This window comes from Chenopodium album, chromosome 4, assembly GCF_948465745.1.
Source record: "Chenopodium album chromosome 4, dcCheAlbu1.1, whole genome shotgun sequence".
Lineage (NCBI taxonomy): Eukaryota > Viridiplantae > Streptophyta > Magnoliopsida > Caryophyllales > Amaranthaceae > Chenopodium > Chenopodium album.
In genome coordinates, this window is record NC_137837.1 from 56,287,256 (window position 1) to 56,359,344 (window position 72,089).

Genomic DNA, 72,089 nt, shown 5'->3' on the forward strand with positions numbered 1-72,089 from the left:
CTAGCCATGAGATCATACCACGAGTCTTAATAAACTCACCTAATCACACATGTTGAGTCATTGCACACACTTTGTCTTCGAGTAATGCACTATATTGTTTATGATCGTATACTAGAACCATGCATGTGTCGATTTCCGTCGTAATAGGAATGGGTGGAGAATTCCCCATTGGTTTTCAAAATTCTTTCATACACTCTTCCTTTCCAATCCGGGTATTGAGTCAATGCATTAAGTGAAATCATCCTTATACAGTACTTGAGTCTAAAATCACTAGGCAATAGTTGGAAGAATAAGGGGAACGTCATTCCTTCCTTCTCTTCTTCTAATCAAAGCATCAACAACAACAAATTTCTTGTCCCCCCTAGCGGTAACATGTAATTCATAAGCAACCATGAAGACGAAGTACAAGACAAGTTTCCATACAAGATTTCATGCTTTTTTTTCTTCTTTTGTTTCAACCTTCTCCCCTAATAATTCTAGCATAGGTTCCCGTTATCCATGTGTACTGTCTATGTGTCATATTTCTTACCTTTTGAATCAATGAGCATTCCTTTCCTTTGCAATCGATCATCGAATTCATTCGCAAAAAAAAAAAAAAAACAGAAAAAAAAAATTACCGAACTAAACACAAGGTACACAAATGACTTGAGGCACCTTTGCAACCCTGTCATTCCCTATTAACAGCTCAATAACATATTCATTTCTTCGTCAACCACTTTGAGCCTCGTCTAACGATTGACTTTATTTATTCAACCCACATTCACTTAACCCTGGGATGGGAAGGTGAGCAATTTGTGTAACAGTCAGAAAGCAAGTTCAAATTAAAAAGGGGAAAAGAATAACTAAATAAATAAAAAAAAAAACAATGTCTAAAGGCAAGTGTTCCAATGTCTTTGATATGAACATGTCTCAAATTGCATCTCTCATCGAGTGCTTGGTACAGTGCCTGAGAAACATGAATGCTAAGTGAGTGATGGACCGCATGATCTGAGATTGCCTACATTGATTCACAAGAATGGAAAAAAGAAAAAAAAAAAAGAAATTCAAAACAAAAAAAAAATATATGAAAAATAAAACTTGCAAAGTCTAATACATAATTGCATATCTTGGGGGCTTCTCTTGGGTCTTGAGCCTTTTACCCCTTTCTTCCTTAAACCTTCAGATTAATAACATTACAAACCTTGAAAGACCTCTTTGAGGTGTGCACACACTTGTGCAAAGTTCGGTTAGAGCTACGTTTGCCTGATTCCTAACGGATACGTAGGCAACCTCACATCGAGGTGCGGTCACATTCAAATTCGTCTCCACGTTCTGCATATTCATATCCATGCATGAACAAGTCAAAGAATATCCAATGCTTACCCCTACCCAATTAGAGCTAGACTTGGGGGCTTGAACCCACATCATTTAGCCTACCCAGCCTAAAGAGTCATCATCTTTGACTCTTCTCACATCTATTTCCATCATCATAACCCTTGCAACCATCCTTAGTATCACATTCACACACTTCACTCACACATACATATCCATATCACCTTTCCTTCTAGGAACCTTCTATCATGAAATCTTACTTCAACGATGCGCATGTTTCGTCATCTTTCAAGACAACATCAAAAGAGACATTGTATACTTGCCTAGCTTCTGGACCTAAGCAATGTTCATTGTTTCATACATCGCATATTGTGCTTAGCTCCTTGACCTATGTGACATTCATTATGCGATACTCATCGATCACTTCATCTATATACGTGCTTAGCTTCCAAACCTATGTAACGTTCAAGATCGTTTCTTTACACCATATGTGATGCTTAGCTCCATGACCTAAGTTCATTCATCTATCGTGTCACATGACGTAATTGTCCTTAGCCTCCTAGCCTAAGAACATACATCATGCATACATTATACTCAAGACAAGCATTTCAATATGACAAGAAGAAAATCCATGCGATTCATTTTGTCTTCCTCAACGAGGAAGTTCAGAACTTCTTTCCTTTTTTCGCGTCTTTTCTTTTGAGGAAGTTTAAAAAAACTTTTTCATAATTTTCTCATCGTGGGAAGTTCAAAAATAAAAGCTCAGTTTTCACATCTTTCTTTTTCAGAGAAAGTCGGTACTCTCCACTCAAGACAAAAATTAACCGAAAATTTTTGCTTTTGCATCTTCGTTTGCTTGTGTCTGCACACACACATATACACACACACACATTCACTCACAAGTCATACACATGTCATGTCACATCAAGTCAAACTTGGTAAAGTCAGTGGTTAAGTCAATCACAATATATACGAGTCCATTGGCAAATTTATTTTTGCAGGTCTCATCTACAGCCCAAGTTCGACGACAAGCAAACCATCTATAGCACACGTTCGGGGACAAGCGAACCATTTACAGCCCACGTTCGGGGACAAGCAAACCATCTATAGCACACGTTCGGGGACAAGCGAACCATTTACAGCCCACGTTCGGGGACAAGCGAACCAACTACAGCCCACGTCTGGGGACAAGCGGACCATCTACAGCCCACGTTCGGGGACAATCGAACCACCATCATTTCATGACGCAAGGTTCTCGATACAAAGAGACTTGCAATCTCATAATCTGTCGACTTTCCTCATGCATGGAAAGTATTATCCGGTAGATTTCTTCAAGCATAGAAAACCGCCAAATTCCTTTGTCAGCTTTACTCAAGCATGGAAAGCATTATCGGTGGATTTCTTCAAGCATAGAAAACAGCCAAATTCCTTTGTCGGTTTTCCTCAAACATGGAAAGCATTATTGGTGGATTTCTTCAAGCATAGAAAAACGCCAAAATCATATGTCGACTTTCCTCAAGCATGGAAAGTGTCATCCGGTAGGTTTCTTGAGGCTTAAAAAGCTACCAAACTCATCTGTCAGCTTTCCTCAAGCATGGAAAGCATTTCAACAAACGTCATCCGGTGGATTCCTTCAAGCATAGGAAAATACCAAACTCATTTGTCACCGATACACTGGTGTCAGATAAGCGTTCTATCCCTTTACTCTTTTATCTATAGAAGTAACATTTTTCTGCAGGTATCGGCGTATACAGAGTGATTTAGGATCGCAGAACGTCTTAAATCATTCTCCGTCCCTATCAACTATTTTGACTATCGTTTTTGAAACTGAGGTTTCTACAAACTCAGTCAAAGTGGGGGCTTTTGTAGACACCTAAAAATGTCTCCCCAAAACCAAACCCGCTGATGAACAACCTCTCACCGCCATTATTGGTCGGGTTGAGTATTTAATTTTTGGAGTGGTTAAATCCATATTTTCATTTGATAAACCAACCCAGTTCCTAGCCCATTTCCCCAAACCATAACTTATTTTCCTCTTTTTGTGCCTTTAAACCCAAAATAATTCATTTCGTGTCCTTTAAAATCATTCAATTCGTGTCCTTTTTATAAAAACGTTTGATACAATTTATTTTGGTCCATAATCTGGGTCCAATGATTGAATAGTTAGATGGAGCTTGAAAATATCTTTTCAACGATATATTATAAGCCCAAATCCGAGTTATAACGAATAAGTTATGGCCAAAATATTAAACCGAGCCCAAACCGAACCTAAGCCCACCTTACCTACGACCCAATGATCATGTGGAGGGTCCAAATTATTTAATCCCATTCCTAAACCAATTGGAAGCTTCTATAAGTTTCTAAAAGATCTTAATTATCCTTTTTCAAAAGATAAGATTAAATAGTTAAAAATTGAATAAAACTCTTTTTTTTAAAAATCCTATTTATATTCGAATTGAAAGACGTTTAAAGATAGACAGATATTATTTTCGTGCTTCATAGTTTTTATCCAAATTTCATATCGATGGATAGCTCTTTCAATTATCTTTCCAATGATATATTATAATATAAATTCTGAGCTTTAACAGAAAAGATATGAATAAAATGTCAAACTCTAACCAAATCTGACACCGTCTCACTATTTCGGCCATATCTTTACTTCTACAAAATATTTTAATCTGATTCTAGTTGGGTTAGAAAATAAACTCCACGATCTTTCCAAAGGTATCTTATTCATCTTATTCCGATTTTTGGATCAAAAGATATGATAAAAACAAAAACCGCAAAAACTGTTGTCTATCGCAAGAGTTTTATCCGATTCGAATTTTTGTCTTTTCTTGATTCTTCGACCTTCTTTTTTCTCTATAAATAGAGGTCATATCTCACCTTTTCCATGAATCATCGACAAGCTTGATCATCAAATCCTTCTCTCTTCCTCTCTTATACACTAAAATTCTTCTCTCTCTCTCTCATATTCTAAGCCTTAAACCTATATTCCTAATTACACCATTATTCCCTTAAGCACTCCAAGGAGTCCGTACAATACCCGAAATTCTATACTTAAACCAAGGCATGAAAGGTATAATTGACTGAGGGTTTGGACTAAATCAACTCTACTTTTTATTTAATTTAATAAATTTAATTTATATTTTTTATTGATGTTACTAACAATTTATTCATGATGTAGCAATTTAAAAGAACGTGCGGAATGTGAGTAATTAGTTAATTTAATTACTCTTATTTTATTTTCTTATTGATAGTATCATGATTAGGTTATTATTATTATTTGATTTGACTAACGCTATTATTGTTAAATTGCTTCCAATATTAATGTTTACTCTATTGTTATTATGATCACTATATTGCTTGTTTAAAGGGAATATGTAATTGAAAATCACGCCTAATAAGATAATTTGGACGACCGGTTTAGGTTCCTTTTTAAAAATAATTCTTAATTCAAGTGATCACAAATATTTTAGAATTATGTGTTGCATTAATATTTTACCAATTTAGCTTAATAATAGTTTGGAGTGAATTGAATCTCTGTTTGTATGCCTTTGAGATTGCAGGAATCATTTTTTCACTATAAGAATCGAGTAGAGGCCAATACGGGCGAATGTGACTCCATGACTCACTTCGTACCATCATCCACAATCCTACTTTTGTGGTTCCGAACCATATGGAGTTAGTAATCTCATGGATTATGAATGGGGTGTAACCTTCACGGGCCAATCGTTGTTGCCTTCGTTGTCCCTTATTGGGGTTGCCTTTTATGATCCGTGAACGATTTACATGTTCCTTAAAAACTTTTTGGCGACTTCCTACTTTCCTTGCCTCTAATCGTATATGTCAATTCCCACTTGCTATGAGTGCCAAGCATATTCACACATGCTTCAACGTAGGCGCACATCGAGCGACGCCTACAATAGTCCATGGATCAGTCTTTATGTTCAGTCAAAGCATAGTTTATTTTTAATTTTTTCCCCAACCTTTTTTATTTTGTTTATTATTTTGGCCCAAACCTTTTTATTTTATTTACTTTATTATTTTGGCCTAATTAATAAATAATAAATCAGAAATGGCCCGAAATTATCAATCGACACTTAAAAAGGCTGAACGAAATTAGGGCAAAAATGTATTTAGACGGAAAAATGGACGCACAGTTTCCCGCGTCACGGCAATAAGCACCGCGTCATGGGGCACAATATCGCGCCACGGTGTGCATTGCCATGATACGGTGCCAGTGCTGTGACATGGGGCAGCTCCCTGTCCTTTCCGCATAAACCTTTTACGCATTTTATCTTCTGTAACCTATTTATTTCCCACGTCACACCATATTCCCCCGTGTCGCGGGAATTTCCCCCGTCTGACGGTAGCTGGCACCGTGTCGCGACGTGCTCTGCCGTGTCGCAGTGTTATTTTTTAGGGTTTTATCTTTTTAGGGTTTCGTGTGTTCCCTCTACTCATTTTCCCTATAAATACCCCTTCATTTCTGATGTACGGGGCATCAATTAACTCTATTTTTCTCTCTTCTATGCTTTAGCCTAAACACTAGCCTACACTTCTTCTTTCAAAATTCCCTCTTCAAGCACTCCAAGGAGTCCCTACTTTACTCGAGGTTCTGTCCTTAAATCAAGGTGTGAAAGGTAGAACTGTTTGAGGGTTTGGCCCCAAATCAACTCTATCTAATTTAATTTAATTTAATTATTGTTTTATTTATTTTCCTTGAAGTTACTAATTCGTTTATTATTTTATAGTTGCAAGCGAACATAATCAAAGGAAGAATTATGTTCCTTTTACTTCTATTATTTTTCTAACGATTTTATGTTGTTGGATTTATTGTTAAATTGCTTCCAATATTAATGCTTATTTTTTTATAATTCTGATCACCATATTGCATGTTAAAGGGAATATGTAATTGAAAATCACGCCTAATAAGATAATTAGGATAACCGGTTTAGGTTCCTTTTTAATCTTGTTGTTTAATCAAGTGATCACAAATTTTGGAATTATGTGTTGCATTAATATTCAACCGATTTAGCTTAATAATATTTTGGAGCGAGTTGAATCTTTGTTTGCATGCCTTTGAGATCGTAGGAATCACTTTTCACAATAAGAATCGAGTAGAAGCAAATGAAGGCGAATGTGACTCCATGACTCACTTTGTACCATCATCCTCGATCCTCCTTTCGTGGTTCCAAACCATATGGAGGTAGTAATCTCATGGATTATGAATGGGGTGTAACCTTTACGGGTCAATCGTTGTTGCCTATCGTTGTCCCTTATCAAGGTTGCCCTTTTATGATCCGTGAACGGTTTACAAGTTCCTTAAAAACTTGTTGGCGGCTCCCTACTTTCCTTGTCCCTAATCGTTGTCCCTAATCGTAAATGTCAATTCCCACTTCCTATGAGTGCTAAGCATATTCACCACATGCTTTACGTAGGCGCACTTTGACCGACGCCTACAATATCGGTATATGATGGAACAGATAAATAATGCATATGCATGATATAATGGACTAGTGAATAAGGGATATGAAATATATGTCTATTTAATGTCAACATAATGATAATAACTAAAGTTTATCATGGACTAGAAGTACAATGGAATATGGATTTTTAAAATCTACACTGTACAGTGTCTTGCATTATTTTGAGTCTTATGTTCATGTGCAACTGTGGGTCATAGGTTAATGGATACTTATGGCACGTGTAGGAAGTTGTTAGATGCATTACTCATTGTATATTTTGTTCAATATCTTATCATGATTTATATATCTCATATTGCATGCACTAATTTCTATATAATTAATGTGGTATGTGTGAATGTTCGTCCAAAATATAGTATGGCGTATTTACAACATTGATGTTTACTTTCAGAGAGATATTTATATTTCAATGGGCTTACAGTTGTGATGAAATTGTTGATGACATAGATTTAATATCATGTAAGAAAAGTTCCCAAAGAACTTATATACAACGTATTTATAGACCTTACAAATTTTATATTCTGAATATTGTACTTATTATTAAACTTTAGTCTCTGTGACTACATCATTGACATCTTAACCTGAAGATTGATTATATAAAAGTTAGTGAGAATTACTATTTGTGTTTGCAAGAGAACTATCATATCAATTATGAAAATTTTAAAGAAAATCAACGAGATAGTTATGCATGAGATTGTTTTTTTATGGTCTAGAAGAACTAGGATCAACGTATATAATTACATGTGTTATATTTTTTAATTCATACAAGATTGAAGAATAGCATTAATAATAGCATGTGTTGCCATATACTTAATAAGAAGTGTTTGATCAAATAATTATTATGATCATCAATATATTTCTATTATTCACTGCCTCAAGAAGAAGGCATAAAGTATAATGATTAAGGAAATTTTAAACAAAGATTTTGAATGAAATGTGCACAAACACATGTATTATCATCATAATTATGGTGATATGAAGACTCACTTGTTCATGTAAAGATGTGAAGATTTAGGAGGATCGAAGATCAAGGAATGATACTATACTTCGCCTTATGAGAAGATACTCAACTAATTTGGGTTCGTTGATGCGGGACTAGAATATCTCAAGTTATGTTTCCTATGTATTAATCAGGGGGAGAAAATACGCGTTGCACTCTTTTTCCCTTGACCAAGGTTTTGTCCCACATTGGGTTTTCCTGGTAAGGTTTTTAATGAGGCAGCATCTTGAGCGTATTACGAAGAATGTTGTACTCTTTTTCCTTAATTATGTTTTTATCCGATAGGGGTTTATTTCTATTAAGGTTTTAACGAGACACGATCTTCAATAATAGACATTCAAAGGGGAGTGTTATGAAATATTTGTGGATATCCATTATCCTCCCTTGTATCATTCCGGAATAATCTAGAACTAGGGATTACATTCTTATCGAACCAAACCCTAAATATATTGTATATATCTTTATATATCTCCTACTCTATGGAATAACAGACTAATTCTCTCTCAATCCCTGATGTTTTCCCTTGTTGTCACAACATTATTAACATTTTATTTTATATGGAAGCAAAAAAAGATGGTCAAAGTTGATAAAAAAAGTCAAATATATCAATTATTTTGAGAAGGATAGAGTATTAATTAGCTAATACGAGTATTTTATTTATTCTTGTAAACTATCAAATATAAGCAAAGGATATAATTATAATATTCCCACTAAATTAACCCCATGCAATGCACGGTTTTAAAATAAAAATTGAATTATAGACTTTTAACACATATTGAAAAAAATAACTTCCTCATTTTTCCTAACTAATTTCTAACTAAATACGAATATACAATTCCCGAGAGTGCATAATATGCATATTTAATTAAGAAATTTCAATAAAATTATATTATTGACAATTGTTAACAACTCGTAAATAACTAAATAGCATAATATGTGTAGAACACCCAATATTTTCAAAGCTATGTTAAATAGACTAGGTTAAAAAGGAAAAACAATATGACATTATTTTTGCATTTTGGAGGGAAAAAATTAAATAAAAAAGTGACAGATAGACAATAATAACATCTGCGGTTGTTATTTTGATATATATATAGATTATAAAGAAAAAAAAAAAAAAACAAAAACAAAAAACTTCGTCAACACACATCAAACGAAAGCAGTGACATCACAAATGAAATTCTTAATTAAGTTATTCATTTATCCATGTCATTAAACATAAATTTAATCTTTGTCTTTTTGACTTAGAAATTAATAGAGCCATCTACAAAATGCAAATCCAACAACAATGCAAAAAGCATTTAATCAGATCGAGACCAACCCTCCAAAATTAAACTTCTGCTTGAAAATTAAGTCGAACTTTTAGTAACAAAGGAAGACAGGACTATATTATATCGTTTCCTTATTACTTTGACCGTCCACAAATACTAATAACCATGCCGGACGAGCTGGTGCTGCTGGATCAGTGGGCTAGTCCATTCGCCTTGAGGGTCAATATTGCACTACAAGAAAAAGGCATAACAAATTATGTATCCCAATATGAAAATTTGCATGCCAAAAGCTCACTTCTTTTAGATATGAACCCGGTTCATAATCAAGTTCCTGTGTTAATACATGATGGAAAACCGGTTTGCGAGTCACTCGTAATCTTGGAGTACATTGATGAAGCTTGGATTGACAAGTCTTGTAACTTGTTGCCTGCTGATCCTTATGAGAGGGCTCGAGCTCGGTTTTTGGCTGATTATTTCGATATTACGGTATTTCTAAACTATCTCTTAATCATGTACTAATCGTTGTGTATATATTGATTGCCACCTTACATATGATTAAATAAGTAGATAATCAATAGTTAAGTATCATTAACATAATAATTCCTTGAAGGTTTCTTAACGTTTTTCTACTTAAATTTAACTAACATTTATTGTTCATTTGGTTTGTTTCATATAATTCCATGAAGATTTCTTAACGTTTTTCTACTTAAATTTAACCAACTTTTATTGTTCATTTGGTTTGTTTCATATTGTCTTAGTACATGAAAAGTCAATGAGGAGTAACATAGAGTACGTATTAGATACAGACTACCACCTTCGTTTACTTTTGTTTAAAGTTTTAAACCAATATAAACTTTAAATAGATTTCTAATAGAAATGAAAACTAATATATTATTCTTAAAAAATAATCGCGTAAGATTTTGTAACATACAAAATAATACCCCATAGTAGTTTTCAATTCTAAACAGAGGCAGTTAATATTTAGCCAAAGTTTTTTATTATAACGAGTAACAAATTAGAGGGAATTTTTCATTTAAAATTTTGTTATATATGTAATACTATTTAAATTTCAAGTAGTTTTGGTAAATAGTTTTGATAAATAGTTTTATAAAAGTAGCCATTTAAATTTCAAGTAGTTTTGTAAATAGTTTTATAAAAGTAGTCATTTAAATATTTTTATAAAAGTAGCTATTTAAATTATTAAATTTCAAATTGGCTAAATTTAAAGGAAAATATGAGTGTAAATTTGTGGTAGTGTTAATAGAACAATACTACTTGAAATTCCAAATTTAAATGATACGATCTAGACGAAAAACTTAGTACTTCCTCTGTTCTTTTTTACTTGAGTTGTTTCTTTTATCACGCTTGCCAATACAAAATTTTAATGATCAATAATTTAAATTCTCCATATGTAAAAATTATAAAAGTTATATATTATTATAGTACTTATTGAGACGAATCCAAAAAGATCATACATGAATATATTTTTCTTACATATTATTCACAAAAGACGGTCAAAGGAGGGGTGGTGAATAGTGTAAAAGTCAAAGCGGGTCAAGTAATAAAGAACGGAGGAAGTATATTTGTACTTGTATATCGTTAAATTTTCCAACTTAAAAAAAATCCAAAAAACAAACTAAAAATAAAACTAAAAAACTAAATTAAAAAAAAAAAAAAAAAAAAAAAAAAACAATAAAGTGAACCCTAAAAAAAACCGATGCAAATTAAGGTAAAAGAAATAGCTAATTTACTTCCAAGTCAATAATTTAGCTAGTTTTGGAATTAAAATTCATAATTAGTCGTTATGGTAAATATTTTTGTCAAATTAGCCGTTTTGGTAAAAGATCCTATAATATTAATTAGAGGGTTGAAAGCAAAAATATAGTTACACATTAACTGATGGATTCTAAATTTATATGATCAAATTTCGTCCAATTCTATGTCTTAGTCAGCTACTTGTTTCATTTATATCTTCAATCATCCTTTTTTTTTTTTTTTTTTTTTTAACAAAGGATAAAACACACTACATATTAATACTAAAGCAAATAAAATGAGCAGCAGCTTCTGCAGCGACTTGATGAGCACGATGAACACGGTGACGCTCTGCCTTATGAACATTGCAATACTGAAAGGATTTTCCAAGTCATTTAATCTTGCGAATGAGCCAAAGATAATCAATGTTTCCGTTCCCATCTCCATGTAGAAGGGTAACAAGATTATAGGAATCCATAAACACTGTGATGGAATGAAAGCCATGATCTCAAGCCCGTTGAAGGCCATACATGCAAGCCATCGACTCTGCATGTAAGGCAGGCGTGCAAACCCTGAAGTTACTACCGCCACTGAATCGATCATCCAACGGATCATCATTATCTAAGACCCAGCCCATCCCCGGCCGAAGAGTATCTGGGAACCAAGAGCTATCTACCTGTAATGACCATAAAGCAAGCCCTTGGCTGATTAAACTAAGATGAGCTATATGAAACCCGGGAGGGTGAAAAGCACCACCAACATCCTCCTTCGTAGAGAAGATACCTCCAGATGCTTCAGGCGTAACATAAAATTTATGAGAATCAATAACCTCCTCAAACTGCGACAAAAAGAGTCGTATTGCAGTGGAATCCCTAAAGATTCTGGAGTTCCGACATAACCAAAGACTCCAAAGGGTACAAACGAAAGTACCAAAGCGAGTACTAGAAGGGCCATCCTGACTAATAAAAAGTCAGATATAATATTGGATCCAATTTGAGAGAGAAAGGTTTACATTAATTTCTGAGCAGATGCCCAAGTATCCACCCATCCAAACTGTTCGTGCGCTAATGCACATTCTAAATAGATGTTGAAAATCCTGGTGCTGAGCTACAAAGATCACAAAACAAACATTGAATGGGCGCACCCCGGTGATGAAGCTCACCCTTAACCGCGAGACCAAAATGTAGCAATTTCCATAAAATAGTTTCCATTAAGGTTATAACTGGAGCGACCATAGCAATTTCCAAAAGTTGCCTGAGCCAGGAAGCACAGAAGTAGAAGGTTGTTGTTGTTGTTGAAGCATAGCATAACTTGTAGTCTTCACCACATATCTTCCCGAAGGGGTGCGCGCCTAGTAGCAGAAGTCTTCATTCATCGTATCCGGAACTTCCATGGCTAAAATTGTATAAGCATCCCCAGGAACAAATAAATCAACAATTTTGTCAGAATCCCATGTATTTGTCTGAGGATGGAGGAAAATTCTAGCAGTACGATTTGTAGTAGACTGACGTGAGTGGCGGGGCTTGAACTCTGGAATGCGATCGTTGACCCACTTTGCCGAGCCTCCTAGAGCACAGCGGCCATTACCAATTTTCCAGTTACATCCCTGTTGTAAATGAGTATTCGCCCTATGTAACCTTCGCAGGTCGTACGAATGTCGACCCGATACCCTAGAGTTGTTGTTAGAATTACCACATAGAAAGGTAGTACACACAGCGAAGACTTTAGACACTAAGAGTTGTGGATTCGTAACAAACCTCCACCCTATTTCATTTGGAATGCCTTATTTAAGGAGGACAAGCAACGAATTCTCAAGCCGCCCATACCACGAGGAGGATGCATGGTATCCTTGTTAACCCAATGCATACCCTTAGCATCAGAATGTGCCTAGAAGAAGCGCATGAGTAAGGAATCAATTTTCCCTGTTACCGAGATGGGAAGCTCATAGCAAGCAAGAACATGTGACACCAAAGAAACAAAGATAGAGTTAATAAAAATTAACTTTTGAGATTGAGAGAGCCATATAGCGTTTAAGAAATTAATTCTTTAGATAATTTTGTCAATAAGAAATTGGAAGTGGTCCCTCTTTTTGCCGATAAAATCAATTGGAGCTCCCAAATGGTGATCGAACATTTGAACTAGCTTCATTTGGAAGGTATAGATTTGAAGCTCTCTTGGATAGGAGGACATACATTTGAGCTAAACTTAATCAAGGACTTTGAAAGGTTAAGTTCCTCCCCTGAAATCCTAGTAAACTGTTGAATGATCTGCATAATATTAGTACACGAAAGAGTAGTTGCCCGAAAAAAGATTAGAGCATCGTTAGTAAAGAATAGATGTGAGATAGACGGACTTGTTCTAGACAACATTATTCCTTGAAACCAATTAAGATGTTGCCCTAGGTGTAGCATACGGGAGAAAATATTCATGCATAAAAGGAAAAGGTACAGAGAGAGAGGATCTCCTTGGCGAAGGCCACATTGTGGTTTAAAGGCAGCCGAGGTAGTACCATTGACAAGGGATTTATAAGAAACTATCGATAGACATTGCTGATTCATCTGTAACCAACTAACCACCGATCCAGAAATCTATAGGCTCTTAAGATTCGCAAAAGAAAGCTCCAGTGAATTCTGTCATAGGCTTTGCTCATATCGATTTTAACCGCAGCAAGCCAATTAGTACTTGAAGTAGAGCAATTTATGTTTTTCCATCAATTCATGGATCAGCAAGATGTTATCAATCATAACACGACCTTGAACAAAGGCATGCTGAGAATCCGAAATAAGAAGAGGAAGATACTGGCGAAGTCTGTCCACAAAGCATTTGGAAGCACACTTGTAAATAGTATTACAAAGGCTAATTGGTCGTAAATGGCCCATCTCTGTTGGAGTACTAATCTTTAGAATCATAACTAAGAGAGATTGGTTCCATTCTTTCAAGAGAAACCATGTCTAAAAGAAACTTTGAACGCCTGAAACAACCGACTCTCCCACGACATCCCTATGAATTTTGAAAAATACAACATTAATTCCATCTGGACCCGGAGATTTATAGTTTCCCAAGGCAAACAGGAATTTTTAATTTCCGAAGCAAAGAAGGGATTATCCAAATTACTGAGCTGAGAGGCTGTAAAACAAGGAATATCAGTTTCCGGGTAATACGGAGGCATTACATCACTCTTAAAGGTTTTCTTTAGTGATTACACAATGATTCGCTGGACATTCGTGTGGCCGTGTTGGATGACCCTCTAATCATCAAGTAAAGAACAAATCTCATCCTTTTTTTGACGGCTTTTAACCTTCAAGAACAGGAGTTTAGAAGGGCAGTTGCCTTTTAAAATGAAATTTTTCTTGCAACGTTGTCGCCAAAATTGAAGTTGCAACAAGATATTCTCTTTTGAAGTCACAATATTAGCCATATAGAGAGAGGCATCTGTAACGAACTGAATTAACTTACCGTCATTAGAAAGCTCTGAAGAGAAAATTTCCAATCCACCCCCCAAAATTTCTTATTGTTGAGACACCACTTCCGAATCAAAGACTTAAAATGTTCTAAATTCTTAGAGAGGATGAACATAGGAGAGCAAGAAATGCTTCTCTGCCAAGTATTACAAACAAAGTCATGAATTTCATTGTAGTGAAGACACTAGTTATCCAACTGATAAGGGCGGTTTGACTGCCATTGAACGGGTGAGTGATCAAACAAAATAGCAGCATGGTCAGAAAGAAGGATCGACTGATTGAATAACCAATTATCCGGATAATTATGACACCAATCAGAGGTTATATACGCGCGATCTAAACGCTGTAAAATGAGTTATCTTCATCCCTATTATTTGTCCAAGTATACGGAGGCCCTTTAAAGGGCGTAGCCAGTAAACTAGATTTATGTCTGAAAGCAATAAAGGAATCCCACCCTTTTATGACATTTGACCCACCCAATATATCGTAGTGATGCTCTATTTGATTAATATCACTAATAATCAAACAATTAGGAGCTATAGAAAGTAAATCAAGGATCAAACCCCACACTTGAGGTCTATCTTCAAGAACAGGAGCGCCGTAAACAAACGTTACACATTTACTAATTTCATTACTAATTTTATATTACAGAGTACAACATTTGTAAAACAAAAAATGCAAGAAACTTTTTCCGAGCCAAACCCAAAAAATATTAGATCTCCGCTAGTACCAATCGAGTCAACCCCACAAACCGAAGTAAGATTAGAGAAACTAAGCAAGCTAATAACAACTAAAATGGAAAATTTGGTCTCACACAAAAATAAAAAATATAGAGCAAAAAAGTTTAATAACCAAAACACATAGGGGAGTGACAGAGTAAAGTCGTATCCCCTAATAAAAAATAATTCCTAAGTCCTCTAACTAAAGTAGATAGGGAAGTAGGGTCGATCTCCACAGGGAAACAAGTCTTTTTAATTCTAATTAATTATTATAATCTAAATTATCTAAGTAACCAATATTTTAAATATGAATTCTATACTATGAAGGATGAGTTTAGGGAGTAAAGAATCAATAATAAGGAAACCTAGGGTCACAGGTTCACCAATAATTAATATTCCGGGATAGAACGAAGTAATTAATAATTAACAAAGCACAGATAACATGATTAACAGGCTCTCGCAATTTATTAACCAACATAGATCTAACAGGCTCTCGCAATTTATTAGACCTAAGTTCCTATTAAAAATAGCCTTTAATATTAAATCAACATCTGCTCGATTCATCAATTCAATATTGCTAAACATTCACAATCAAATTACATCTGCTCGATTCATAATCTAATTGCAAAGAATTAAAACAATTCAATAGGAAATTATCATGCAATACCAAATATCAATAATAACAAACTATCCCTTCATATTAATTATGGATCCCCATAAACCCTAGAATTAAACTACTCACTAATCATCATAACTAATCCAATCAAATAAACAATTAAAAACATAAACAAGAAAATAATTAAAATAGCTGAAATCAAAAAGGGAAGAAATTGTACCAAAACAAATCTGGAATTAATGAAGGAATTAAGAACAAGAGTTTAGAGAGAATTTTAGAGAGAGAAAAATACTAAGTACAGAGAGAAATTCTAAGAGAAAGAAGGTCATTAATTATCCGTACAAAACGTATATATATCTCCCCTAAAATACGAATTAAACTAAACTTAATCAGGCTCTAGAAAAACACGCGCCCGATCGGGCGAAGGGGGCGCCCGATCGGGCCCGCCTTTTTCTCTATGCCCAGACTAAAGTGCCGCGCCCGATCGAGCCTACGCTCACCCGATCGGGTGCGCCTTCCCTTGATGGCTGGCATGCGAGCAGCTCGCCCGATCGGGCAAATGCTTGCCCGATCGGGCCCGGCTTCATCTTCAAGGTTTGGACTTCGATTGGGCTAGATTTCTCGGCCCAATCCATATTTCCTCCCGGGTCTCGAATACATGGTCCAATTGCCTCGTGATCCAAATGACCGAGCCCTTAATCACCGGCTCGATGGCTCTAGCCGGCCTTGGGCTCCAAAAATGGTCGTGTTCCTCCAATGCTCGTAGTCGCTTCATAAAAATCCCGGGAATATGCTCCAAAGGTGCAATTCCCTGCAAAACTTAACCAAAACTACGATAACACTAGAAAATACATATTAGTAATAAAAGTGGCCCTAAAGGGCCAAAAACACTACTAATTATGACCAAGGGACGGGGGTAAAATACTATATAAAATAGACATATCAAACTCCCCCAAGCCAAACCTTTGCTTGTCCCTAAGCAAAGAGCTCATCAATGAACATATAAAACATACTTCACCCCAATCAACAAATCAAAAGCCAACGATTCAAGGTAAAATTAAACAAACATGCTTCAATGTCAATCAATCTTATTCATCTAATCACCTTTCCTCCCCAATAATTGTCAAGTAGAGCAAACCACAAGAGCATATAGAATTCAAGACTAGTGCTCACACACTCAACTCTTATTTATGTGGCGAGTAAAGAATGTACTCGATCGCTCTCCACCCAACCCCTTTAATGTGAACAATGCCCTCCCAACTCACACTCTCGTGTGTATAAAGCAATGAACGCTCAACCTACTAGTCGACTCGAAATACGTCAAGTCATAACTTGCATTGAAAAACAACACTTTCACATTTACATAACTTCTATGCACAAGGTCGGAAGGTCTTTTAAGCTTGTAATGTAAGGCTAGGGTAAAGGTAGGATAAATTTGGGATTATGTGAGAGAAAAGCTATGCTTAAAGGAGCCATATCCTAATAAAACCCATGATCAAACTAAATAGTGATCATACACATCTCCAACATAACCAACTCCAAACAATAAACACCAAATATACTCCAAACAATAGAAACAATCCCAACACTCACAATTTCACTCATAAAAATATGATAATGTAGAACAAGAGTGAATAGCAAATTTTGAACTCATAACTTAAAATATTTACATTGAAACTCAACTTTTTTTTTTTCTTTTGACTAACCTTCACTTAGAACATTTGAACATCAAACATTTTTTTTCCTCTTTTTTTTTTCTTTTTAGAAGTTCACTTTCTTTTTTCATATATATACAACTTTCAACTCATATAAACAAAAATATGATCAAGAACAAATTACTTCTCAAAACCCACCCAAATTGTGCAAATAAAGTGCACACTACAAACTCGCTCACCTCACTCACTAATAGCTCCCCCAAGCCAAGCTTGGGACTAGTAACCAATGGGGCAATTAAGGCTTGTAATGTGGCTAAAAACAATAAAAGGGCACAAGCAACAACATGGGTGACAAGAAGGGAACAAATGTATCTAAATACTCTGAAGGCTACCTAAAAGAATGAACGCCTTCGTCCTCCTCATGTGCATAATAAAAGTCATGAAACACTACTCATAGTCGCAAATCAATACTCAAATTCATTGACATACCATGAATTATGGAACTATCACACATTTCCTAACCAAATCAACTAGTCAAGCACTATATTCAAAAGTAGTTGGACAAAATTGACGCAAGTTAAGGAATCCAAACAATTATACTTCAAATCATGACCAACAAATCCACAATATTCATCATCAAATACCAAGAATCAAAACAATTTTCTCAAGTATGGGGCACAGGGAAGCATGATTTACAATTCATTGGAACGTATTTTTGAATTTTTTTTTATTTTTTCAATTTTTTTGTATTTTTCATATATAAGAAAGCAATAAAAAAAAAACTACACTAGGAAAGCAAAAAAAAACTATACTAGAAAGCAAATAAAAGGGAGAGAAGGAAGAGAATTTCTAAGATGAAAGAACACCCCCCAAGCCAAATCAAGCAATGCCCTCATTGACTTGGGAGAGTAGCCTACTCCTCATCCTCATCCATCCTAGAGTACCCCCCACCGTGGCTAGAGCCGGCCCCTCCATGGCTAGAGCCACCACCACCATACCCCGAACCACCGGCATAGTAGTTAGGGTCTACATTCCCACCCATACCCCCATATCCGTGGACCGAAGAGTAGTCCACATAAGTACCATAAGCACCGGGGTGAGAATACCCTCCTTGGGGGTATTGGAACCAATCGGGAGTAAGGGAATCGGGAGGAATAGCCCCCCGACAGGCATAATCATCATACATGGGGTAAAGGCCCCTCCCTAGGTTCCTCTCAATAAGACCTACCCGGCCATCTAGGGTGCTTAACCTAGAGTCTAGGTTTTGCATCATGCCCTCAACCCTCCCTTGCCCCGTCTCAATGCGGTCTAATTGGCTCCTAAAAGCCGAAAAGTCATATGGGGCATTTGGGTCGACATTGTAATCGACCGAGGAAGTAGGCATTGTAGGCATGTCGTAGGTGAAAGGTGGGGGTTGTGGGTAGTGGGGTGAGTGGTGAATGGGGGATTGGTGAGGTTGTGTGAAGGGTGAGGTGGTTGAACCTCACCTTGACCATCTAACTCGAAAGTATAAGAGGGCTTCCCCCTCTCAAATTTGGTCAAGGCGGGGTTGGGTAAGGTAAAGACTTGGTCCCTCCTACCCGATTGTCGGTGGACCACCCACCAAGTATCACTCCCCACCGGTTGTACCCAATTCAAGCTCCCTAAATAGGGTAGGTCTATTAGGTTCGATCCCACAACTTTTCTATGGCCATCGGGGTTCCAACCTAAATGTTTCCTAGCTATATGGGTCACTAACCCCCCAAAGTAAATAGGCGCTCTAGACCTACTAGCCTCGGCCGCATTGGCCGCCCTTTGGAAATGGTTGGCTATCTTATGAGGTATATTTAATTTTTCAGCATTAGGAATTATATAGGAATCCAACAATTCCAATTCATCCCTCCGAACATTTGCCGGTTCATGCCTCCCAAAAATAGTGAGGCCGGCAAATCTTTGCCAAAGTTTGGGGACGGGATGTTGAATCCACGTCCCTTTGGCATGTTGGAGGTTCACCAAATCCTCCCCTGTTAACCTCTTATAGACCACGGCGGTGTGGTCTTGAGAGGGTTCAATAGGCTTGTCCGATTTCAAGTCAAACAATTTACCGAATTCTTTTAAAGTTAATCTCACATTATTGTTTAACAATCGAAATTGGACATGAGTGATAAGTGCATTCATTTTGATAACATTAAAACTTGATATAAATTCCAATGTTAAATAATCATAAGTATCGTGGCACATTTGAAAAAACCCACTCATGCCTATGCCCTTAAACAATTTTTCTACATATTTATCAAGACCTAACCTAGCTAAAGTAGGATGATGTATGAAACGGGTAGAAATTACCTGACGATCGATGAGGTTGATCATCCGAACCCGTTGCTCCTCAGAAGTGATTACAACTTCCTCCCATCCCGGAATTTGAAGGTCCGGGTTGATTGTTGGTTGTGGTGCATTAGAGCTCTCACCCCTTTGATTTCTTGAACGCTTGGAGGCCATTAGCTTTGAAAATAGTAGAAAATTTGAGGTTTCTCTCTCTTAGGGTTTGAGAAAAGTTGAGAGAAAATTGGGGAAAATTAGTATAGAGTGCAGAGGGAGGTGAGGGGAGATGAAATATGTAAAAAAATTTTATTTTGGATGAAGGAATTGGAGGAGATCTTGGATTGAAATGTAAGTTTAAGGTTTGTAAATGGAGGTTTTAGAGAGAGAAAGTGAATGAAGAAGATGAAATAAGGAGGAAATGAGGAAAGAAAGAAGAGAAAAGAAAATAAAGGATGGGTCGGCCTGAAGGCGCGCCCGATCGGGAGAGCCTCGCCCGACCGGGCGAAAGTGCGAATCTCCAAAACTCAAGTTGCGCGCCCGATCGGGCGCGAACGCGAACGAATTTTCGCCCTTTTTCTCGCCCGATCGGGCAAGCTTCGCCCGACATGTCTTTTTCTTTTACTCGATTTTCCAAAAAAATTGCCCGATCGGGCGAAAAGTGCCCCTGATTCCAACTAAGCTTGCGCGCCCGATCGGGCGAAATTTGCTCCGATTTTTAACTCACTTACGCGCCCGATCGGGCAACGTCGCCCGATCGGGCGAAATTGCTGCTGGATTCTGGCTCACTTGCGCGCCCGATCGGGCGAGCCTCGCCCGATCGGGCCCGAGAGAACCTTTTTCCTTCGATTCCGTTCCTTCTTCAAATTTTCTCTAAGTCTTTATACCCTGTCAAATTCATACCTGTATAAAAACACATAAAACTGGTGAAATATCACTCTCCTCGCCTCTCTAAAAAAACAAAAAATAAAGATAAAATAAGGAAAAATAAGGAAAAGGAAAACTAACCTATAAAGCATGAAATACGGGTTGCCTCCCGCAAAGCGCTGGTTTATCTAGGTCCCGCACGACCTTGTCACAACCTTGAAACTCATGTTGGAAGTGGAGTTAGGAGAGTCTCATCCACATCTCTAATGGTAGCACCTTCGTGATACACCTTCAACCTTTGGCCATTCACCTTGAATTCTTCACCTTTGTCATTCACCAACTCTACCGAACCAAATTTGTTTACCTTTGTGACAGTGAAGGGACCGGACCATCTAGACTTCAACTTTCCTGGGAAAATCTTCAATCTAGAATGAAAGAGAAGAACCTTATCGCCCGGTGGAAACTCTCTTGGTAGGATCCTCTTGTCGTGCCACTTCTTGGTCTTCTCCTTGTAGATCCGCGCACTACCATATGCCGACAATCTAAACTCATCCAACTCATTGAGTTGAAGGAGTCTCTTCTTACCCGCGGCCTTAGAATCCATGTTAAGCTCTTTGATCGCCCAAAAAGCTTTGTACTCCAATTCTACGGGAAGATGACATGCCTTACCATAAACCAATCTATAAGGTGAAGTACCGATCGGTGTTTTAAATGCAGTCCTGTATGCCCAAAGTGTGTCATCAAGCTTCATGCTCCAATCTTTTCTTGACTTAGCTACTACCTTTTCTAGGATCGCCTTGATTTCCCTATTAGAGACCTCAACTTGACCACTAGTTTGAGGGTGGTAACTAAGTCCTGTTCTGTGATATACGCCATACTTCTTGAGGAGGTTATCCAATTGTCTTTCATGGAAGTGGGTACCCCCATCACTAATAATAGCTCGTGGAACACCAAACCTGGGAAATATGATCTTCTTGAAGAGCTTAATGACTACCTTGGAATCATTTGTTGGTGAAGCTATGGCTTCAACCCACTTGGACACATAATCGACGGCTACAAGTATGTAACAATTCCCATTGGAAGATTGGAATGGCCCCATATAATCGATACCCCAAACATCGACTATTTCAAATTCTAGAATGCCAGTTTGGGGCATCTCATGCTTCCGCGAAATGTTGCCAGTCCTCTGGCAAGAGTCACAAGCCTGCACAAAAGTGTTAGCATCTTTAAACATAGTAGGCCAAAAGAAGCCTGACTCATTAATCTTGGCCACCGTTTTAGTGGGGCCATGGTGTCCACCATATGATGAAGTATGACAACTGATAAGGACGCCGTGAACCTCCCATTCGGGAACACACCTGCGAAATAATCCATCTGCACACTCACGAAACAAAAAAAGGTCATCCCAAAAATAATGTTTAACATCATAGAGGAATTTCTTTTTCTGTTGGTAGGACAAGTCAGGAGGTAGAGTACCACCCACTATATAATTAGCAAAATCGGCGTACCAAGGGTGATGCTCTACAACTGCATACAGGTTATCATCAGGGAAAGAATCATCTATAGGTAAAGAATCCTTACCCTCATCATACCTGATACGTGACAAGTGGTCTGCCACTACGTTCTCTGCTCCCTTTTTATCTTTTATTTCAATGTTGAAATCTTGGAGCAAGAGAACCCAATGGAGTAGCCTTGGCTTTGATTCCGCCTTGGCTATCAAGTATTTCAATGCTGCATGATCAGTAAAAACAATAACTTTAGAACCAACTAGATATGATCTAAATTTTTCTAAAGCATAAATAACAGCAAGAAACTCCTTTTCTGTGGTGGCATAGTTGATTTTGGCTTCATCTAAGGTTTTGCTAGCATAATAAATAGCATGCAAAACCTTATCCTTCCTCTGTCCGAGCACGGCACCTAGTGCAAAATCACTTGCATCACACATGATCTCGAAAGGGAGGTTCCAATCGGGAGCACATATGATGGGTGACGATATCAAAGCCCGCTTAATCCTGTGAAAAGCCTCAAGACACTCGTCAGTAAAAATAAATGGGGCATCCTTGAGCAAAAGTTGTGTCAGTGGTTTAGCAATTTTAGAAAAATCTTTGATAAAGCGGCGATAAAACCCCGCATGACCCAAGAAGCTTCTAACTCCCTTAACATTGACTGGGGGAGGTAATTGCTCAATCACTGATATTTTAGCTTTGTCTACTTGTATGCCCTTATCAGATATAATGTGACCAAGGACTACTCCCTCTGTCACCATAAAGTGACATTTCTCCCAATTAAGTACTAAGTTGCACTCCTCACATCTTTTCAAAATTTTAGCGAGATTAATTAGGCATGAATCGAATGAAGAACCATATACGCTAAAATCATCCATAAAGACCTCCATAATAGACTCTATGAAATCAGAAAAAATGCTCATCATGCAACGTTGAAAGGTAGCAGGTGCATTACATAAACCAAAGGGCATTCTACGATATGCAAAAGTGCCATAAGGGCATGTAAGGTGGTCTTTTCCTGATCTTCAGGGTGAATCGGAATTTGGAAAAATCCCGAATACCCGTCCAAATAGCAAAAGAATTTGTGATTAGCTAACCTCTCAAGCATTTGATCAATAAAGGGGAGAGGGAAGTGATCCTTTTTAGTGGCGATATTTAGTCTACGATATTCTATGCACATACGCCACCCTGTTACAGTTCTAGTGGGAATTAATTCATTTTTATCATTAGTTATCACAGTCATCCCACCCTTCTTCGGTACTACCTGCACAGGACTTACCCACTTGGAGTCAGAAATAGGATAGATGATACCTGCATCGAGTAATTTCATCACCTCTTTCTTGACTACTTTCTGCATGTTTGGATTTAATCTTCTTTGGGGTTGAATGCAGGGCTTGTAATTTTCCTCTAGATGAATCCTGTGCATGCAAAAATCAGGGCTAATACCCTTGAGATCATCAATACTGTACCCTATAGCCTTCTTATGGGTTTTGAGGACCCCTAGAAGTTGGGAAGATTGTAGGTCAGTGAGTGCAGTACTGATGATCACGGGGTGTAGTTCCTGCTCATCTAGAAAAACATATTTTAAATGAGAAGGGAGAGGTTTTAGCTTAGGTTTCTTGACCTCTGCAGGTTTTGATTCCTGAACTAAATTTACTACCTTCATTGTCTCCTTGGGGCTTAACTCTTCTAAGGAAAGAGCCTTTTCAATATCCTGTATCTCATTACCCCAAATGCTTGCATTGTCGCTAGATAAATTCCCGCAGAGAACTTCCTCTAAGGGATCCTTCGCAAGAACCTGTGGCAAGCTATCAACACAAATATCGTCCATTATATCAATTGTATCAATATAACAAAAATTTTCCTCTAACATAGGCCCTTTCAAAACCTTCCCTAAATTAAAGGTAACATTATCGTCACCTACAGAAAGGGTTAGTTTACCGTTTTTCACATCAATAATAGCTCCTGCAGTGTGGAGGAAAGGCCTACCTAATATAATGGGTATTTGTGTGTCCTCTGCCATATCTAAAACAACAAAATCAACTGGAATAAAAAATTTACCAACTCTGACAGCTACGTCCTCTAAAATACCTAAGGGATATTTTACCGAACGATCTGCCATTTGCAAAGTTATATTAGTAATTTTTAATTCCCCCATATTTAATTTAGCACAAATAGATGATGGCATGACACAGACACTAGCACCCAAATCACATAAAGCTTTATCAATAAAAACATTCCCAATGTGACAAGGGATAGAAAAACTACCAGGATCATTTAATTTAGGAGGGGATTTATTTTGCAAATAAGCGCTACACTCCTCTGTGAAAGCTATAGTTTCTACTTCATTAAAGGCCCTTTTCATAGTCAGAATGTCTTTCATGAATTTAGCATAAGCAGGTACTTGAGTGATTAAATCAGTGAAAGGAACTATTACCTGCAGGTTTTTCACAACCTCTAAAAACTTACCGAATTGTTTATCAAGCTTACTCTTCAGTTGTCTATTTGGGAATGGAAGCTTGATAACTGGGCTCTGCACATCTCCTCCCTTGTTCTGCGATTTACCCTGCACAGAAACATTAGTAGGGTTAGTATCTATTTGTAGCCCTGCAGGGCTAGCAGGATTAGCATTTGGTATAGAGGAGATCAGGAACTGGTCTATCATCCTTTGGCATAGGAGGTCCATCATAATGTGAACCACTCCTTAGAGTGATTGCATTAGCATGATCTGTAGGATGGATAGGTTGTGATGGTAGAGCCCCCTGCTGACGGGATTGTAGGGTAGATGAAAGTTGTGCAATTTGATTGTCCATGATTTTATTATGGGCTAGAATAGAATCAATTTGCGCATCCCTACTCTCCATGTGCTTTTGCATATTAGCTAGCATCGCTCTAATTTCTGTCATGGCAGGGTCGGAAGATGATGAGGGTGATGCTTGGCTTTTCTGGCCGGCATTAGGATGATAATATTTTTGCTGTGGTGGGGGTTGCTGTTGTGGTTGTTGTGGAGGTGGAGGGTTTTGTACATTGGTACTCCGGTATGAAAGATAAGGATGATTTTTATAACCGGCATTGTAGGAATTGGAATAAGGGTTATTTTGCCTATAGGTTTGAAAGGCATTAACTTGTTCCATAGAGCTCCTACAATCTTGCTCCCAATGACCTACAATTCCACAATTTTCACAAAAAGCTTCATGGTTAGCAACAGTAGAAACATTAGCTACAGAGTTAGGAGTAGCAGTAAGATTATCTAACTTTTGACAAATAGATGTTAATTGAGCTTGCAAAAAGGATACAGAATCGACATTATGTTTTCCCTTATTTGCAAACCCCCTCGGATTCCCATATTGGGAATTATGTATTGCCATGTCTTCGATAACCTGTCCTGCATCATCCACATTTAAATTCATAAACATCCCACTAGCCGCCGAATCTAGTACTAATCTGGAAGAATTTCCAAGTCCATTATAGAATGCTTGGATCAATTGCCATTGTGCTAGATTGTGGTGGGGGCACTCTCTCTGTAGATCCTTGAACCTCTCCCAAGCCTCATATAATGTTTTGTCGGCCTCTTGAGCGAAGTTCAGAATAGCACTTCTTAGTACCGCTGTTCTCTCTGCAGGATAATATTTATTATAAAAATTCAAAGCAAGAGTTTCCCAGTCAGTAATACCAAGTGCAGTTCTATTCAAACCATTAAACCATAATTTTTCTTTGCCACATAAAGAAAAGGGAAAAAGAATCTCCCTGATTTGGTCCTGCGTAACCCCGGCTTGTCTAATGGTGTTACAATATTGGCAGAAATCTGCGATGTGAAGATTAGGATCTTCACCCTTAGCTCCGCTGAACTGCTTCCTCTCTATCATAGTGATAAATTGGGGCTTGATCTCAAATTGAACTCCATCTAGAGCCGGAGTAGGAGTAAGGTGCGGGAAATCTGTGAGCTTCGGTTGCGAATAATCACTGAGTTTCTTCTGGGCCGTCATCTCTGATTCTGAGTCTGAAGGAATATCTGTATCACTAGAATCAGTGGGAGGATCTCTTCGATCGTTGTCCTCCTCAGAACCCGCCAGAATTTGTCTATAGAGTCTCCTTTGCTTATGAAAAGAACGCTCCATCTCAGGATCAAAAGGGATGTCACCTGATCTAGAACACCTGGGCATAAATAAAGAACTAAAGACAAATATGAGATTTGCCTCAAAGAACTAATGTTCTATGAGGCAAAAAGGGGGATAATCTAGACTACAAAAATATAATCAGAAAATAAAAATAAAACCGTTTCCCCGGCAACGGCTCCAAATTTTGACATGGTAAAGTCGTATCCCCTAATCAAAAATAATTCCTAAGTCCTCAAACTAAAGTAGATAGGGAAGTAGGGTCGATCTCCACAGGGAAACAAGTCTTTTTAATTCTAATTAATTATTATAATCTAAATTATCTAAGTAACCAATATTTTAAATATGAATTCTTTACTATGAAGGATGAGTTTATGGAGTAAAGAATCAATAATAAGGAAACCTAGGGTCACAGGTTCACCAATAATTAATATTCCGGGATAGAACGAAGTAATTAATAATTAACAAAGCACAGATAACATGATTAACAGGCTCTCGCAATTTATTAACCAACATAGATCTAATAGGCTCTCGCAATTTATTAGACCTAATTCCTATTAAAAATAGCCTTTAATATTAAATCAACATCTGCTCGATTCATCAATTTAATATTGCTAAACATTCACAATAATATTACATCTGCTCGATTCATAATCTAATTGCAAAGAATTAAAACAATTCAATAGGAAATTATCATGCAATACCAAATATCAATAATAACAAACTATCCCTTCATATTAATTATGGATCCCCATAAACCCTAGAATTAAACTACTCACTAATCATCATAACTAATCCAATCAAATAAACAATTAAAAACATAAACAAGAAAATAATTAAAATAGCTGAAATCAAAAAGGGAAGAAATTGTACCAAAACAAATCTGGAATTAATGAAGGAATTAAGAACAAGAGTTTAGAGAGAATTTTAGAGAGAGAAAAATACTAAGTAGAGAGAGAAAGTCTAAGAGAAAGAAGGTCATTAATTATCCGTACAAAACGTATATATATCTCCCCTAAAACACGAATTAAACTAAACTTAATCAGGCTCTAGAAAAACACGCGCCCGATCGGGCGAAGGGGGCGCCCGATCGGGCCCGCCTTTTTCTCTATGCCCAGACTAAAGTGTCGCGCCCGATCGAGCCTACGCTCACCCGATCGGGCGCGCCTTCCCTTGATGGCTGGCATGCGCGCAGCTCGCCCAATCGGGCCCGACTTCATCTTCAAGGTTTGGACTTCGATTGGGCTAGATTTCTCGGCCCAATCCATATTTCCTCCCGGGTCTCGAATACATGGTCCAATTGCCTCGTGATCCAAATGACCGAGCCCTTAATCACCGGCTCGATGGCTCTAGCCGGCCTTGGGCTCCAAAAATGGTCGTGTTCCTCCAATGCTTGTAGTCGCTTCATAAAAATCCCGGGAAAATGTTCCAAAGGTGCAATTCCCTGCAAAACTTAACCAAAACTATGAAAACACTAGAAAACATATATTAGTAATAAAAGTGGCCCTAAAGGGCCAAAAACACTACTAATTATGACCAAGGGACGGGGGTAAAATACTATATAAAATAGACATATCAGGGACCTTAGGAGTAGTCTGATCATTTAGTCCCCAACAATTCCACGATGTAGTCTTCATACTATATAAAAGGCCAGCCGCCAAACCAGTGGTGCCCGAGAGCCCAAAAGACATACTCGGTAAGGTAGCACTAATACCATATATGAGATTTTGAGAAGAAAGCACATCCTTCAAAACCTTAACAATCTTAGAGAATAAGATGCACCGCTAGAGTATCCTGCCTTATGCTTATTCCCAAGGAGAATATTAACACCAGGATGTTTGCAAGTGAAGTCAGAAGAACAACCTAAGACCCCTAAGTGAGCTACTGTTGAGATATCTGAGCTGCAGTTGCGGTGAGACACCCTATAAGGACCAGAAACAGGCATGGTGAAGCCATCTTTGCCTTGCATATTCAAAGTATGAATTTTGCGACCTTTTTTAGACCAAGTAGAGCCATAATAGCCAAAGTAAGGCACCTGATCATAAGACCTACACCGATGAAAAGGGAGTGAACGACTCCGTTTAGGCGGCTAAACCTCTGAATTTGATGGCAAAAGACTGTCATTCTCAACATTAAGTTGTTGTAAAAGAGCAGCAGGTGGCGCATTCTCCATAATTTTTTCCTGCAAAGAGATCTATTCAAACAGGGAAGGAGGCACAAATTTAGTGGGATGCGAATTGATAGCAGGAGCAGCACTGTCGCGTTGTACTGAAGCAGAATCAGGGGCGTTACAAGCAGAATTTGAGCTGGAATTCGGAACTAAACTCTCCTCCAAGGTTTTTGTCATGTGAAAGGCCCCTCCAAGATTAATCCCTGACCGAATTTCAGTAAACAGAGCACAAGGATCGCCAGTTTGAATAGCAGGTTGTTGAGCTCGTATAGCTTCAACACAATTTTCTACAATAAACCGCATTGCGTACGGGTTGTGATATGACTCCAAAGTAGAAGGGTCTGTCTCGGAGGATGTGATACTATCGGTCCCCTGTTTAGAAGCAGAGCCATAAACCGAAGCATCCGACAAAGAAGCTGTAGCAACATTGATAGGGTGAGACATGTATCCATTCTAATGCACCCCATTAGTTGGTACAAACTCCGGTGCTACATTATCATCATTATCCCCATTCGGCTCAAGTAGATTATCATGACCATTAGGTTGATTATTGCCCCTTGATCTAGACGAATCAGAGTCAGAGTTTTCTGGTTCATTCCCTCCCTCTGAATCCGAATTACCTTCATCATGTTGATCATTATTGTCAGGAGGTTCCTTGTCATCATCGGCATTCTCAGGATTACCATCATTATAATCTGAATTTTCATCATCATTATCCCCGTCCCCATATCATTGTCATTACCAGAGCTAATATCATCGTACTCGAAATCTTGTGCTAAGACAAGAAGATTAACTCTTGTATTACGATTTATGAAAACATCCCGAGTACCCTCAACCATATTGGTATATAATGGTCTGTTGTTTGGATTATATAGCACCGTCAACCCTTGAGCCTTGAAAGCTTCCATACGCGAATGAATCCTTCTAGCAGCCACATAATCCGAACAATGACAAAATTCTTTAAAATGACCCACCAAACCACATTTTTTACAGTACATAAACACACCTTCGTAACGAAAATAAATCCAAATAGACTCAAATTCACCCGCAACAAAACACCCAGGGATTAAATGTTTAGAAAGATCGACTAAAACTTGATCCCGAAATTCCTGCTCAGTAGGAAGGCCATCACCATCATATTCAAGAGTTTCAACTACCGCTACAAGTTTTAGGGTTTCAACAGCCCACTTTGGGTCTAGGAGCCCAAAAGGAAGCCCATACACCCGAATCCACAGTCTAGTCATGTTAAAATTGACATTGGCAGGGACGATATACCTATTACACCTACGGACATTGTAAATACGTCCATCCAAAACGAAAGTGTGTTGCTCAAGTAAAGCTTCTACATCTGCCAAATTTGAGCATGCAAAAACATAGTAACAACCAGTACGATGATCAATAATATTACCTCGTGATAGCCATTGAGAATTGATCATCTATTGAACGATCACACGACTTGGAGGAGTGGGGCCAAAGAACCACCCAACGACCGATTTGTTCCAATCGATATTCGAAATATAATTCTTCAAAGGTTGATTTAAATAAACCCCGGATTGGTACACAGTCCAACGGTTGACATGCGCCATAACAAAAGTGACAGCAAAGGACAAGGTATTAAAGAAGAGGAGAGTTAAAGAGCAGGGGTAAGAACAGGGGAGTTGAGAGTATTAAATTTTGATTTACAGAATGAGAAAAGAAGAAAGAGGAGTTGAAATTTGGTAAAACCAAATTATAATTCCCCTAAAATTATTGGAGACACTAAGCTTGCTTTAGACCTTGCAAGGAATCCACTTGTTGGACCAAGGAGAACAAAGAAGTGACCAAGCTTGAGAAGTGGGGCTGAAGAACAAAGCCTTGAGCTTTAAGTAAACTTCCCACTAAGAGTAAAAGAATTTTAAAACCTCCAAAAAAAACAGATTGGGTAGTAGAAAGGGCCTTTAACACCAAATATGAATAAGACAGATGCAAAGGAAACCTTAAAAAGAAATAAATTAGAGGAAAAGGAAGGAAAACACCAAAAATAACAAATTAACCCTAGAAACCTCGGAACCGACTTTGGTAATTTTTGAGAGAAAAAAAGACTTGCTTAATTGATTTTATTATTACTTAGTTTGAGTTCAATCATTTTTTTTTTTATTGTTTCTTATAATGATAGTCCCTCTCAACTTTGTGACATCCAGTTTAGCACCTTTATTAGCAAGATATGGACTCAAAAAGAAGAAATTGAGTATGATGAAAAGAAAGATTTCATAAATTTTCTCAAGTTGTTTGAAGAAGAGCTTGCAGACGAGCCTTATTTTGGAGGAAACAATTTTGGATACTTGGACATCGCACTAATTCCAAACTATAATTATATTTGCACCTATGGGATGTTCACTAAATTGGACATATCAGCTGAATGTCCAAAACTTAATGTATGGGCTAAGATATGCATGGAGAGGGATAGTGTTAAAAAGTATGTACCAAATGAGCTCAAAATCTATGAATATGTTCATGAAATAAGGAAGAGACTCCTTGGAATAGATTGAAGATGGGCATACAATTTAAACTTGAATCCTAATATTATTGACATTTATTTTTTTGTTGTCTGTATTATATATTATTCTCATTTTTATTTTGTTAGTATTTTGTTTTGTTTGGTCTTTCTTGTAACTTAACTTTTTATGATATCTGTTTAGCTTTCTTTACTTTGTTTTTAATCCTTTCCTTTATTTTAACTATAAAAAAAAAAAAAAAAAAAAAAATGTAAGTAGGCGCAACCTTTAAAGTGTCTTCTCATTAAACGCCCCATTATAACAAAATTAGCATTTTTGCTTATCTAAGATGATCCTACAAATGAGCGATAATGTTGCTAAGGTCCAAACCATCAAAAGATAACCCAAGTAAACCCAAAGTCCAATCCAAAACCCAAAACTTCAGATTTCTCATCCAACCTTTTAAAGCGTATTTATTCCAACTCAAAAAATCCTCGAAAGCCCATTCGCAATTAGATCTAAGCCTTCAAGAAAATCCTTACCCTCGAAGATTTAAAAAATTGATGACTCCAATTGTACACTTTATGCACGGAGTTGCGACAAGTGCCACAATTATTTTATTTGGAAGTTTAATTTGCAAGCCATTACTAGCTTGGTGATTATCAAATGCCATGCGCGCCCCAACGCACGGCTAGTTTCACCATTAGCATGAAATAATTCCAACTCCGTTCAAAAAAAAAAAAAAAAAAAAAAAACAAATTCCAACTCATCACCCTATTCTTTTCTACTACGGGCCTATTATCATTAACTGAACTTATTAGAAATGAATTAAACTGAAATTATTAGAGCTGAACTTAACTGAACTGAATTGAAATGAACATATTAGAGCTGAAATGAACAGAAAATAATATAACAAGAAAAGGGCCTACGTTACATATTTTCTTATTTTTCTTATTTTTTCTTATAGGACCTACGCTCTCATACAAAGCGATGAAGATTAAAATGGTGTTATATTATTCTTTATCTTTATGATTTATTATAAGCTTAATCCGAGATCATATGGTGATTCATGTTCTTACTTTTTCTTTTCTTTTACACAATTTTTTTTTAATTTTATTATTATTTTTTATTATTATTTTATTATTTTTTTAAGTGGTGTCCCCCTCTTATCTTATATTGGCTATGCTAGTGCTAATAGCTAGGCAATAATACGTTATCTCTTTCTAATCAACTAATACTAACCAACTGAAACAGGTAACAATTAAAAATTGATTCGAATTACAGTTAGTGGTAACAATTTATTCCCATATTCTTATTAATTCAAATGTATCAAATTTTGTTTTATAAGCAATCATAGTTCATATAATTAAACAAACTAACAAAAATTAAAAATTAACTTGGACTACTTATTATGTACTTTGCAATATATGAACTACTTATTATGTCTTTTCCTATTTAGGCCCTGTTTTTATCAAATTATTTTCAGTTTAGTTCAGCTCTAATAAGTTCAGTTTAGTTCAGTTCAGTCTAGCTCTTAATTTCCTTCATTCTCTCATAAAATATCCAGTTTAGTTCAATTCAGCTTATTTCAGTCAATGAAAACAATCCCTTAGTCGTACTTTGTAAGCAATATTGTAAGATTAATATCATTGTGTAAATTTCAAATATCTAATTTTTATCATTATATCAAATATGCACAAATATGAAGTTAAAATATACGAAAATAATCAAATAGAAATAAGAAAATATGGTCTGGTGTGATCTAATCTAAAAATTTGGTGATATGATCCGATATGGCTTAATATTGAAAATAATAATATAGTGAAAAAATTACTTTGTACTCCTCTATTAGGTAATAACTTAAAAACTTTTATCTACATCCGGTTTACACTAATATTAGTGTACGTCGAGTAATATAAGGATAACTTTAAACCAATTTAGGATAACTTTTTTCCCTATTTTGGGTAATTTTGAACTTAATATAATATATATATATATATATATATATATATATATATATAGAACAAGAAAAGTTTTATAAGGGTAATAAAATTACTTTGAATCAATAATAATTTAATTTTAGTCATTTGAAATGTGATTCTTTACCAATAAAGCGTTGATTATTTTTATTTCAATTGGGTTACTTTTATATATATTTGGGTAGCTTTTATTCATTTCAAAGGTATCTTTTGATCACATTAAGAGATCTTTATAATGAATGTACAATAATTATTGTCCACTCGATTTTTTTTAAAAGTTTGTGTAATAGCAAAACTATTTTTTTTATCCGTTTTGTATTAATTGCAACACTCCCTTATTTGATAACGGCAAATACAATTCATCCAAAATTGATTGAATACTTCAAATATTAGAAGAGGGAATATAATTAGATCAATTCAATTTAGAGATTTAAATTTATATTCTCAAATTTTTGTTAATCAAGTAGCATTTCATAAAATTTATTAAAAATGCGTGGTCATTTATATATTCAGAACTTTTGGTGAGCTGTCTAATTACTGTTTGCAACTTGCATTTAGAAAATTACACATGTACCACTCAATTATTACATGTAAAGATGCATGTAGCCCTTCACTGATACTTGAAAAAACGATTATGTACCAAAATTTTGGGAATTAACTGGGCACAACTTATTAGACTCCACCCACCCTTATTTTATTTTTACACTTTTTTATTATGTCATTCTAAGAATTAAATTAAATATGAAATATTTCCCAATAAGTATACTTCAAATTATAAAATTTCCTCTTAGAGCCCCGCCCTATAAGGTTATGTGTATTTCTGCTTATTTTAGATTATTTAATTAGATCAAATGAAATCTTAATTCATCTGTTGTGACATGATGTTTGACCAAAATTTGACCTTATATATATGTACGCTTATCTTTAAGGAAAAAATATATCAAACAGGTTAGATTCATAATAATTAGTATTTTACTAACATGAAATTTTCGTAAATTTTTCCTAAATGGAAGTAAAGATTACGATAAAGAACCACACATAAAACGACAAAATATGATTGGAACTTATATATTCTAATAAAATCAAATGTGAACTTAATTTTTCTAATCTGATATGAAATAAGCAAAAATAAGGTGAACTAATTTCCCTAAAACTTTGTGCAACATAATACTTTACTGTGATTATTATAAAATGAAGGGAATATTAAGAATAAAGTGAATTAAATAAACCTAAGTAGATAAAGACCGATGTAAGAATAATTACAGAATATGCTTCTATACGTTTAACAGATCGTACTTGTTGTATGCTATAGGCAGTCTCTTTGTTATTAATTTTTTTTTGGTGGAATGAGAGTACAGTTGTAACTCTATGTACCCCTACATCCGTCACTAATTTTCTTTTTTTTTCTTTTTTAATGTTATCCGCTACTGCGTATATGAAAGTATTGTAGGACTTTATGTATTATAAACGGAATTGCATGAAACATACTCATAAGCATCTAATAACCAAGATCATTGCATAACCCATAAAGAACACATAATTGTACATTTGAAGTGTGATCACGTGTGATCGAGCAAGAATAATGAGGAGATCTAGAACTCCAAACGTGATTCCTCTACATGGTTCACAGGCACAAAATTGAACTTTCACTAATGCTAGTTCGTCGTGATTGAACCCTTCAATCAACCTTCGATGGAGAGGAGAGAAACAAACTAACCACGAACCACCACCACCGTACCACCACCAACGTGCGCCACTAGGGGGCCCGGTTTCCATACCGTATGGACAGGGGAGGGGAGAGAGAGGGGCGTGCGTGAGAGAGATAGGTGATGAGGGGTGGAACTAGGTCGTTGAAATGACGCTGTTATCGGGGAATGACGTAGTTGTTTGCTATTGTTGTAAAGTCTATTTCACTTAATTTCGAAAATACAAAAAGATTTTTCTCTTTTGGCTAAATTTGAAGCCGTATTACTAATATTTTCCTTTGATTTTGTGTGTACAAGTCAACATGGGATAAGCCCCAAGGGTTATATTGAAGGAGTTGGGCACTCCGGGTGCATACAAGTGTGAGAGCGAGATTGCTCCATTATTGATCCCGGAAAGTGATTTTAAAATCAAGCCGGCAATGCTAACTTTGATTGAAAGGCAACAATATAGTGGAGGAATAAATGAAAGTCCCCTCAATCATCTTAAGGAGTTCGAGAAATATTGCAACACAATTAAGGTGAATGGAGTTGCTCAAGAATTCATAAGGCTCAAGCTATTTCCTTTCTTTCTAATTGGAAGGGCTCAAGAGTGGCTAAACAAGGAAGTGAAAACTAATTCTTTGAGAACTTGGGATGAAGTCACCAAAGAATTCCTTTCCCGTTTCTTCCCTCAAAAGAAAACGGCAGAGGCAAGAGCTTTGATTTAAGGTTTCAAGAAAAGGTCTAGTAAAAACTCTATGAAGCATGGGAGAGATACAAAGGGTATCAACGCGAGTGTCCTCACCATGGAATCCCCACTTACCTAATCATTCAAATTTTTTTATGGTGGTTTGAGTCCTCAAGGGAGGTCAAGTCTTGATGCCGGAGCCAGAGGCCCAATCATGAACAAGACCGAGGAGGAGGTTGTAGATATCATTGAGGATGTAGTTTTACACTACATGGAATGGCAAGATTGTGAGAAAGAGCCGATAAATAAGAGTAGCACTACGGGATGCTCGGTTGATCAACTCAATGCTATCAACAATTTGTCAACTCAAATTTCAAACTTAGGGAAGGAGGTAGTTTCTATCAAGGTTAAGCTCGAGAGTGCAACCTCACAAGCACCGACTCTTCCCTCCCAAATTAAGGGGAGAGATACACCTTCTTTCCCTAACACTCTTCCCTCTTCTTGTTGCATGGTTAGAGAATGTTGGTCTTGTGATACATGTGGAATGAATGATCATGATGCTTCAATTTGCCCTACTGTTCCTTCTGATGAATATGTTGGAAATTAGAATGAACATGTGAATTATATATGTTGCTAATAATAATGTTGGACCGAGATTTGATGTTCAAAGGAATGTTTAGAATAGGAATATCACAACCAAGGGAATTATGATAGTTATAACCAAAATAGTTGTTATAGAAACCATGGAATCCAAGGGATTTATGGTAACAATAACAACCATGGTTATAACGGTCAAAGTCATGGCCAAGGATATGGGGATCGTAACCAAGGTAATGGTAACCATAATCACGATTGTGGCCAAAATCAATGTAGAGGTAATTGGAGCAATCAAAGTAGGGGAAATCTTCAAACAAATGTTCAATGAGTTACCCCACTTGGATTTATTTCAAATACCCAAGGCCAAAGTGATAATTTTTATGATCAACCATTTTATTCTAGGAGTTTCTTGGAGGATGTCGCAGAGAAGCAAGCCAAATTGTTGAACACCTACATTTCCCTAAGTAATGAGAAGTTCAATGACATGTTGACTTACCATAAGGGGTTGGAGACCCAAATTTCTCAATTGGCTAGTGAGTTTAAGGAATTTACAAATCTTTCTTCTTTGACTTCACCAAGCTTAGATCCTAAGAGCCCTATAAATGCGATTGTGACTAGGAGTGGTAAGATCCTTGAGAGTGACGTTTCTAAGAAGAGAGATACTAAAGAGAGTCCTACTAAGAGTCAAATTGAGATTGAGGGAGATGAGAACCCTTTGGTTGAGGAAGGTGCTAAGGAACAAGTTGAGAAGTTAAAAGAGAAAGAAAAAGAAGTTTACAAGCCCAAGATCCCTTACCCCCAAAGTTTAAAAGGCACAAATTGGATGAGCAATTTGGGAAATATATAGAGATGCTTAGACAACTTCATCTTACTCTTACTTTCACCAATGTGATAGAACAAATGCCAAATTATGTAAAGTTCCTTAAGGAGATCTTCAGTGGAAAGAGGCCATGTGATGTGGCGGAAACGGTTAGCTTGACCGAGAATTGTAGTGCAATAATAATGAACAAAATTCCACCCAAGTTGAAGGATCCCGGAAACTTTTTTATCCCTTGTGCTATTTATAAAATGAAAATTGATAAAGCCTTGTGTGACTTAGGAGCTAGTGTTAGCATTATGCCATATTCGGTTTATCAAAGACTAGAGAAGGGAGTACTTTTACCTACCAACATTACCTTGCAATTAGCCAATAGATCAATTAGGATTCCAAGGGTAAGGTGGAGGATGTTCCCTTAAGGGTAGGAAAGTTCATCATTCTGGTAGATTTTGTGGTCCTTGACATAGATGAGGATTCCACAATTCCTATTATTCTTGGTAGACCATATCTTGTTACTTTTAGTGCTTTGATTAATGTCAAAAGTGAGAGGATTAAGGGCTCAAACTAATTGCAATCAACCCACAACAATGAAGAACATGCAAGCACAACAACTAAGAACAACCATGAAGAAATTAAAGCAAATAAAAAGGAGACAAAGTTACCGTGGGAAAACCCGAGAACCGGGAGAAAAACCCACCTTGCACTATGGAGTAGTATTGATGATGAATGAATCAAGATTACAAGCATGATTCTTATAGAATTCCAATGGTCCGCACAAAACCTCTCATAAACCCTCTCTTAGTGTTTAAAGTTTGTGAATACTTGGGGAAGAAGCTAAGAAATATATATATATAGATTAGAAGAATAAAGATGATCCAAGGGCTAGCAATTAAACAAGAAGCACGGGCTGAAATCGAGCCGTCGAAACAGAACAGCAGGGGGTTCGGCCGAACCTACCCTGTGTTCGGCCGAACTTGAGGTGGTTCGGTCAAAGCCCCTTTGGTTCGGTCACTCCTCCAAATTTGCAAATTTTTCACAACTCTCTGCCCTAAGGTTCGACCGAACCTCAGAGATGCTTGAACTATGTTCGGTCGAACTTCCTTCAACAAGCTTCCTCTTTAATTCTTCCTTATGCCTCCATATATTGATGCATCTCCACATTAATCCTAACAATCTCCCACTTGGAGATAGGATCAATAATGCATGCACCAAAGACTTCCATATATACACTCCTTCCTCAAAAAACACTCAACACATTCATCAAAGCAATTTTTTCACCATAGCGCAAAACTCCATCAAGTTAATGATGGAGTCCAATTGAGGTCCTACACAACTTCAATTTGTCATTAGAGACAACCTTAGTGAGCATATCCGCCGGATTCTTTGAACCGGCAATCTTCCTCAAACACATCGTGCCATCCTTAACCAAACTCCTAGTGTAGTGACATCGTCTCTTGATGTGTTTAGTGCGATAATGAAACATAGGATTCTTAGCCAATTGAACCGCACATTAGCTAACACTATACAACACACAACCATCTTGTTTCATGCCCATTTCTTCAAGAAAACCCTTCAACCATTTCATCTCTTTTCCCGCTTCCGACATAGCCACATACTTGGCTTCCGTCGTAGACATAGAGACACACTTTTGGAGCTTGCTCATCCAACTAATGGCCGTACCACCAATAGTGTACACATAGCCCAAAGTGCTTTTGATTGAATCATAACATCCACCAAAATCGGCATTAACAAAACCTTCCAAAACAACTCCATTTCTTCCAAACCAAAGAGCCATACTTGAAGTACCCAACAAATACCTCAATAGCCACTTCACGGCTTCCCAATGTCTCTCACCCGGATTTGACATGAAACTACTCACAACTCCCACTGCGTGAGAAATATCGGGCCTCGTGCAAATCATAGCATACATCATGCTACCAACGGCCGAAGCATAAGGAACAATGGCCATTTTGTCCTTCTCTTCCCTTGTCTTTGGGCAATCCTCCTTTGTCAACTTGAGCTCACTTGAAAGAGGTGAGCTTCGAGGCTTAGCATCCATCATGTTAAATCTTTTTAGCACCTTCTTGACATACTCCTCTTGAGATAACTTCAACACACCCGTTGAGCTATCTCTAGAAATTCTCATGCCAAGTATTTGCTTGGCCTCACCCAAATCTTTCATCTCAAATCTTCTAGACAACTTCTTTTTCAATCCATTGACAATTTGCATACTAGTTCCCGCAATCAACATATCATCAACATACAAAAGTAAATAGATATAGCCATTGTCATACCTTTGAAAGTAGCAACAATGATCACCTTCCGCTCTCACGAAACCATTGCCTAGCATGAAATTGTCAAATTTCTTGTACCATTGTCTCGGAGCTTGTTTCAACCCATATAGACTCCGTTTGAGCTTGCACACCAAGTTCTCTTGACCCGGAATTTGAAACCCTTCCGGTTGCTTCATGTAGATTTCTTCCTCCAAATCACCATGTAAAAACGCGGTTTTTACATCCATTTGCTCAAGAAATAAGTTCTCCGAAACCACTATAGCCAACAAGATTCTTATAGTGGTCAACTTCACAACCGGAGCAAAGATCTCATGATAATCAATGCCCTCCTTTTGTGAAAAACCTTTCACCACAAGTCTTGCCTTGTACCGAATTGTACCATCCGGTTCTTCTTTCTTTCGAAATATCCACTTGTACAAAAGTGCTCTCTTGCCCTTAGGCAATTCAACCAACACCCAAGTGTTGTTTTTCTCCAATGAAGACATCTCATCTTCCATTGCTTGCTCCCACTTCAACGAGTCACCCATGCCCATTGCCTCTTGATAACATTCCGGTTCACCGGAATCCGTCAACAACAAATAATGCAAGGATGGAGAATATCGGTTTGGTGGCTTGATTGGTCTTGATGATCTTCTCACCGTTGCTGGTGTAGAAATCTCTCCTTGAACCACAACGGGCTCACCCATAACTACTCGTTCATCCATCTCGAAATGATCATCATCATCCGAATCACTAGAATCCGAATCCACCGGGACATGAGCACCATGTTGAGGAGATGCTTGTTGAATTGGCACCTCAACTTCTACTTGTTCAACCTCCTTACCACTTTTAAATTCACCATCTAGCTCAACATAATTCCACTTATCTCCTATTGATTCTCTCTCCACGGATTTTCCACCAAAGTTGTCCTTATACAAGGAACTCTCATCAAAAGTGATGTCACAATGCCTAACAATCTTTCGATTCTTAGGATCCCACAATCTATAACCGTATTTCTCACATCCATACCCGATGAAGTAACATTTGATGGCCTTTGGGTCTAGCTTATCTCTCTTCTCGGATTGCAAATAGGCCACACAACCAAAGGTCTTCAAGTGAGTGTAGGACACCTCCTTACCACTCCACTTCTCCTCCGGTATCTTGAAGTCCAAGGGCACCGAAGGTCCACGGTTTATCAAGTAAGCCGCGGTACTAACGGCATCCGCCCAAAAACATTTTGGGAGGCCCGCAAACAACCTCATACACCTTGCCCTCTCAAGTAAAGTCCTATTCATCCGCTCCGCTACCCCGTTTTGGCGAGGTTTACCGGGAATGGTCCTCTCCAAAACAATGCCATGCTCCTTACAAATGTTTTTGTAAGCTTCCAACTCATACTCTCCTCCATTGTCGGACTTGATTGACTTAATCTTCTTGCCCGAAACATTTTCAACCTCCGCCTTCCAAGTTTTGAACTTCTCATTCACTTCCGACTTGTGCTTCATGAAATATACCCATACTTTCTGGGTTGAATCATCAATGAAAGTGACAAAATAGTGAGAACCACCAAGGGACTTGATGGGGTATGGGCCCCAAACATTCGTGTGCACAAGTTCTAGCTTCTCCTTCTTCAAGGACCGTTTGGTTTTTGTGAAAGACACCTTCTTTTGCTTCCCAAAAACACATGTCTCACAAAATTGCATGTCGATTGATTTCAACCCCGACAACTTACCCTTTGAAGCTAGAAATTTCATCCCTTTCTCACTCATGTGACCAAGCCGAGTATGTCAAAGCTTAGTCTCATCATTTGCGGTTGTAGCAATCATGCTTTTACACCCTAAGTTAGTGTAAAAAGTACCGGTCTTCATGCCCCGAGCCACCACCATAGCTCCATTTGACACCTTCCAAGTACCTTCACCAAACATGGTTATGAAACCGCTTGAGTCTAGTTGACCCACCGAAATCAAATTCTTCCTTAGCTTAGGTATGTACCTAACATCTTCAAGCTTTCATGAGCTCCCACTTGAAGTCTTGATCATAACATCTCCCTTCCCCACAATCTCCAACGGTTCATCATCCGCAAGGTACACCTTTCCAAACTTACCACTCTTGAAGTTTTGAAAAATCTCCTTACATGGAGAAGAATGAAATGAAGCTCCCGAATCAAGGATCCAAGACTCAATGGGACTATCAACGCTCAAGATCAATGCATCACCAAGTTCATCACTTGATGCCAAGCTAACCGATGAACTAGCATCATCGTGGTTCTTGTGGTTTGAACCACCCTTTTTCTTGGGATTAGGACAATCCCTCTTAGTATGTCCCTTCACACCACAACCCCAACACACAATGTTCACCTTTCCTTTCGACTTACTCCTCCCTCTAGACTTCGATCTTCCCCTTTGAGCACCTCTTTGTTGTCTTCCACGTCCCCTAACTTCACTAGAATATGCACCACCCGATGACTCACCCGAGTTCTTCCTTCTCAAGCTCTCACTCAAGATTAAGTCTCTCACATCATCATATTTCAACTTCGTATTCCCGGAGGAGTTGCTAATGGAGGCTACAACGGTATCCCAACTTCTAGGCAACGATAACAACAAAATCAAGGCCTTCACTTCATCATCAAATTTGATCTCAACCGAAGCTAGTTAAGAGATTATCGAATTGAATTCATTTATGTGTTCCGGGGCGGAACCACTATCATTCATCTCAATTTCAAAAAAATGACGCATCAAGAACACCTTGTTCATAGCCGATGGTTTCTCATACATATTGGTCAATGCTTTGATCACACCAAGAGCTTGTCTATCCAATATTTTCCACAATTCTTCCTTCATCCCCGATGATTTACTAAAGAGAGTCAAAAATAGGTTCTTTTGATACAAATAGTCCTCCATTTGCATCTTCCAAAACCCAAAGTCTTTCCCATCAAACTTCTCAATTTTTAACTTGTCTTCCTCCATTGCAAATCAAACACACAAAGTTCACAATAGGTTTTCAACAACAAAGAATGCAACTTGACACCCAAGATTCAATCTTTGAATACCTAAAGACTCAAACTTTGTAACTCAATCACAAATTCAAGTTCAACACAACCCAAAATCACTTGAAAGGATTAAGGGCTCAAACTAATTGCAATCAACCCACAACAATGAAGAACATGTAAGCACAACAACTAAGAACAACCATGAAGAAATTAAAGCAAATAAAAGGGAGACAAAGTTACTGTGGGAAAACCCGAGAACCGGGAGAAAAAACCCACCTTGCACTATGGAGTAGTATTGATGATGAATGAATCAAGATTACAAGCATGAATTGTATAGAATTCCAATGCTCCTCACAAAACCTCTCATAAACCCTCTTTTAGTGTTTAAAGTTTGTGAATACTTGGGGAAGAAGCTAAGAAAAATATATATATATAGATTAGGAGAATAAAGATGATCCAAGGGCTAGCAATTAAACAAGAAGCACGGGCTGAAATCGAGCCGTCGGAACAGAACAGCAGGGGGTTCGGCTGAACCTACCCTGTGTTCGGCCGAACTTGAGGTGGTTCGGTCGAACCCCTTTTGGTTCGGTCACTCCTCCAAATTTGCAAATTTTTCACAACTCTCTGCCCCAAGGTTCGACCGAACCTCAGAGATGCTTGAACTATGTTCGGTCGAACTTCTTTCAACAAGCTTCCTCTTTGATTCTTCCTTATTCCTCCATAAATTGATGCATCTCCACACTAATCCTAACAAAAAGTACTAAGATTTCACTTAAAATTTGAGATGAGGGAATCGAATTTGATTTGAATAAAAGTATGTGACGAGTGTCATTTATGACACTCATAGGGTAGTCTTTTAGGATGATTTCATCCCTTTCTCATGCTTTCTTATCTTATTTTTGGTCCTTTTTCCTTTAGTTCATTTCTTTCTTTATTTCTTTATGTTTTTCGTGTTTTCTTCGTGTTTTCATTTTATTTGGCCTTGTTTCCCTTTTACTCCTTTCCTTTGTTTGCTCTTGTAGGTACCTAAGAGTTGTCTTTGCAAAGGGATCAAGATGAGCTATATTGACTAAGCAAGGAGGAAGCATTCTGATAAAAGAGAGCTTGGAGAGGGCTTAGAGAGGCCTCAGAGAGGGCATCCCCTCTCGCCAGGTTGCCGCGGGCGCGGGTCCTTAAGGGCGCGGGCACGGGCTCGATTGCACCAAATTAGCCAAATTCGACCAGGAACTCTCCGCGATCTGGCCGCGGGCTCCCCGCGGGTGCGGGTAGATTGGAGATAGCGCTCCAGATTAGAGAGACCGTGGCCCTCTAATTACTCTTTGGGAGCAGGAGATTCACCGCGCCCTTGCCGCGGGCGCAGTGGCTTTTGCCGCGGGCGCGGGTGTTGCCCAGATAGCCCGCGGAGTTTGTTATGGGTTCCATACCCATTTCCCCGTGGGCGCGGGATTTCTTAGAGAGGGTGCGGGAATCCTGTTTTCCTTCTTTGCCTATAAATACACTTGTAATTCCTTTTTAAAAACTAAGTTTTAGATAATTTTCATTAGCTTAGTTTTAGAGAGAGAAGTTAGAGAGAAGTTCTTGGATTTGGATTTGTATTTCAACATTGATTCAATTGTGCTTGGATTTCTTCATCTTCAATCATTAATATTAGTGAGAATCTCTTCTTTTAGTTCATCTCTTTACTTGTTTTTTTTTATTCAAGGGATTTTTCCAGTAAGGTCCCGCGGTCTCTTTGCAGTCTTACCGCGGCCGCGAGCGATTCGCCGCGGGCGCGGGCGATTCACCGCGGACGCAGGGAAGTCGGGAGAGGGCGCGGCTTGCTGGGTTACAAGGGGGCCAATTTTGCTCCTCTCTCTCTCTCCTCTCTTATTTTTCAATTCCCCCTTATTTTTCCCCTTTCTCTCTCTTCCTCCTCTCCAACCCTAACCCCCAAATCATATTTCTCACACAAATTCATCCTTGTTTTCACTCAATTTTCCATCACAATTTCCTTCATACTCCATTTTCATCAAGATTAGTCTATTTTCTCGTGGTTTTTCGTAAAATTCGAGTCCTTTAATCTTGGTATATTTCTAACCTTTGTTTTATTTTTGTCAATTTCAATTGATTATTATACATTGGTTTTGGTTTGCCTTGATTAAGCATGACTATGATGTTTTTGGTAGTTTGTATGGTGATTTTGAAATTATTTTGAGTGATTTGTGTTTATTTTTGTGATGGATTGTTAATGTTGTTGGTTGTTGTTTTGATTTTTGGTTGTTTTGTTGCTTGTAACAGGTACTTTGTAGTTTGTAGTGGTTTTGGGTGGTATTGTGAAGGTGGTTTGAAAAATTGGTGGTAGTGTTGGTGTTTATTTTGGGTGAATGTGTAGTTTTTTGTGTTGGTTGAGCTTGTGACTATGGATTTGTTAAGGAAAGTTAAGAGTAGCAAGAAAAGTTCAAACCAATCCCCCGGCCAATCCTCCCAAGGCCAATCCTCTCGTAGCTAACCTTTAAACATCGAACCTCCTCACAACCAAACTACTCAAGATGATACCTCACCTCCTCCTTTACCTCCTCTCAAATTTCATAATCGGTCTAAACATGTCCCTATCTATAACAAAATGAAATCTCGGAAATATAGACCTACCCGCAACTATCTTCCCGATGATATGGTCAAATTAGGAGTTGATGCCGATCTTGACATCTTACTCCATAACCTTGGTTTGGATGAGTTTGTAAAGTCATCTCCGCGAACCTAGCTATTTGGAATCGTGCATTGAGTTTTTCTCCACCTTTGAGTATAATAGGGCGGGGGATACCGACTATATCATCTCTTTCCAACTATTCAATTTCAAGCATACCATGAAGCTTGCCGAATTCAATAAAGCCCTTGGCTTCAACCCCAATACTGATATCTATGAGCCATTGGTTGCCCTTCTCAAGTCCTATTACAATGAGGTTTCATGGTGGAGAGCCATTGCTAAAAAGAAGGTATTTGACTCTAAAAATTCACTAGCTACTGAGATCATTCACCCAGCTCTTAGAATTCTTCATCGGGTTCTTGGCTATGCCGTGTTTAATAAGCAAGATCTTGGGAAACTTTCGAGGGAGGAGATCTTAGTTCTTTGGATGGCTACAAGGCCGGATTTGGGGCCAAGGTTTCATTTTGGGTATATTTTCATGAATTTTTGTCAAGTAATCATTAATGGGAAGAAAACGGGTGAGATACATTGTGGTGGTATGGTTACTAGATTGGTTCATTATTTCAAGCAAGAACGTTTCTTGAGGTCATGCACTCCAGTTAGAGGGAGTGAAGAGATGTATCTAGATTTGAAGAAACTTAACAATTTTCACTTAATTACTAGAACTAAGAGAGACGATGTTTATTCTTAGCTAGTGCATAATATGCACCACTGTTTACTCCCAAACCTGGCTTCCACCTCAATTACTCGAGAGGAAAGGATTGTTTGGAGGATTCCTATGGATGATGGGAGAGTTGGGATGATATGGAGGAGGATGATGATGATGTGAATGATGGTGACGATGATGATGATAATGGAGAAGGTGGGGGAAGGAGAAGGAGAAACAGGAGATGAAGAATAAGTAGAAGAAGAAGAAGAAGAAGAAGAAGAAGAAGAAGAACAACAACAATTTCAACATGAACAACAACGACAACCGCAACAAAGAAGAAGAAGAAGACAACAACATCAACAAAATGACTACCAAGGAGATGCCTATCTCCGTGAGATGGAGGCTATGCGTGAGCATATGGAGCGCATGTAATTGAGCATGCAAGGTATGTATTCCAACCATCAAACCTTGTCTTTTCAAACTAGCGCCCTATATGACGCTAGTGTGCGTAGGGGGAAGGTCGCTCCTCCGGTGAACTACTCATATGTGCCGCCCCAATGATAAATTGTAATTTATACGATTTTAGAGTCATTTCGAACCTTGTTTACTTGGTATATTGGCATTTTGGTTCACTTTTACTCTATTTTTGTTCAACTTTTGTGTATCCCTTGCTTCACGGGTTGTTAGTGTTTTTTTTTGGGTTTTTAGGTTCAAAGACGACCATTTGAGGCATTTGGATGATAAACCGAGGTTAGAAGCCGAAACAATGGAGCAAAACTGAAGAAAAGTAAAGATAAAGGCCTTAGAGAGTCTGCACGGACGTGCAAAGTATGTCACGTCCGTGCAGAAGTGTTCCAGCACGAATAGAAGCTACTGCCCACTGCTTTCAAGGCCTGCACGTTCGTGCAGAGCTCAGCACGTCCGTGGAGGTTATTCTTCACGTCTGTGCCTGATCCTGCACGTCCGTGTAGGTTGCTCAGCCCAAATCAGTTTCAAAACTGATTCTACTGAACAAGGCCTGCACGTCAGTGCCATATTAAGCTCAACTAATTAACACCCAACAATTACCAAATTAACACATGCAACAAGTAATTAATGACTACATTGAGTGTTTTACCCAAACCCTAGAAAATTAGACTACTCACGATCCATAGAGATTAAAGCAATTAAGGATTTCAAGTAACTCATGAACAAGAATTAACTAAAGATTAAGCAAAATAACAATCTAAGTATACAAGAATTAAGCAAGATAATTAACAATCAAGCAATTAAAATGGAAGAGAAGAGTGAGAAAATGTTACTAGAAGCTTCAACTTGAATATCAATGGTGGAACTTGTCTTCTACAATGATTGAGAATGAAATTTCCAAGCTAATAATTATAATCTAACTAATGATTTGAGAATATTTGTGTTTCTACAATTGCAAACTAAGAGGAAGCACTAAAAACTTGGATGCCGTACAAATGAGCTCAAAGGGTTATTTATAAAGACCCCCAAATAAAAAGGACGGAGAAAACAAGAGTCGGGCACGGCTGCAGGTTAGCATGGACGTGCAGCTATACCTGCACGGACGTGCTGAGGTTGGCACGGGCGTGCACCTGGGAGGCAGAAGGTACTGTTTTAGTCAGGGCATCCTGCATGGACGTGCCAAATATGGCACGGACGTGCAGGCCTTGTTCAGTAGAATCAGTTTTGAAACTGATTTAGGCTGAGCAACCTGCACGGACGTGCTGAGCTCTGCACGGACGTGCAGGCCTTGAAAGTAGTGGGAAGTAGCTTCTGGTCGTGCTGGAACACTTCTGCACGGACGTGCCATACTTTGCACGTCCGTGCAGACTCTTTAAGGCCTTTATCTTCACTTTTCTTCGGTTTTGCACCATTGTTTCGGCTTCTAACCTCGGTTTATCATCCAAATGCCTCAAATGGTCGTCTTTGAACCTAAAAACCCAACAAAAACACTAACAACCCGTGAAGCAAGGGATACACAAAAGTTGAACAAAAATAGAGTAAAAGTGAACCAAAATGCCAATATACCAAGTAAACAAGGTTCAAAATCACTCTAAAATCGTATCAAATAACAAAATGCCGCCCCTAGTGGCCAATAGTTTCCCCCTTGGTTGTTTGATTCCCTTTTTGTTTCCTACCTTTTAGCTTTGCATGTTTTTGGGCATCGCGGTCGATGCCCTTATTTTGTGAGGGGGGAATCAAAAAGGATGTTTTAAGGTAGGTTTTGGAGGAGGCACCTAGGAATCATGGGGATGTGTTTGAAAAGGCTTTGGTGGATTTTTATTGCTTCGCTCTTGGTAGTCTAGTTGGTATGATGTTTGTCTTGTTGTCTTGATATTGATGATGATGTTTTGAGGTTTCTTTCAATGATGATGATGGTTTCTCTAGGTTTTTGTATATAGTTTTCGAGTAAGCTTTCTTTTGTTTGCTTTTGTTTGGAAGTTACTAACAATTTCATTTTGTATATAGACCTTTTCTTTTTCTCACCTTGCTCGTAGCTTATGATTTGGTCTTCGAAGCTTCTTAAAGGAAGTCGTTCTTGCCCCTTGTTTATTGTAGCATAGCTTGGATGCTTGGTGAGACCTTTCTTGTTTGATCTCTTTTCTTTTATTCCTTTACTTTTCCTGGTTGCTTAGATTAGGATTAGTTTTAGGGGAGTTGAACGGTTCGAGGATGTATGATTATAACACCTAGTGTGTTTGGGGTCTTTAGCGACATGGCCATTTGACCACTTATATGTCGATTGGGAAATACGTGTTATGATAGCATCTTTGTCCTTTTCATTGTTCTCCTACTTTTCCTTTATCTTTGCTTTCCTTCTTTTATTCTCTTTTCTTTTCTTTTTGTTCTTGGTTTTGTACATAGCTTTTGAAGGCATTATTTTTCCCTCTATCTATTTTAACTTGGACTTGTAAACAATGGACTTTTGCTTTTGAATAATAATCTTTCTAGGTGGTCATGGTATGCAAGGAATGAGATTACGTTTGGTTGATTCTAGGATAAAGCATGATAAGGTAGTTGTCTAGAACTAGGGGGATCATGAAGCCGGATTCTACTTGTTTGTGGCATGTTGGTAGTTGCTCCCTATCTTCGACTTGACAAACTTAGTGAGTTTTTGCTACAACCATGTGAGATTCATAGTTTTTTAAGCTTTCAACATATTCTTGCATGAGCGGCGTGGATCCTTGACTTTCACAAACCTAATCTAGAATCTTAACGTATGATTCCTAAGACCGAGACCGAACCACCTAGGGAGGACAAAGGCATCTTTTCGGGGAGGTATTTTTTCTTTTTCTAGGATAGTGTCCTTACTTTTGGTTTTTGGGATACATTTGCCTACTTGATAGCCCTTTGAGCCTTTTTCCCATCTTTTCCAGCCACATCTTTAGATCTTGAGCATTTTGTTTCATTTTCAATTTCATTTTTGGTTTTTGTGAAGCAATGGTCATTATTGTTGAAAATTGTGGTCTATAAGTTTGGAACTTGGTTCAAGTTTATGAGCAAGTTTGTGTTGTATATACATTGTGAATAATGGCAAATGTCTAGTGAAAAGCCGTCCCAATTCAAAAAGGCAAGGACAAAATAAATGCAAGTTTGAAAATAAAAGCCGTCCAAAGTTAAAAGAGGCGAGGACAAGCACTACTAAAGAAAGAAAACAAAAGAGAAAACAAAAAAAAAAGTGAAAATTGCAAAAATGCAAAAAAAATATTTTTCTATGAGTACTCTTCCTTTTTGAGCATTGAGGACAATGCTCCATTTAAGCTTGGGGGGAAGCGTTCTCATGCATTTTGTGTATATGTTTGTGATCTTAGCTTTGAATAAGCTTGGGGGTGTTGGTATTTTTGTTTGGTGATTGCGTAGTTATGGTGTAAAGAAATACGCAATCTTTGCTTCACAATTTAGGTTAACAACCAAATTATTAATTTAGCTTACCTTAACCCTTTTTGCCTTACGTTACAACCTTTGGGAAGACCTTTTGACCTAGGGGTTGAGTCATTCATCGGTGGATGGAATCATGGGTTATAGCCTAAGGAAAGGGGATGCGAAGTCAAGATGTCGAGTAGCCAAAAATTTGATCTTTTTCCGATTCCTTCGCAGAATCTATGAAACGCTCACTAAGGGGAGATATGAGTTTAGTAGGGGGAACACGGTAAGATCTTTAGGGATGAGAGTGGAGTGTGACAACTAGTTCCGATGCTTAGCATATTTATGTTTCAATCAACCTTAGATATCTTATAACGTGCATACCATGATTAACCTTAGAAATGTTGTTTTTCATTTGAATTATAGTCACTTTGTAAAGTCCATTTCACAAAGATTTTTGAAATTGTTGATTTTCAAACTTTGCTCTTTATTCTTGTATTTTGCCTCATTTATGCTTCTTTTGTTTTGCTTAATAAGATTTATAGGTTATCTCTAGGAAACCTTTATGAGAGTATCACTCGTCCTCTAGGGCGATCTAGGTGTTTAAATGGCTTGTCTTTTGTTGCTAAAATTGACCGTGATTCCTACGAAAGTGAGTTATTGTATATTCTCACCTCCTTCTTATTCTTTTTATTTTGAATAAGCCCTTCTTTTTCCTTTTTAGCCTTTGTTTTGCTCGGGACGAGCAAAAGTCTAGGTTGGGGGAATTTGTTGAGTGTCATTAATGGCACTCATAGGGTAGTCTTTTAGGATGATTTCATCCCTTTTTCATGCTTTCTTATCTTATTTTTGGTCCTTCTTCCTTTAATTCCTTTCTTTCTTTCTTTCTTTGTGTTTTTCGTTTTTTCTTTTTGTTTTCCTTTTATTTGGCCCTTTTTCCCTTTTACTCCTTTCCTTTGTTTGCTCTTGTAGGTACCTAGGAGTTGTCTTTGCAAAGGGATCAAGATGAGCTATATTGACTTAGCAAGGAGGAAGCATTCTGCTCAGAGAGGGCTAGGAGAGGCCATCAGCTCTAGCAAGGTTGTCGCGGGCACGGATCCTGAAGGTTGCGGGCGCGGGCTCGATTGCACTAAATTTTCCAAATTCGACCAGGAACTCTCCGTGGTCTGGCGGTGGGCTCCGCACTGGCGCGGGTAGATTGGAGAGAGCGCTCTGGATTAGAGAGACCGCAACCCTCTGATTACTCTTAAGGAGCAGGAGATTCACCGCGCCCTTGCCGCGGGCGCAGTGGATTTTTTCGCAAGCGCGGGTGTTGCCCAGACAGCCCGCGGAGTTTTATATGGGTTCCGTACCAATTTCCCCGCGGGCGCGAGATTTCTTAGAGAGGGCGCGGGAATCCTGTTTTCCTTCTTTGCCTATAATTACACTTGTAATTCCTTTTTGAAAACTAACTTTTAGATAATTTTCATTAGCTTAGTTTTAGAGAGAGAAGTTAGAGAAAAGTTCTTGGATTTGGACTTGTATTTCAACATTGTTTAAATTGTGCTTGGATTTCTTCATCTTCAATCATTAATATTAGTACGAATCTCTTATTTTAGTTCATCTCTTTACTTGTTTGTTCACTACTACAAAAAAGGGATTAGAGAACGGTCAAAATAGGTCTTATAGAACGCCTTAGAACCGTTCTTCTGCTTTGCGATGTGTAAAGTTTATAGAACGGGTGAAAGAGGCGATCTGTATGCAAAGTAAAAGAGAACGGTTATGTAGGACAACTGTTCTCTTTTCCCTCCCAAATAACGCTTACAAATTCATGGGAAAAGAGAACGATTCTTACACACAACAATTCTCTTTTCTTATTTTTTTATTTAAAAAAAATTAATTACCACCTGCAAATCTGCATATCTAAAAAAGACTGGTATTCAAATTCCACATGAAAAGTTGAAAACTGAATTAAACAAAAATTGTAGTGCTCCTAGACTCGTAGTAGATATGCAATTGTGAAATACGAAACTTAATATATACTCATCTTATTAATTTATTACAATATCTATTGGTACAATTTAAATGAAAAATAATAAAGGAGAAATTTGAGAACTAAAATAATGTATTTGAGAAGATTTGTGAGAAATTCCTTGTTCTTCCTTACATATGTCTGCATCAAAAAGAAAACAACATGAGAAAATCAAGCTGAATAATCAATTCTGTAATATGAATAACTATAACAATTGAATAAAAAATTCATAAAATTTGAATACTCAAAAGTAATATGAATTGTGATACAAAAATTAAAATAAATATGTATGGAAGTGACAAATTTACTTTCCTGTAAAACAAAATGACATACAAAATAATAAGAATGAAAATTAATGGTAAAAAATAACCCACCTTCACCCAACTTCATTGTAAACCTGACATCAAGGAACTAATTTAGGTAGTACCAAATTGCAAATCACGGAATGAACCAATACCATCTACACTAAAGATCTGATACAAAATTTCGCTTTTTTCAATTAGCGACATAACGAAAGAACATAAATTAACCCACACTATCCTACTTTATGAATCGGTAAAAAAAAATTAAAAAATGAAAGAAATACAATGAAAACTAGAAATCTGAACAAGGTCGGCCAAGAAGGGAATGAGCAAGTTATGACGAAGGGAAAAAGGTCAGTGATTTCACTGACGTTGCCGGGACGAAGAGGAAAGCGGTGAGAAGAGTAAATAATTTAAGCTGTAGAAATTCATGAAAGAAGATTGTGAGAAGAGTAGAAAATGAAGTTTATAGAGAATGATATATGGCGGCTGGACTAGGGGTATGAGCGTATGACTGTATTAGTGGAGTTCGGGTTTTAATTCAAAAAAAAGACACGACAACTCTAATATTGAAAGGGTGAATTTCATATTTTTGGAATGGAATACAGAACGGTTGAACAAAACACCATTCTATATTATCTTAAAGTAATTTATTAAATTTATTTTTATATACAAAATAATATTAGAGAACGGTTAACTAAGCTAACCGTTCTATATACTTTTACTTATAGAACGCCTATATAAGATAAGCGTTCTTTTTAATTCCACAAAACGCCTATACTACTTAACTGTTTTGTATGTTGCGTTCGTTATTCCTGTTTTTGGTGTAGTGGTTTTAGATTCATGTTTGATTGTTTGATTTCCTTGGATTTGAATTTGATATTGTAGTTGATATTGTTTTCTCTTGATTTTGATTTAGAATGATGATCAATGAAATTTCTAGTGAATTGTTCTTGAGTTACACCATGATTAGTTAGTAGATTAGTTGCTAGGGAGAAGGGGAAGCATGCTTGATTGATAATTTGTGCTAGTTAATGATCATTAATTGATTGAATTGTTGCAATTAAATTGGTTGACATAGTTTTGTATGTGATTAATTAGATTAGGAGTGATCAACCTATAAGATTAATCTAAATTCCATTACAATTCTTAATGACATGAACCATCAATTTGAGAATTGTTTTTATTGATTGAGTTTGGTTGCGATTTTCCTTGACTAGCCATTCATAGTGACCACTAACTTTGCCTCTAGGAAATAGCTCTAGAATTCTTTTGATTGCTACTATTGTTTGTCCTTTGTAATGCTTGAATCAATTGAATGAACTATCAATTAGCATGATTATTGAACTTGCATGTGGAACCTATATCCCTAGTGTTTAGTTTATTGAATTACTTGATTAATATAGCTTTGTTACCATAGTACCAACAATTTACTCACTACAATCTTCGAAGTTGCTTGAATTAGACTATAGTTAATACCGACTCACTCCTTTGGGTTCAACCCTATACTCGCCTTATAGTTGTATTAGGTTTGTTTAGGTTGTTATAAATTGTGTTTGATCTAGGGATAGACAATTCAAGACACGTTTATTCCTCTATCAGTATGAAATATCCTTCTTCATCTCTTGAGAATTGCATTAGATTTGAAATTTAGACAATCTTGTACATTCCATGCATGAGCACTTGCTCACAACTAATGATCCTCTTGAGTGCAATTTGTTGAAAAAGGAAAAGATAGGTGCTCCTAGCAAGGAAATGACTTTATATGAGAATTTCCTAGATGGGAGTGTTGAGGGAAGTGATGAGAAAATATATATTCATGAAAATCTTAAGCCAAGAGGTTTTGCAAGTGGCTTTAACCAAGGAAGGTAAAGGTGTTCCCATGGTAGAGCTCAAACCTCTACCATCACACCTTAGTTATGAGTTCTTAGGCCCAAATTCTACTTATCCTGTGATTGTTAGTGCATCTTTGAGTGAAAGCCAAGCTCAAGCGTTATGCGGTGTTTTAGAAGGCACCAAGGTGCTTTACGATATACCATTGATGATCTCATTGGTATAAGCCGCGCTTTATGTACACACCACATAACCCTTGAGGAGGGCGCTCTTCCTTCTATTGAGCGACAGCGAAAACTACATCCTTAAATGGGATAGGTAGTGAAGAGAGAAATTACTAAGAATTTTGTTGCGGGAACCATATTTCCCATCTCAAGCTCTAGGTGGGTCTCTCCCGTTCATTTCGTTCCAAAGAAGGGGGGCATGACTGTCGTCAAGAATGAAAAAGGTGAGCTTATTCCGACGAGGACGGTCAAGGTTTGGCGAATGTGTATAGACTATAGACGTCTAAACACATCCACCAAGAAAGATCACTTCTTCCTTCCTTTCATTGATCAAATGATTGAAAGACTAACGAGGCACAAGTACTATTGTTTCCTTGATGGTTACTCGGGATTTTCCCAAATTGATGAGTATGATGAGTATCTTTGGAGACATGTTGGAGGAGGAGATGGAGGTGTTTATGGATGAATTTTCGGTAGGTGGATATTCCTTTAAGGCGTGCCTTGAAAATATTGAAAAGTGCTTGGCAAGGTGTGAGAAGGTGAACTTGGTGTTGAATTGGGAAAAGTTCCATTTTACGGTTGAAGAAGGCATAGTCCTTGGGCACAAAATTTCTCACAAAGGCATAGAGGTGGTCAAGGAAAAGATTAAGGGTATTGAAAAGTTACCACCTTCGGTTAATGTAAAGGGTGTGAGATCATTTCTAGGACATGCCGGGTTCTATAGAAGATTCCTCAAGGATTTTTCTCTCATAGCAAGGCCTCTTAATAATCTTCTTCAAAAGGATGTGGAGTTTCTGTTTAATTATAAGTGTTTGGAAGCTTTCAACAAGTTTAAGAAAGCTTTGATTTCTATTCCCATTGTCCAAGCCCCTAGATGGGATTTACCTTTTGAGTTGATGTGCGACGCAAGTGACATGGCCATTGAGGGTGTTTTAGGTAAATGAGTTTATAAAAAGCTTCATGTAATTTATTATATGTCAAAAACTATTAATGGTGCTCAAAGGAATTACACTACAATAGAGAAAGAGTTCTTGGCTATTTATTAAGGTCCAAAACAATTGTGTTCACCGATCATAGGCCCTAAAATATCTTTTTGGGAAGAAGGATTCAAAGCCAAGGCTAATTGGTTGGGTGCTAGAGCTTCAAAATTTTGACCTTGAGATCAGAGATAAGAAAGGAGCGGAGAATATTGTAGCGGATCATCTAACTAGACTTGAGGATTTTCAAGTTCAAGAATATGGGTCACCCATTGAAGATAGAATGTTGGACGATTCTTTGTATGCTATAGATGTGAAGGAACTCCCATGGTTTGCCGATTTGGTGAACTATCTTGCTTGTGGGGAGTTTCCTCCTACATTTTCCCAAGAATCGGAGAAAGAGGCTAAAGAGGGAGGCTAGATGTAGGGAATATTTCAGGCCATCCAACACTTGAGCCCCGCTGTGATCAAACACTTAAGCATGGTGGCGTCCAAAGGGAAGAAAGCTAGAGAAAAAGAGTCACCAACAAGTTTTAGGAACTTTTAAACCGTTCACGCACAGGGTAAAGGTTACACACCTTAACTATCCAGGAGATCGTTAACTCTAATAGGTCTGGAAGTTCGGGAATGAACGTACAAATCCAACCTAAAAGAGATTGAACCTGCCCTAGTAATAGGCCTCTACTTTATTCTTCTCGTATTCATGTGAGCTTTCTGACTAACATGCAATCATAGGTTTACCCTAAACCTGTTTATCTATGTTGGTTGAATATTAATGCACAAACAAATATATTATTGGCAATCACTTGAATTATAATCATATAAGCCCTAAACAAGATTATTAATTATCTTATTAAGCATGATTACAAGTAAAAATTTCCTTTAATCATGCATAAAAGGCGTGATAAAACAATAACAATAATAAACATCAAACAACATAATAAAAATTATCATAATAATCACAATAACAATCATAATTAAAATAATCATGTTAAAGCATAATATTATTAGCAAGATCCTAGGTATGATACTAACAAGATTAACAACAAACCCTAGCATGTCACTAAGCATAAAAGATCAAAGTTAACCCTTACATGATATTAGGAAAGAAATAGGAATTGTCATAATAATATACTTGATATTAGAAATTTTAATTATTACCCTAAACATGATACTAGTAAGCAATAAAACATCCTACCATGGTACTAGGAATCAACAAAATAATTTAAGCATGATTTCTATATCAAAATTTCAATGAAACCATTAAATTACTTACATTGATTCCTCGTATCTCTTTCTAATAACAAAATAAACACGTTAGTAACTTCAAGGAAATAATAAACAAACAATTAAATTAAATAATTGAAATAGGGATTTAGACCAAACCCTTAGAAATATCAAACCTTTTAAGTCTAGGGCGAAGGAAACTTTAAACTTTGCTAGGTGTGTCTGGAACTAATGTATGAGCAATTTTGCAAAAGGGAAGGTTTAGAAAAAGAATAGAGAGAGAAGGAAAGCTTCTAGCTTTTAGAGAGAGAAAAAGAGAGATGATTGTTGTTAATGATTAAAAACAGGGATATACAACCCCTATTTATAGAAAAAAAATAGCACGAAAATCGAAAGAAAAGAGTTTGAGTCCTATTCGGAATAAAAGACCTCCTGTCGCCAATGACAGTAGAAGCGCCAGACGACAGACCTTTTGTTTGGCGTTGGGACTGCTTTTTGCGGATTTTTTTTCATCACTTTTGATCCAGAAGTTTAAATAAGTAATATAATATATTGATGGAAATATCTTGAAGTCTACTTTCTAACCCAATTAGAAGCAGATTAAAATTGTTTGTAGATAAAAAGATATGGCCTAAATATTGAAAGGGTGTCAGTTTTTGGATAGAGTTTCGTATTCCATTCATATCTTTTTCGTTATAGCTTGGAACTAATATTATAATATATCATTGTAAAGATAATTTCAAGATTATGAGGCACAAATATGATATCTGGCTGTCATTGAACATTTTTAAATTCGAACAGAATTAGAATTAATAAAAAAGAAAAGTCTTATTCAATTTCAAACTATTTGATTTTATCTTTTCAAAAAGGATAATTAAGATATGTTCGAAACTTATGAAAGTTTACAATTAATCCTAATTAGTTTAGGAATAGGATTAAACCTTTGGACCCTCCACATAATCATTGGCCTGGGTCATAGGTAAAATCCGGTTTGGGCCCAGTTTAGTATTTTCGCCATAACATCCTTAATATTCATCGGAATTGGGCTTATAATATATCGTTGGAAAGGTCTTTCAAGCCCCATCCAGCTAAACTATTATTAGACCCATATCATGGAAAAAAATAAACTGGAATGCACGTTTTTCATAAATAGGGTAAGGAAAGAAATATTTTCAAATACAGAAAGAAGAGATATTTTAACAAAAACATCCTCATCACTAGAATTTTCACACTTTCTCTTTGTTCGATAATAAAATGACATGAAAGGTATTCATCACTGGGTTTGGTTTTGGGGAGACACATTTTGGTGTCTATAGAAGCCCCCACTTTGATTGAGTTTGGAGAAACGCAAGTTTCGAAAACAAAAGTCAATGTAACAATAGAGACGGAGAATGATTTGGAACGTTCAGCAATCCTAAATCTTTCTTGTAACGCCGATAACAGCAAACTAGCATTAGTAAAAACAGATAAGAGAGTTAAGAAACGCGTATCTTGCACCGTTGAGCACACGTCTATGAGGGTAATCGATTTGTTGCTGCATTTGTTGTCGTGACAACCTTTCACAAGCTAGGGAATGCCATATTGTTGTACTGATGTTGTGGTTGTGCTTTTCCGCTGTTGATGTTCACTTGTCTCTGAACAAAAGAGCTTCTTTTTGAGGGATGTTCACTCATCTCTGAACAATGGTGCTTCTTTTGGAGGGATATTCACTCGTCTCTGAACAATGAAGCTTCTTTTGGAGGGACGTTCACTCGTCTCTGAACAACGGAGTTTTTCGAAGAAATGTCCACGCGTCTTTGAACAAAGAGCTTTGAATGATAGGATGCCCACGCGTCTTTGAGCAAAAGAGCTTGAAGAAATGTTCACGCGTCTCGAACAAAGAGCTTTGAATGACATGCCCACGCGTCTCTGAGCAAAAGAGCTTTTTGATATGTCAAAGCGTCTCTAAAGAAAAGAGCTTCTTTTTTATATGTCCATGCGCCTCTGAATAAAATAGCTTTAATAGGATGCCCACACGTATCTGAGCAAAAGATCTGTAATACGTGAATGTTTGTTGCGATCGTTCGGTTGGCTGCGAACAGGAGCTAAGCTGAATGGTTGTATTCTGTAAAAATCAAAAGATTACAAAAGACTTTTCTGGTGTTTTTCTTAGGATTAACCTAAGGCTTGACGTTTTTCTTAGGGTTGACCTAAGGTGATTGACTGACTTGAGGTTGACTTAATGTGACTAACTGACTTGAGGTTGACCCAAGGTGAATTGACACGTGTGACTCATGACTCTTGTGTACATTGTATTGTGATGTGCTTGCCTTAAAACGTGAGAAAGAAAAAATTCAAAAAAAATTTGTCATTTTTGTGGAGGGTACCGACTTTCTCCAGAAAGAGAAGGACACGAAAAAGAATCGAAGTGTTTGATAGTGTATGTTGAATGAGCTTAATTTGTTAACGTTGTCTCTCATAGTGAAAGGATTGTAACATCTTAGACTATCCTAGTTGACTCAATAATGGAAGTATTTAGGTAACTTAGGCGCGAAGGCTAAGTACTTCATACTTTATGATGTAATGATAGGTGATGTTGTTATGACAAAGCATGCTTCAGCGTTGTGTTAAGATTTCATGACAAAGGGTTCCTAAGGGAAGTATATTTTTTCACGTATCTGTGATGTGTGTGATAGTGAGACTAAAGTTAGGCCGCAAGGGCTAAGTGTGTGGAAAAATATATTGAAAAGAGTCAAATAGTGGTGAATCTTAGGCTGGGTTGGCTAATAATGTAAGGATCAAGCCCCCAATTCTAGATCTAAATGAATAAGGATGAGCATTGGAGATCCTTTGATATGATTATGGTGTGAGGGTGTGAATGTTAATATGAATGCATGTTTATTACGGCCACACCTCTTTGTGAGGTTTCCTACGTATCCGTTAGGAATTAGGCCGAACGTAGCACTAGCCGAACCTCGCACAAGTGTGTGTATACCTCAAAGAGGTCTTTTAAGGGTTGTAATGTGGTTAGGCTATAGGTTTTAAAAGGGATAAAGGCACAAGCCCCTAGATAAACTCCCAAGGTGTGCAACCTTGCATTTGAAACCTTGTATTTTTATGCTTGAGTTTTTCTCACTTTTAAACTCTCTTTTATTTACATTTTTCTCTCTTTTTTGCTTTTTCATTTTTCATATTTGAATCTTTTCTATAAGTGTGGGCAATCCCGATCATGCGGTCTATCACTCACTTGGCATTCATGTTTCTCAGGCACGGTACCGAGCACTTGATAAGAGACGTAATCTGAGACATGTTCATATCAAAGACATGTTCATGTCAAAGACATTGGAACACTTTCCCGTTTGTACACTTTTATTGTTATTGCTATTTTAATAATTTGATTCACTTAAGCTTTTGTTCTTTGAAAATTGCATAAGTTACACACCACCCCGTCCCAAGGTTAGGTAGATGTGAGTTAAGAAAGAAAGGTATATTGTTAGACGAGGCTCAAAGTGAGTTATCACGTAAAGATTGTATATTTGAAGGATGAAAGGTATAACATGGCTACAAGAGGTGCCTCTAATCATGGGTATACCTTGTGCTTAGTTCGAAATGGATTATTTTATTTTATTTTATTTTTTGGCTATGGAATGCAATGATCATATGTAAGGAAACAAATGCTGATTTTATTAAAGGAGAAAAGAAACATACAAAATAAAAATCTAAGGAAAATAAAAGGTGTCTATTAGATATTGGATTAGGCCACGAAATCTTGTCGTTGAAGCTTGCATCGTATCTTATGCTTTATCATCACTTGGACTTCTTGTCATTTAGAGGTATGGGAAGTTTGTTATTGTCAATTAGATATTGGATTACTTCTTTTAGCTTCCAACAACTCTCATTAGTATGACACAAACCTTGATGGTATTTGCAGTGTGCATCTGGATTCCAACTAGGTAACCTCTTCTTAGGTGCGGGATCTTGAATAGGTCCAATGGGAGTTATGAGACCTTTAGCATGAAGGAGATCGAATTTTGTGTCATAACTTATGCCAATAGGTGTAAAGGTTCTCTTTTGCTCTCGTTTGTTCATGACAAGGACCGCATCCAAGTTTAACGTGTTAACGTTGTTTGAATGGGTAGTTTTGGAAGAAGAAGGATTGTCGTTCTTCTTTTCTTTCCAGCCACTGTTATTATTGATACTACTCTTGGCCTTCCTGTTGTCTAAGAGGAACATTAAGGTGATTTGAATCAATGAGCTCTTGAATGCGATCCTTGAGGGTAAAACACTTTTCGGTGGTGTGACCATGGCCTCTATGATATTTACAATAAGAGTTTTGATCCCGATTGGGAGGTCGTTTCTCAGTTGGTGGGTCTTGACTGGGGCCGACGGGATGAATGAGACCTTGATCATGAAGATAGTTAATAGCTTCATCATAAGTCATTCCTATTGGTGTGTATTCTTCAATGGTCCGTTTTTTCCCGTGGCTTAGGGGCATTGAGTTTTCATTAAATCCCTGGTGGGAATTTTGTTCGATAACCATCATCCGATTTGCTAGTCCTTCTACAACATTTAGGAGCATGGCAATGACATCTTGTAGTTTTCAAACATCTTCTTTTAGACTTGACAAATTTTCTCCGGTATTATCTAAGAAAATTCTTTCATCCTTCTCAATCATGGCCACTTCATCAATAGTGGTTATATAAGCTATCTTGATCATGGGCTCACCTACAGATGTGATAAGGAGTGAAGGATGTTTGATCTTCTGCGATTGCTAGAATCTCGGAAGTTTTAATGTCATCGATCAGGTTTTGAATAGCTTCTTTGAGTTTCCAACATTCCTCAGTGTTGTGACCCTTTTCTTGATGATATTTGCAGTGTTTATTAGGATCCTACTTAGGTGTCCTGGCTTTTGGAACTGGGTCTTTGATAGGTCCTATGGGCATGACTAGTCCTTTGTAGTGTAGCTTTTCGAATGCTTTTTCATAACTCATACCAAGCGGAGTGAACACTCTTTTCGACCTTTGGATTCGTGGTTTAGAGGTGTTCGTAGCATGCACTTCGTTAATGGGAGAGGAAGCAGAAGGATTATCGTTCTTATTTCCTCTCGCACTATTATCTTTTAGAAGGTCATCTTTAATGTCAATGCCTATATTATACACAACCTTGAAAGTATTCAAGTTGTGTTGGTATTTTAAGTGCTTTGCATATTTTTCTTGAAGGTTCTTGATGAACATCCTTACAGACTCTTTTTCAGTAGGAACCTGAACCATATTAGCAGGAGAATCCCTCCATTTGTTGAAGAAAGAAGTGAACCTTTGTTTTCTTTTGTTTTAACATCTCAAGTTGTCTGTGGTCTGTTTTGTCTTGGATGTTGTACTTATATCTATCTACGAAAGCGTTTGTTATGGAATCCGAAGAAAAGGTTTTCTCTTTTTCAAGAGAAAAGAACCACTGTTGACAAACAATTTCTAAAGATAGTGAGAACAAGGAATGAAAAATCTTACTATCAATCCCCTTAATGTTCATTATAGTTTCAAAGGCCCTAAAGTGAAAGAAAGAATTTTAAGTTGGCTTAAACTTAGGGATGTCACTGGCATTGAACTTTTGCGGAAGAAGTTCCTTGTCCACTGAGACCCCTTGTGAGCTAATGCCCTGAAGTCTATAGTCACTGGATAATTTGCTCAAGCTTTCTTGCATGAGCTCCATTTGTGGTTTCCATACAGGGTCATTGACTTGAAGAGCCATACTCTTCATTAATTCAGTTAAGTTGGCCACATCCTTCTTGAGTTCATTAACTTCTTCCTGAGGCGCCATTATCGGTTTATCAAAAAGTGAGACTTGAACAAAGGTATTGATAGAAGAATAAACGTGTCGTCAATTGTCTATCCTAAAATCAAATACAATTTATAACATCCTAAAAAAACCTAATACAAGTATAAGGCAAGTATAGGGTCGAACCCAAAGGTGTGAGTCGGTATTAACTATAACCTAAGTCAAGCTACTTCGAAGATTGTAGTGAGAAAATGGTTGGTACTATGGTAACAAAGCTAGATTAATCAAGTAATTCAAGAAACTAAACACTAGGGATATAGGTTCCACATGCAAGTTCAATAATCATGCTAATTGATAGTTCATTCAATTAATTCGAGCATTGCAAAGGACAAACAATAAGAGCAATCAAGATAATTCAAGAGCTATTTCCTAGAGGCCAAGCTAGTGGTCACTATGAATGGCTAATCAAGGAAATTCACAATCAAACACAATCAATTAAAACAATTCTCAAATTGATGGTTCATGTCATTAAAAATTGCAATGCAATCTAGATTAATCTTATAGGTTGATCACTCCTAATCTAATTAATCACATGACAAACTATGTCAACCAATTTAATTGCAACAATTCAATCAATCAATGATCATCAACTAGCATAAATTATCAATCAAGCATGCTTCCCCCTCTCCCTAGCAACTAATCTACTCACTAATCATGGTGTAATTAAAGAACAATTCACTAAAAATTGCATTGATCATCATTCTAAATCAAAATCAAGAGAAAACAATATCAACTACAATATCAAATTCAAATCCAAGGACATCAAACATGAATCTAAAACAAACAAGTAAAGATATGAACTAAAAGAAGAGATTCTCACTAATATTAATGATTGAATATGAAGAAATCCAACACAATTGAACCAATGTTGAAATAAAATCCAAATCCAAGAACTTCTCTCTAATTTCTCTCTCTAAAACTAAGCTAATGAAAATTTTCTAAAAGTTAGTTTTCAAAAAGGAATTACAAGTGTATTTATTGGCAAAGAAGGAAAATAAGATCCCTGCGCCCTCTCTAAAAATCCCGCGCCCGCGGGGAAATGGGTAAGGAACCCATAACAAACTCCGCAGGCTATCTGGGCAACACTCGCGCCCGCGGGTCTTCTAGCCTGTGCCCGCAGCAAAAGCCACCGCGCCCGCGGCAAGGATGCGGCGAATCCCCTGCTCCAAAAGAGTAATAAGAGGGTCGCGGTCTCTCTAATATAGAGCGTTCTTTCCAATCTACCCGCGCCCGCGGGGAGCTCGCGGCCAGACCGCGGAGAGTTCCTGGTCGAATTTGGCTAATTTGGTGCAATCGATCCCGCGCCCGCGGCCTTCAGGATCCGCGCCCCCGACTACCTGGCTAGAGGTGATGCCTTCTTCGAGGCCTCTCCAAGCCCTCTCTGAGCATATTTCTTCCCTCTTGCTTAGTCAATATAGCTCATCTTGATCTCTTTGCAAAGACAACTCCTAGGTACCTACAAGAGCAAACAAAGGAAAGGAGTAAAAGGGGAAAAGGGCCAAATAAAAGGAAAACACGAAAAACACAAAGAAAGAAATAAAGAAAGGAACTAAAGGAAAAAGGACCAAAAATAAGATAAGAAAGCATGAAAAAGGGATGAAATCATCCTAAAATACTACCCTATGAGTGCCATAAATGACAATCATCAAATTCCCCCAAGCTAGACTTTTGCTCGTCCCAAGCAAAACAAAGGCTAAAAAGGAAAAAGAAGGGCTTATTCAAAATAAAAAGAAATAGAAGGAGGTAAGAATATACCCTAACTCACTTTCATAGAAATCACGAACAATTTTAGCAACAAAAGACAAGCCATTTAAACCCCTAGATCGCCCTAGAGGACGGAGGACAAGTGATGCTCTCGTATAGATTTCCTAGAGATAACCTATAACTCTTATTAAGCAAAATAAAAGAAGCAAAAATGAGGCAAAATACAAGAATCAAAAGCAAAGTTTGAAAAACAAAAATTAATCAAAAATCTTTGTGAAATGGACTTTACAAAGTTACTATAATTATAATGAATGACTACCTTTTTAAAGTTAATCATGGTATGCACGTTATAAGATACCTAAGGTTGATTGAAACATAAATATGCTAAGCATAGGAACTAGTTATCGCACTCCACTTTCATCCCAAATGATCTTACCGCGTTCCCCTACTAATCTCATATATCCCCTTAGTGAGCGTCTCATAGATTCCGCGAAGAAACCGGAAAAAGATCAAATTTTTGGCTACTCGACATCTTGACTTCGCATCCCCTTTCCTTAGGCTAAAACCCATGATTCCTTCCACCGATGAATGACTCAAACCCTAGGTCAAAAGGTCTTCCCAAAGGTTGTAACGTAAGGCAAAAGGGTTAAGGTAGGCTAAATTTAAAATTTGGTGGTTAACCTAAATTGTGAAGCAAAGATTTTGCATTTCTTTACACAATAACTAAGAAATCACCAAACAAAAATACCAACACTCCCAAGCTTATTCAAAGCTAGGATCAAAAACATATATACAAAAAACGTGAGAACGCTTCCCCTCCCCCCCAAGCTTAAATGGAGCATTGTCATCAATGCTCAAAAAGGAAGAGTACTCACATAATTTTTTTTTTTGTTTTGCATTTTTGCAATTTTCACTTTGTTTTATTTTTTTATTTTATGTTTTGTTTGTTTCCTCTTTTGTTTTCTTTCTTTAGTAGTGCTTGTCCTAGCCTCTTTTAACTTTGGACAACTTTTATTTTCAAACTTGCATTTATTTTGTCCTTGCCTTTTTGATTGGGACGACTTTTTACTAGACATTTGCCATTATTCACAATGTATATACAACACAAACTTGCTCATAGACCACAATCTCCATCAACAATGACCATTACTTCACAAAAACCAAAAATGAAAATGAAAATGAAATAAAAGGCTCAAGATCTAAAGATGTGGCTTGAAAAGAAGGGAAAAAGGCTCAAAGGGTTAGCAAGTAGGCAAATGTATCCCAAAAACCAAAAGTCAAAAAATGGACACTATCCTAGAAAAAGGAAAAATACTTCCCCGAAAAGATGTGTTTGTCCTCCCTAGGTGGTTCGGTCTCGTTCTTAGGAATCATCCGTTAAGATTTTAGATTAGGTTTAAGAAAGTCAAGGATCCACGTCGCTCATGCAAGAATATGTTGAAAGCTTGAAAAAGTATGAATCTCACATGGTTGTAGCCAAAACTCACTAAGGTTGTCAAGTCAAAGATAAGGAGCAACTACCAACATGCCACAAACAAGTAGAATCCGGCTTCATGATCCCACTTGTTCTAACCAACTACCTTAGCATGCTTTATCCTAGAATCAACCAAACGTATTCTCAAACCGTGCATAACATGACCACCTAGTAAGAATATTATTCAAAAGCAAGAGACCATTGTTTACAAGTCCAAGTCAAAATAGAAAGAGTGAAGAATAAAGCCTCAAAAACCTATGTACAAAACCAAGAACAAAAAGAAAAGAAAAGAAAAGAGAATAAAAGATGGAAAGTAAAGATAAAGGAAGTAGGAGAACAAAGAAAAGGACAAAGATGCAATCATAACACATATTTCCCAATCGACATACAAGTGGTCAAATGGCCACATCGCCAAAGACCCCAAACACACTAGGTGTTATAATCATACATCCTTAAACCGTTCAACTCCCCTAAAACTAATCCTAATCTAAGCAACCAAGAAAAGTAAAGGAATAAAAGTAAAAAGATAAAACTAGAAAGGTCTCACCAAGCATCGAAGCTATGCTACAATAACCAAGGGGCAAGAACGACCCCCTTTAAGAAGCTTCGAAGACCAAAGCATAAGCTACGAGCAAGGTGAGAAAAAGAAATTGTTAGTAACTTCCGAACAAAAGCAAACAAAAGAAAGCTTACTCGAAAACTATGTACAAAAACCTAAAGAAACCACCATCATCATCATGATAAAAAGAAACCTCAAAACATCATCATCATCAGAATCAAGACAACAAGACTAACATCATATAGAAAAACAGAAAAGAAAAGAGCGCGTGGTCCTTGCTCTAGCGCGTGAGCTCGAGTAGCCATGGCAGTAGGAACACGAACTCAATCTTCCTCGAAAACTGTTCAAAATAAACAGAAATACACTCAGAAACATAGGAATGTGAAGAAAAACAAGGAAAAAGGCAACAATTGTGCTTCAATGGAGGATGGATGCGTAGACCCAGAAATTGAAAAATTCATGGAGGATCAAATTTTATCACCTGAAGCATCGATGGAGGTTTTGGAACAGCGGGAAATGGTTAGACAGACATTTTTAGACTGGGTTAGTGCAATTAAAGCTAGCTCAAAGATCAAATTGAACATGCAAGGTAACCCAGACTTGCAACCCTCTGTTTTTCATGCAAAATCTGTCTCTAAGAATTTTCAAATTAATTTTGATGATGAAGTTGAGTTGCATAATGATAAAATTGTTGAGAATAATGCTGTTGATGTTAATTAAAATGTTAATAGCATTAAAATTGATATGGATGATATTCAAGAAGAAATTGATTTCTGGAATTCATCGATTGTTTGCTATATTTATGGGGCAAATCCTCCAAATTCTGTGGTGGAAGGTTTTTTCAGACGAATTTCGAGAAATTTGGGGGTTGATAAAGTAGCCATAAAAGTTAAGGGTATTTTCATAATGAGATTCGTAACAATGGAAAACAAGGATAAGGTTCTACTTGGGCCTAGAATTTTCTTCGATAACAAACCAGTGTTCTTTAAACCTTGGGACCCAGATATGATAATCTTACATAAGGAATTCAAGATTATCCCAGTTTGGATTCAGATACTGAATTTGGATTTGAAATATTGGTGGGAGAAATCCTTGAGGAAGATTGTTGGTAATGTGGGTAACTGGGTGAAGATGGATCAAGCCACTACTAAGAGAGAAAAATTGCAATATGCTAGGTTATGCTTGAAGTGGGGGCAGATCAGTCATTACCAAATAGCATAAGCTTTGTGAATGAGAGAGACTATGTAGTGGTGATTAATCTGAAGTATGAATGGAGGCCAGTTTTGTGTACCTTGTGAAAGAAACTAGGGCATACAGCTGAGGTCTGTAAAGGTAAGAAAAAGAGAGTATGGGTTCCTAAGGATAAGAAGAAGAATATGGAGCCAAATACAAAGGCAGGTAAACCAGCTATTGAGGGGGTCACTTCAGGAGAACGGGAACAGGGCAAAGAAGTAGAGTTCCAAGAAGTGATAAAATCTGCAAAGAAGTCATAGGAATTTGCTTCAAAAATAGTTATTAGGAATACTTTTGCTGCTCTAGAGAATTGTGATGATAGTAGGATAAAGGACAAAATTGATGATGCATGAAAGACCTTTGTTGCAGAGGTTGGAATGACCTCTGACAACAATGGATAGAATTGTAGCTTGGATTGTAAGGGGAGCCAACTTGACCAGTAAGCATAAAAAGATTAAGCAATTTTTTGTTGCTCAAAACTGTGGTTTAGATGGGCTCTTGGAGACAAAAGTGAAGTCTAAGAACATCGGAAACTTGTATTTGGGGGTTTTTCATGGCTGGAACTTCACTTGTAATAATAGTGCTGTAGATAAAGGGAGGATAGTGGTTGCTTGGAAATCTCACTCTTTTGATGTGGACATTATAATGTGTTCTAGTCAGCTTATTCACTGTATGGTGAATCCTAAAGGGATGTCTAAAGGTTTCTACAGTACCTTTATATATGCCTATAACACTAAAGCTAAAAGAGATGTGTTATGGAATGATCTCAGAATGCTAAGTGGGAAGATTGATGAGGCATGGATTGTTTTGGGAGATTTTAATTGTGTCCTGGAAGTGGATGAGAGAATTGGGGCTGCTGTAACTATGAATGAGATAGCAGAGTTCAGAAATTGTGTTGATGACTGTAATTTGTATGATATGAAGTATGGGGGCAATCACTTTACCTGGAATAATAAACAGGAAGGAACAACAAGAGTTTTTTCCAAAATTGACAGGGGTATGGTGAATGACAGGTGGACTGATATGTTCAAGCATGCTGAAATGTATTACCATAATGAAGGTGATTTTGATCATTGTCCTGGAGTAGTTTCTGTCTTCCTAGATCAAAGAGAGGGTAAGAAACCTTTTAGATACTTTAATTTGTGGAGTAGAAAACATGATTTCAAGGATAATGTGAAGCAAGTATGGAAGAATGAGTTTAAAGGCACTATGATGTATGGTGTAGTTCAGAAACTTAAACAAGTAAAGAAGATGCTTGTGGATAAAAATATGAATGGTGGTCTGAATGTAGAAATCCAGTATTATGTGGCTAAAATTAAGCTTGAGAAGTGTCAGTCAGAACTTCATAAAGATCCAAGGAATTTGGATCTAAGGGAAAAGGAGATGATAGCCAGAGATATAATGATTATAGCTCAAGATGACTATAACTCCTATTTGAGACAGAAGGCAAAAGTTGACTGGATCGTTACAAGAGATCAGAACACAAGATTATTTCATAGATCTTTGAAGAAAAGACAGATTCAGAATAGGATTTACAGTATTCAGGATATGAATGGGGACAGGTTAGAAGATATCCCTAAAGCATTTCTTGAGTATTATGAATTCTTGTTGGGCACAGCAGCTGAAACAAGGAAGATATTTAATGATCATATTGTTAAACAAGGCCCTTTAATAACTAAGGAGCATCATACTATGCTTTATACTCCATTGAACAAGGAGGAGGTGAAAGCAGCTATGTTTGACATTGATGAGAACAAAGCCCCGGGGCCAGATGGTTTTGGGAGCAATTTTTTAAAAGAATGCTGGGACATAGTGGACTCTGATATTTGCAAAGCTGTTTTGAATTTTTTGGAGACAGGGAAGCTTCTGAAGGAGATCAATACTACCTCTATTACTTTGATTCCTAAGACTAAATGTCCTATGAATGTCAAGGAATGCAGACCAATTGCTTGCTGTAATTTGGTCTATAAATGCATAGCAAAAGTCTTGTGTGAGAGATTGAAGAAAGTGCTACCTGAGATTATAGCTAAGAATAAAAGTGCCTTTGTACACAGTAGATATATAGTGCACAACATTATGATTTGTCAAGATCTTGTGAGAAAATACAGCAGGACAGCTACCTCTCCTAGTTGTCTTATCAAACTAGATCTCATGAAAGCTTATGATACTGTAGAATGGGATTTTCTGGAAGAAATGATGATAGCTTTACAGTTTCCTGCTCATTTCATTAAGTTCATCATGGTTTGTGTCAGGTCCCCAAGGTTTTCTTTGATGATTAATGGGTCCCTGCATGGTTTCTTTGGTTCAAAAAGAGGTTTGAGACAGGGTGACCCCCTGTCACCTCTGCTGTTTGTGCTTTGTGTTGAGTATCTCTCTAGAATTTTGAGAGTTGTCAGTAATAATCCTGGGTTTCACTTTCACCCAAGATGCAAATCTGTGGGTTTGACCCATTTATGCTTTGCTGATGACTTGATTCTTTGTTGTAAAGGTGATGTGCCTTATGTGAAACTGATGATGAAAGGATTCAAAGCTTTCTCTAATGCTACTGGGTTAAAAGCAAGTGCAGAGAAGACTAATGTGTATTGTGCTGGTGTTCAGAGTGAAACTGTGAAGAAGATTCTGGACATGACTGAGTTTAAGGAAGGTAAACTTCCTTTTAGATACTTGGGTGTGCCTATTTGTTCTAAGAGACTGTCTGCTGTGGACTGTGATCATTTGATTGAGAAAATGTATGCAAGGATTAAGATTTGGAGCTCAAGGAACATGTCTTTTGCTTCCAGATTAGTGCTTATTAACTCTGTATTAATGAGTATTCACTCATATTGGGCTCAAATTATGATCCCGCCTAAGGCTATTTTTACAAAAATTAATGCCATTTGTAGAAATTTCCTTTGGCATGGCAGTTTACAGAATAAACCTGCTTACATAGCCTGGAAAAATGTTTGTAAGCTGAAGAGTGAAGGTGGTTTGGGTGTTAGAGATGTTGAAACTTGGAATAAAGCTGCTATTGGGAAACATGTTTGGGCAATTGCTCAAAACAAAGAGAATTTGTGGGTTAGATGGGTGAATAGTGTCTATATAAAAGGAAGCAACTGGGTGGATTATCAGCCTGCTGCTGATACAAGCAAGTATTGGAAGAAGATTTGTGAAGTGAAGCAATCCTTAAGTAGTGTATATGATATGAGGATGAGTGGGCAGGTTCCTTACAAAATAAGCAAAACTTATGCTCTTATGAAACCAGTTGAGGAAAGAGAAAGATGGAGTAAGTTGGTCTGGGAAAGATGGGCTATTCCAAAGCACCAGTTTATCTCTTGGTTGGCTACACAAGGTAGACTGGTAACAAGGGACAGGCTGGTCAAGTCTGGGGCTAGCAATGTGACTAAATGCTTACTTTGTGGAGATCATGCAGAGGGCCATGAACATCTGTTTTTTAGATGCAGTACAGCACAAAGGTTCTGCAGGAGGTGGCTTCTGTCTTAACTGGAAAAGAGGTCTGTAAGACTCTTAATGCAGCTAGAAGAAGAGATAAAGCTGGAAAGACCAGATTTCAGAAAGGAGTAATCAGAGTGGGGTTGCTAGTAGTGATCTATTGGATCTGGAAGGCAAGAAATACTGCTCTTTGGGATCTAAAGATTCCTTGTATACATGTCATTGTAAATAATATTAAATTTGCTATTAGGACTAGATTTTTAAGTCTGAGTTCTAAATACATAAAAGATGCTGATAGGGATTTTTTAGAGAAGCTTGTATAGTTGGCTTCTGCTAGGGCTGTTTAGGCTTTTGTTAGCCTTTTTGTTTGCTCCCTTTGGGGACTTGGGTGTATAAGTGATGATTTTTCAATCATTAAAATTGCTTAATACCAAAAAAACATTATACAAACTAGACTACCGAGAGCAAAGCAAGACAAATCCATCAAAGCCTTTTCAAACACATCCCCATGAGTCCAAGGTGCCTCCCCCAAAACCTACCCTGAAAACTCCTTTTTGATTTCCCCGCTCACAAAATAAGAGCATCGACCGCGATTATGCTTAAAAACATGCAAAGCAAAAAGGGAGGAAACAAAAAGGGAATGAAACAACCAAGGGGGAAACTATTGGCCACTAGGGCCGACACCACCATCACCCACATCCTAACCTCTGGTAAAATCGGGAGGGAACCCATAACGACCCTTAAAAAGGTCAAGCTGGGATGTGGACATTTGGTCAAATCTCTCAGGCTGCATATAGAGCTCAGGGTGAGTGGGGTGAACATAGTAGTAGTCGGGGTCACCCCGATAATCACTCCCCCCCGAAACCCGGTAGTCATAATGAACGGAATCATCTAAGAAGTCACGCTTTGGCTCATTGGGGTGAGTAACCCTGGGCCAATAGGGGTACGTGGGGAGGTTGTCACCACCTCAAGATGGCACATGACCATGTTGGGGCGGAACATATGGGTAGTTCACCGGAGGAGTGACCTTTCCCCTACGCACACTAGCATCATATAGGGCGCTAGTTTGAAAAGACAAGGTTTTATGGTTGGAATACATAACTTGCATGCTCAATTTCATACGCTCCACATGCTCACGCATAGCCTCCATCTCACGGAGATAGGCATATCCTTGGTAGTCCTGTTGTTGATGTTGTTTTTTTCTTCTTCTTCTTTGCTGCGGTTGTTGTTATTGTTCATGTTGAAATTGTTTTTGTTGTTGTTGTAGTTCTTCTTCTTCTTCTTATTCATCTCCACCTTCTCTTTCTCCACCTTCTCCATCATCATCATCATCATCGTCACCATCATTCACATTATCATCATCCTCCTCCATATCATCCTCAACTCTCCCATTGTCCATATATAGGAATCATCCAAACAATCCTATCCTCTCGAGTAATGGAGGTGGCAACCGGGTTTGGGAGTAAACAATGGTGCCCATTACGCACTAGCCAAGAATAAACACCGTCTCTCTTAGTTCTAGTAATGAAGCGCAAAGTGTTAAGTTGCTTCAAATCTAGATACATGTCTTTACTCCCTCCAACCGGAGTGCAAGACCCCAAGAAACGCTCTTGCTTGAAATAATGCACCAATCTAGTAATCATACCACCACAATGTATCTCACCCGTCTTCTTCCCATTGATGATTACTTGACAACAACTCATTAAAATATACCAAAAATTCAACCTCGGCCCCAAATCCGGCCTTGTTGCCATCCAAAGAACTAAGATCTCCTACCTCGAAAGCTTCCCAAGATCTTGCTTATTAAACACGGCATAGCGAAGAATCCGATGAAGAATTCTAAGAGTCGGGTAAATGATCTTGCTAGCAAGCGAATTCTTAGAGTCAAACACCTTCTTTTTAGCAATGGCTCTCCACCATGCAACCTCATTGTAATCGGACTTGAGAAGGGCAACCAAGGGCTCATAGATATCGGTATTAGGGTTAAAGCCAAGGGCTTTATTGAATTCGGCAAGGTTCATGGTATGCTTGGAATTGAATAGTTGGAAAGAGATGATATAGTCGGTATCCCCCGCCCTATTATACTCAAAGGTGAAGAAAAACTCAATGCACGGTTTCAAATAGGTTCGCGGAGATGACCTCACAAACTCATCCAAACCAAGGTTACGGAGTAAGATGTCAAGATCGGCATCAACTCCTAATTTGACCATATCATCGGGAAGATAGTTGCGGGTAGGTCTAAATTTCCAGGATTTCATCTTGAGTAGTTTGGTTGTGAAGAGGTTCGGTGTTTGAAGGTAGGCTACGAGAGGATTGGCCTTGGGTGGATTGGCAGGGGGATTGTTTTGAACTTTTCTTGATACTCTTAACCTTTC

At 37.6% G+C, this 72,089-nt stretch overlaps 1 protein-coding gene and 1 non-coding gene across 2 annotated transcripts; one reads left to right on the forward strand and one right to left on the reverse strand.

Moving 5' to 3' along the window:
* Positions 1 to 9,233: 9,233 nt before the first annotated feature.
* LOC145627019 (putative glutathione S-transferase) lies at positions 9,234 to 30,940 on the forward strand. Its single transcript, XM_081679431.1, has 2 exons — positions 9,234 to 9,557; positions 30,410 to 30,940. The coding sequence occupies exons 1-2, from the start codon at positions 9,237 to 9,239 to the stop codon at positions 30,755 to 30,757; spliced, it is 669 nt and encodes a 222-aa protein (XP_081535557.1). The 5' UTR covers positions 9,234 to 9,236; the 3' UTR covers positions 30,758 to 30,940.
* Positions 30,941 to 35,075: 4,135 nt separating this feature from the next.
* Positions 35,076 to 35,180, reverse strand: LOC145629668 (small nucleolar RNA R71). Its single transcript, XR_014111826.1, has one exon. It is a non-coding gene; the product is annotated as a small nucleolar RNA R71 (small nucleolar RNA).
* Between the last annotated feature and the right edge of the window lie 36,909 nt (positions 35,181 to 72,089).

Coding starts and splice junctions, on each gene's coding strand:
- LOC145627019 (XM_081679431.1), top strand. CDS start 9,237: ATGCCGGACGAGCTGGTGCTGCTGGATCAGTGGGCTAGTCCATTCGCC. Junction 9,558..30,409: donor CTGATTATTTCGATATTACG/GTATTTCTAAAC, acceptor TGTGACATCCAG/TTTAGCACCTTTATTAGCAA.